Source organism: Schistocerca serialis, chromosome 6 (genome assembly GCF_023864345.2).
Source record: "Schistocerca serialis cubense isolate TAMUIC-IGC-003099 chromosome 6, iqSchSeri2.2, whole genome shotgun sequence".
Taxonomy (NCBI): domain Eukaryota; kingdom Metazoa; phylum Arthropoda; class Insecta; order Orthoptera; family Acrididae; genus Schistocerca; species Schistocerca serialis.
Window position 1 is genome coordinate 366,649,560 of NC_064643.1, and position 72,089 is coordinate 366,721,648.

General features: G+C 39.8%; 1 long non-coding RNA gene across 1 annotated transcript; it reads right to left on the reverse strand.

The window, feature by feature from the left end:
- Nucleotides 1-52,003: 52,003 nt before the first annotated feature.
- LOC126484592 (uncharacterized) lies at nucleotides 52,004-56,299 on the reverse strand. Its single transcript, XR_007587886.1, has 2 exons — nucleotides 56,250-56,299; nucleotides 52,004-52,508 (listed from the first exon to the last, which is right to left on the reverse strand). It is a non-coding gene; the product is annotated as an uncharacterized LOC126484592 (long non-coding RNA).
- Nucleotides 56,300-72,089: the final 15,790 nt, after the last annotated feature.

Genomic DNA, 72,089 nt, shown 5'->3' on the forward strand with positions numbered 1-72,089 from the left:
GACTTAGTTCTAGGCCTGTTCCTTCTGCTACCTGTTGCCACTTCCCACCTCTCTTTGCCCTTCTCCCTCCTTAACCTGTCCAGATCTTCCCTAGCCTGATCTAGCTCAGCCTGAAGGGCAGCAATTTTCCCCTCCTGTTCCACTATCTTCCTATCTCTGCTGCAAATCCTACATAACCACTGATGAGCCTGATCCACTTTCCCAACACTCACGCCACTGCAGTCCCCCCAGTGAAAAAAACTACTGCATCCATCACACCAAACCCCGGAACTAACAATTCTACGGCAAGTCAGGCACTTCTCACTCATGGCAAAAATAATACTTTAGCTAGAATAAATCAATTAAATTACCGAAAATAAAAAAGACGTTACAAGAATTAAGCCTATTCACAAATGTATATAAGCAAGTTTCTGATTTAAAATTCCGCTGTTTTTCTGAGATTTGTATTACAACAACGAAGGTATACGCTATTTATTATATATTTCACTCGATGGAATGAAAAAAAGGCCAATTAAACGAGATACTTTAACTTTGATTCTCCAAAAACGTTACGAGAATTAGGCCTATAAACAAATGTATATAGGCAAGTTTCTGATATAAAGTTACGCTGTTTTTCTGAAATCTGTATTAAAACAATGAAGTTATACGCTATTTACGGTAGTTTACTTATTTGTTACCGAGAAACTAGTTAAATTACCGTGAAACAAGAAACAAACACGTTTACAAAATTTAAGCCTAAGCGCGACTTCGCGAAGTTACGATCTTTTCGTGTTTTCTGAAAAAATACGCAAAGAAAAGTCAAACCTTTTACGGCAAGACTAAACGATACACTAATGCACGTATTTAATTTGTTGTCGGCGTTAAACTAAATTATATTCCTGTCTAAATCACTTAACTTTTACACGTAGCCAAGATTAGATTAACGGGTGAAGCGAAGAAATATGTAAGGTGTTCTGAGGCCTTAAGGAAGGCAGGGCTGTTTAAGCAGTTGAAGGAGGGGCTTTTACAAAGGTACGAGAAACAGAATAGCGCTCGGTACTTTAGGGAGAGGGTGAGTACAATGACGATGAGACAGGGGAGACGGTAGGGAAATTTGCGAACAGAATAAGAGAAATTAACGAGTATACTTACGAGTTGGGTCAAAGCGATGAGGTGAATGGTGTTCTGTTGCAGGAGACCGAGCAAAGGGCACTTGATGTATTTTTGAGAGGGTTACCGCTGCATATATCGCAGAAAGTGCGTGACGGGGATCCAAAAGATTTGTATTCGGCCATTCAGCTGGCAATCCAATGTGAGGAAATAGACATGGCAACAGGGGTACGTAAGAGGCAAACAGCGTTTGCAGTGGTTGTGAAATGTTTTAAGTGTGGTCGTGCGGGACATGTGCAGAGGCAATGTACCCAGTCACCGAGGAATAGGGGAAGGGGTGGAAATCAGCAGCATGGTGGATGGAGAAATGGAGATAGGAGAGGTGGACAAGCGTTAAACGGCAGAGGGGGCCCAAGACCCACCTAAGAGAGCTCCCGTTTAATTTCAATGCTACGAATACGTATGCAGAGCTGGAATGTCAGTGGTAAGATCCATAGGAACTAAAAAGTTAAAGATTTTGTTGGACACAGGGGCACAAGTGTCAGCGGCTACTAGGAATATAATGGGACGAAGGAAGCTAGACCCACCACGTTATAGGTTGCATGGAGTGGGGGATAAGGCGGTCACGCCTTTGGGGTTGGTGACAGTTGACTTTCGAATAAAGAAATTCCGATTTAATGCATGCATGGAGGTAGTACCATGGATAAGCGAGGGCTATGACATGATCCTAGGAGTAGATTTCTTGCATCAACATCATGCCAAAATTGACCTTGACCGACGAACTGTGGATCTTGGTGGAATGTTATTTCAGCTAGGGGAAACTGTAGTCAATGCGGAGCTGTCATGAGGGGCGTTCAACGTAATGAACAAACCAACTGAACCGCATACATTAGCACTAAGGCTTAATTCGCATGAGTGTGTGTCTAGTGGCACCAGGAAGTCGCTTTGGGTAAGTGTGGAGTCAGATCTACCTATGGGTACAGTATGTGTTATTGAATCATTGGAGGATAATGAAGTTTTGGGTCCATTGGGTTGTTTTGTGAAACGTAGTGTTGTACACGTACAGGAGGGGAATGACAGGCGAGTAGTTCCCGTGAACGTGGATAATTTTAGCGCTGTAGACGCGAATTTGAGTAAAGGAGTTTTCGCAGCAAATTTGATGTGCCAGATGACGAAGACTGGTGTTCAAGAGATAGGCGAAGTGATCAACCACTAACTGCCGATAGAACTGCATAGCGTGACAAAATTAAGCATTTGAAAGGAGGAGTATATGAAAGAATTGTTGTGGGAATTCAAGGATTTGTTTTTCCACAAGAGCCGTTACCAGCAGCTCCATTAATTCAACATAGGATACTAACAGGGAATGAAGCACCTGTTTACTGTAAACTATACAAAATACCGAGGTATTTTCAGCCGATTGTGGTGGATTTCATTGATCAGCAGCTTGTGGACGGTATTATAGAGCATAGTAATAGTTGCTGGGAACCAGGCATAGTCGTGGTGGAGAGGTATTGGTGGAGAGGTAGGAAAGTGGATGTGGATCAGTATGTCAAGAATTGTATACCATTTGCACAGAGAGCAGATTTGAGCTGGAAACAGATATAGCTACAACGATTGCCAGAAGCGACATGTCCATTTTCTTTGTTGGACATCGATATCTTAGGACCTTTTAGGCAAACATCATTGGGGAACAGATTCGTTCTCACAATAATAGATCATTTTTTGAGGTACATGGAGATGGTGGCTATGCCAAATCAACAGGCAGCAATGGTCGCGAAAACGTTAGTAAACAACTGAATTTTGAAGTTTGGTGTACTGGAGACTGACCAAGGGACCAACTTCATGTCGGATTTAGTCAAGGAACTGTGTAAATTGTTGAATGTAAAGAAGTTGAGGACGAGCACGTTGCATCCACAAGCATACAGAAGGACAGAACGGGTAAACATAAACAATCGGAAAGATGCTGAGTTTTATGTGGATTCTCATCACCACCAGTGGGACGAGTATTTGAAGCATATTGTATGTGCATATAATGCAAAAGTCCATGCAAATACCGGTTTGTCTCCATACGAGGTAGGGTACGGGCGAAAAATGCCGTCACTGTTTGATTTAGTGAAGATACAGAAAGGAAGGACCGGTGAATCTGTACGGAAATTTGCAAGAACAATTCAGGATGTTTGGAAATGGGTACAAAAGGTGAATACAAAGGCTTTGGAAAGGCAGGAAGAGGCAATAAAGCAGAAAGGAAGTTTACCGCAGTATAGAGTGGGGCAATGGGTATTGCTGTCCAGCCCCTATACGCAAAAAGGGAAAATGAAGAAGTTCGTCACGAGGTATCAAGGGCCATACCAAGTTGTTGAAAGCACATCCCCCGTTAATGTTAAGCTTCAGCTGCCAACTAGAACAACGATAGTACACATTGGGCGGTTGCGGCCATTTAAGGGTTGCCCGGATGTGATTCAAGTTATGTCACAGGAAGGAAAGAGCAAGAAAGGGAGAGTGAAGAGAGGTGCCAAGCACAGAGATAACCAGGGAGATAGAGTCCAGCATGAAGTACCGTATACTTTGCAATCCAGAAAGCAGTAAAGTATTTCTAGTATTTTGTTTTTTTGTTTTCTTGTTATGTATCATTGGGTTTGCATAGATTAGGTAGGCATTGCATTTTCGTATATGTATTTTCGAGTACGGTGAGCTTGCTAGGGACAACAGTCTTTTTGAAGAGGGAGGAAGGGTGATGGTGATCCCTGTCCTCAGGTCACTGAAAAGGGAAGTGTAGCGTCTAACGCGTGTGTAGTTGGACGAGGAATCAAACACAGTTCTGGAGAAATAAATGAGTCAGAGTAAATTTTGCGGCAAAGCCGTAATAAATATGTGTCGAACGATGTCAGAGTCGTACGATTTCCTGTTTAAATTTTTAGTTATCGACAGTGCTGGGTCAGGAAAGTCGTGTTTATTGCACTAGTTCATATAATGTAATTTAAGGATGAAAGTAGTCACACAATCGGTGCTGAGTTTGAATCAAAAATAGTGAATGTTGGAGGAAAACCCGTGAAGCTACAAATGAGGGACATGTGCACGGTGCAGTTAATTTTCGCCAGGGGGAAATGAATAGATTGTCCAAGGGACATCGTGGAACTGAGCTTGCAACGGGTCGGGATGCATTGGATCTTCTCCACCTACGAGACTTTGGTAGTAGTAGCAAGTTATTTTGAGTGGGGAGTACTTGCAGAAGCGAAACGTATAGATCTCTAGGGGAGCGGAATTTTAATCAATGGAACTAAGTGTAACATAACAGGACCAGCCTTCCACGTGCCAGCGTCAATTTCAGGAGTCACACAATTGAATGTTACGCAGCCACAGCTGTACTGGCCAGAAGCTACTTTAGAGTTTTTGCCAAGGCAGAATCTGACCTTGTTAAATAAAACTCTGGAGCCAGATCTGTTGAGATCCATAAACCAGTTCATTTTAGAGCAAGAGGGGCGCATATCAGCAGAACAGCTTGTGCAACATGTCGCTCAGTATAGGGAAAGGCAATGGCAAATAATGATCATTTTGAGTACCTCTGTGCCAAGTGTCATCGCAGCCTTAACTTTGTTATGTTTTGTTTTCTTTCTGATCAGGTGGAGAGCTAATTCCAAAAGGAAACCAAGGGTAGTCAAGTCCCAGTGGATTGGATACTGAGGCCGTGAGATGAGTAGGTAAGGGGCTGATGGAGCAATGGTCGCCCAGTAAGGAATTTTTACGTGTTGTTCATGTCATGGTTTTAAGGGGCACTAGACCACATTTAAGTTATCCAATAGTAAGGAAATACGCCATAGGTGCCGACCCAAAAAAGTTAGAGCTAGTTAAGGATCAACCCAGGGACTGGGTCTTTCCGAAGGGGGGAATAATGAAGTGCTACCACTGTTTAGGATAGAGAAAGTTAGTTTTGTGCAATACTCTGAGCACAATTTATAGCCAGATGTGGGCCAGATTGCAGTGAGTTACACATACCAATGGTTGGGAACTAGAATGGAGGCCACAGGGCCGTCAGACCACCGCAAAGCATAAACGCAGCAGTTTGCATGGCGCAAGCTACAGGCACAAGGGGCCAACTGGAGCAACCTGGGTGTAGTGAGTACATGACTCGGATCAGTGCGTTAGAAAAACAGGGGCTCACAGCCGAGTATAAATAGGTGCCGTTTTCTAACGGGAGTCATTCAAGTGTGGCAGCACTCCTGGATGGCGGGGCGTGTCACATCACCAGCTACGTGCAGCAGCAGATGGGGCGCCAGCGTCCAAGTCCACGACAGGTTCTCGTTTCGGCCCTTTGAGGCCTACAAGGGGCCTGTAGCCAGCCAGCCAGTGGCGGGCCACTCTTCGGGTCGCTACCGAGGGCACTCATCCTGGCTTCCAACACATGCCGGAGGCATTCCGAGGCGAGGGCCACAGATTTGGATGCCGGATCACGGACACTTGTGGTCGCCGCGATCTCAGCTACGCTAGCGAGGAAGGATGCAGTGGGCTGTTCGGCGGCTCACAGCGGAGCAGCACTGACTCAACGGAGAAGAAGACTGCTGAGTCGCCTGCCATTGCAGCCCTGACGACGCAGCCCTACCAGGCCAAAACACAGCAGTGCATTGCACTGGGTCCCTGAGGTGGTGGCCTCAGCATTGCAGGACCCTGTGACGTGGATCGAGATGAATGGAGCACTGTAGTGAAAACAAATAAATCATTTAGAAGGCTCAGATGAGTCTTAATACAGTGCCTTCTACCTCTTCCCACTACATTTGGTCATCCTGATACATTCGGTGGCAGAAGTCCCACTACACAAGTCGGCATTCCCAGGAGAAGCCCACAAAACTTCATTAGACTGTTCTTGCTTGACCACCTCAACCACCTTCTGACTTCCATCTGTTTGGACCAATGATGTATCCTACGATAAGCAGTACATGACTTATGGGGAGGTTTTTGGTGCAGCATGACATTTGTTCTGACACCGACCAGTAGAGTCATACCATGTGGGCATACAGGGCCTCCCAGTAAGGTAGCATAAGGCAGTTAAAACAGGGGTTTGCAGCCAGAAGAGTGGGGAATGACATAGTGCATTCGAATTATGAATAAAACCAACCTGCTTTCAGAAAAGAAATTGTTGCATTACTTATTGAATGACCCTTGCACAATTATGAACAAGGATTTCAGCACGCTTCCCTGTGGCATGGCTGAATTTACTTCAACTTCTGCCAATGACTTTCCATCCAAGATACCATGTTGTGTCCTCCATACCAAAAAATTCTCAACACAGAAACAATTTTTTAATACTGCATATAATCATATTGATGTCAGAAAACTGTGGTACTGTAATGAGCCGAATGCTTTTCAGAAGTCAAGAAAGACTGCATCTACCTGGTCATTAATCAATGGCTTTCAGGATGTCATGTAGGAAATGCATAAGTTTGATTTTGCATGATTAATATTTTCGGAATTAAAGCTGGTTGGCCTGGATGTCATTCTGTTCAAAATACCTCATTATTTTTGAACTCAGAATATGTTCTTGAATTCTACAGCAAATAGACATCAATGAGATGGGATGGCAGTTTTGTGGATCACTCTTCTTGTAGAAAAGTAAAATCTGTCGTTTTCCCCAATCACTAGGCACAGTCTCTTGTTCAACAGACTTACAGTATATTATGATTAAAATAGGATTCAACTTAAATGAATATTCTCTATATAACCTGACAAGTATCCTATTGGGCTGAAGATCCTTGTTCAATTTTAGACATTTCTAAACACTACTGACAAATGTTACTCACCTTTCCAGTGGTCTGAGAAGGAAGCTGGGACAGTATATCGGTATATACATTAGTATCTTTATTTGAGGCAGCGAGCTTTTCATCAAAGTGCCCAGTCCCAATCCACAACAAAAGATTGTTCAAAAATTGAGCAACTATCAATTGTAATTTTGTACTATTTAGGTGGTAACATATATGAAAGGTTTCTAGGATTTGAACCTGCAAAATATTTGATGTTGCTTCTTTGTTACTCGGTATTTAAAAAAAAAAAAAAAAAAAAAACAGCAAACAGTGGAATTAGTTTTAATTACTGTACTCCACAAACTTAAGATGGAACTGCAGTTATGAATGGTTCTTGTGCAAGTGTTCAAGCTATTTTAAGCAGGGAAGTCCCACAAGACCTCTACACATACTGTATGATCCATAAGTTGAATCTCGTCACAGTAGCAAAATGCAGAGGGATCAAGTCGACTACAGATTTTTTTATGACACCGCAAGGGCTCTATGTTTTAATAAGGGGGGCGGCACTGCATCAAATGCCTATTAATACACAAATAAAACCGAAGATTGGAGAAGTGGAATTTAAAAATTTAAGTGACACTAGATGGGCCTGTTAATATAATTGGATCACCAATCACAGTTGTCAATTATAAATTTTCACCAATCACCAGAAATTTTATCTCCACCAAGTTGTATCTCAGTCCTAGGTAATTGCATTGATGAATTAAAGTCACCCAACCCAGTTGACATAATCTGCCTCTCTGAACACCATGTGACCACTGGTATAGGAACTAGGCCTAAGCACAATGAGAAACTCAGACAGGAGAGTACTGCAAATGTAGAATAAGGAGAGGTTCTCATAAAAGTATAATTAAAAATAATGTAAGTATATTTCATCAAAATATTGGGAGTTTAAAGAATAAAGTAGATGAGCTTCTGGTTTGTTTAGAAGATTTAGAAGTTGAGGATGAAATAGATATACTATGCCTGTCTGAGCATCACATTGTTACTGATATAGATAAGGTAAATGTAAGTGGATATAAGCTCTCTGCACATGTAATGAGAGAAAATATGGAGAAAGGAGGAGTTGCCATATATGTCAAAAGTTATCATTGTGCAAAAAGTATACAAACAAAAAAGTTTTGTGTAGAGAAACATATAGAAGCATGTGCCTGTGAGCTTAAATTAAATAAAGGCACATTTATAATTGTAACTGTATATAGGTCCCCATCAGGAAATTTTCATCTATTTCTGAAAAATTTGGACTCCTTGTTGTGCTATCTGTCAGACAGGGGGAAGCAAATTATTATTTGTGGGGACTTCAATGTAGTTTCTCTGAAAGAGGGTAATAGGAAAAATGACCTTGAAGTATTACTCGGTTCTTTCAATTTGACACCCGTTATTGATTTTCCTACTCGGGTGGTAAAAGATAGCAGCTCACTGATAGATAACTTCTTTATAGACCAAGATAAGTTTAACCAGATAATGCTCAGCCTGTTGAGATTTGTGCACAGCTAGTTACAATATATGACATAGCTCCATTCAGCAATACTAACCAGTCCTCCAAAGTAGTACGTTCAGTCAACAATTTAACAATTGCAAATTTCAGGGAAAGCCTACAGCAGTTACACTGGGATGAGGTGTACCGTGAACCTGATGCCAATTTAAAATATAATTTATTTCATGACATTTTTGTAAATGCATTTGAAAACTGCTTCCCCAAGAAAATAGTTAAATATACTCATAAGAAACCTTGTAACAAACCATGGCTTACTAAGGGTATAAAAATATCTTGTAACCGGAAAAGGGAAATGTATCTGACAGCAAGAAAGAGTAGTGACCCAGAAACTATCAAACATTACAAAAACTACTGTGCTATATTAAGAAAAGTTATTAAAAAATCCAGAAGTATGTGTATCATGTCTGAAATCAGCAACTCTGATAATAAAATTAAAACAGTTTGGAATATTATTAAAAGAGAAACAGGTCAACCAAGAGCAGAGGAAGACAGTATTACCATCAAATTGAATGAAAACTTTACGAACAAAAAGTCAGAAGTTGAAAATATTTTTAATAATCACTATCAAGAATGGGGTTCCACAAGGGTCAGTCTTGGGTCCTTTGTTATTCTTAATATACATTAATGACTTGCCATTCTATATTCATGAAGAGGCAAAGTTAGTTCTCTTTGCTGATGATACAAGTATAGTAATCACACCTGACAAACAAGAATTAACTGATGAAATTGTCAGTACTGTCTTTCAGAAAATTACGAAGTGGTTCCTTGTAAACGGACTCTCACTGAATTTTGATAAGACACAGTACATACAGTTCCGTACAGTGAATGGTACGACGCCATTAATAAATATAGACCTTAATCAGAAGCATATAGCTAAGGTAGAATATTCCAAATTTTTAGGTGTGTCCATTGATGAGAGATTAAATTGGAAGAAACACATTGATGATCTGCTGAAACGTTTGAGTTCAGCTACTTATGCAATAAGGGTCATTGCAAATTTTGGTGATAAACTTCTTAGTAAATTAGCTTACTACGCCTATTTTCACTCATTGCTTTCATATGGTATCATATTTTGGGGTAATTCATCACTGAGGAATAAAGTATTTATTGCACAAAAGCGTGTAATCAGAATAACAGTTGGAGTCCACCCAAGATCATCCTGCAGACGTTTATTTAAGGATCTAGGGATATTCACAGTAGCTTCTCAGTATATATACTCTCTTATGAAATTTGTTATTAACAACCAAACCCAATTCAAAAGTAATAGCAGTGTGCATAACTACAATACTAGGAGAAAGGATGATCTTCACTATTCAAGATTAAATCTAACTTTGGCACAGAAAGGGGTGAATTATACTGGCACTAAAGTCTTTGGTCACTTACCAAATAGTATCAAAAGTCTGGCACATAACCAACAAGTATTTAAGAAGAAATTAAAAGAATTTCTGAATGACAACTCCTTCTACTCTATTTAGATATAAATTAAGAAAAAAAATTATAAAAAAATAAAAAAATTAAAAAACACAAAAAATAAAAAAGTTGTTATATTAACTTAAGTATGTTGTTAAATTAACTTAATTATGTCATGTATTGGAAAATTTGACTCGTTCCACATCATTACGAAATATCGTATTCATGATCCATGGAACTAGTATTAATCTAATCTAATCTAATCATGTCCGCCTGTGAAGAATTCAAGCTATTGCTGCAACACTAGTACACATTTAGGCAGAAAATTCAGAACGAGAGGCAGAAGCATCAGGATTGAATGCAAAGTTAAATTTTCTCTTGTTTTTCATTTATGCCTGTTTACATGTTTGCCAGAAAAGTGCAAGTCATTGGACAAGTCATTGGCTCCCTCAGGGCAAAATGTGATATTGTTGCTGCAGTCAACTTAGTAGAAGCTACAAGGGATCAGTGTAATCAAATGTGTGCATCAGATGTACGGAAAGAAAGTGTAGACATGGCAAAAAAAATGCTCCCACAAATTCCTCTTCTCTTGGTAGAATACGAAAATTGACAAAACATCTTGGAAAATTGTTTGTAATTTGCCGCACAAAGACGGCCTAGAACCTATACAACGAAGTGATTTCATATCTTTAGTAGTTGATAAAGTTTTACGTATTAATAGACACTGAATTTCAGAAACGTGTATTTCAAACTATGGAATAATTTAATATGTTAAAAATTCTTATCATTAGATATGAACAGTCATTAGACATGAACATCAGACCAGAGTGAAGACTGACTTGTTCACTTGCATTGCTGAAGTTGTTAGAGTAAATATACACTTGTGTTACATGATTTGTACAAGTTACGTGAAACAGCAGTGACTATTCCAGTTCACTCTGCATCATGTGAGAGAACGTTTCTGTATATGTGGCGTGTAAAATGTAATTTACGGAATTCAGTGCCTGATGAACGCTTAAGTTATTTAGCTATTCTTACAATAAAGGACTGTGACAAAGACCACTGACTTGCAAAGAGTTGGCCTAATTGATGATTTCGTCATAACTGAAAACAACAACAGGATTAATCTGTTTTAAAAGTAAGTAAACACCTGTTTCTTATTTTGTATTTCACAGCTTTTCATTCTTTTTTTTCTCAGTGGTGCTAATTTTCCTGTTTTTCAGCTGAACATAACAATTAATGTACTCATGCTATCGCTTGTTTTAAGGCGTAATTTGTTTTTGTCATGTGGCATCTCAGGAAAGAGATGCCATTTGTATCGACGTATGTTACATGTGGATACTATATCTAGGCAGTTTTTGGTAATAATTGCAGTTTTAGGTAGAAGGTGGTTTCGTCTGTGGTTCCTAAAGGTACCAGTAGAGGTAGGTCACGAAATACGTTTACGATACTGCCAACTTCAGCAAAAAATAGCTCTATACCCATTGGCGAATGTTTGGTGTACTTGTTTTGCTTTGTATTTTGCGTTGATCGTTGTTTTCTTAAATGAAGGAAGAGACTAAATATCGTCCATGTTAGAGTTGGAGTTCGTCCTTCAAAACACGAGCTGGGATTGGTGAGCCATAATGAGCATAAAGCCTAGTTTACATGACGACACTGCTCTACCGGCCATTGCGCATGCTCGCCGCGCGTTTGCGCAACTCGTTGGTGAAACTAAACACTTCCGGCGTGTTCCAACATTGGCGACACTAGTTGCATGACTTTTGAGGTTACGTTTCTTCGTCGAGTGTAGACAAACTGAAATATGAAGTGGGGAACGCATAATAATGTTCGTTTTTTGGGTATCTGTGCTTTGCATAGGTGTTTGTGGGATTTCAGTGACGCTGATTAGAAAAATAAGAAACATACTGATTAGAAAAATAAGCAATATATTGCTGTCGCTGAGACTCATGTGCGATCATGACATAAATGGTTTGACAATATCCGAGCTGCATGGCAAAATTTGTTGAGTTAGGAGCACATACACAACTGAATTAAGAAATATACAAGCAAGTGTAATTCTAGCTGTGGCAATGCTCTCGTCTACAAGACTAAAGTCCTATCGTTTGAGTTGGCCAACTCTTTGTAAAGGAATGTTGTTGGCAGGAGAGAAGGCTATACAAATTCAAGAAGCTGCATTCTTTATTCAATATTCATCGATTTAAAACATCGCAGCAGTGCTTCCCATCCACATATATTAGAATTTTGAAATATAGCCACTGTACAGATCCATCTTCAAGAGAGTAGTTTGCAAACCGTTCTCTTCTTAATGCGACCAGCTTTGAATAATTATTGTTCTTAATGTTAATAATAATTACTTTTAATGTTCATAATTATTAGTGTTAATGAAAAACCATTATCACCAACTAAAACCGTATCTAATAGCAAGCCGAGTGTTCTCGATTGTAATGCACGCAATATGACATGTAATTTCAGTTCTGGCGACAGTGCTTCATGCATTACAGTACCTATACTCCTTATCGCATAATTGACTCTAGAAGAAACGTGAACAGTTCTGGTGACATTCTAAGATAATTAAAAGAACTTCTTGGGTTTCCCATTACAAATTATTTCAGCAAGGATGCTGAGCAACCGAGCCAACGTCTTTTCTTTATACAGTCACGAATCGAAACACGTTCCTTATTTTTTTCCTATGCAGCGATTCCACGCCACAAGCTTTAACTCCATCACCACTCGTGCGACGTGCAGCTACCAAAACTTTCATTTCAGACACGACTCAGGCAGGAGCCCACAAAACGATGAAACTGATGTGTATACTGGCCTTCGCCGTGTCTACAGTCAAATATGAAACCATTTGCGTGCAACTCATTCCACGGAGCGAGTGGGGCAACCCAATGTCGTCGTGTAAACTAGGCTTTATTTTAGTTCTGACTTCTCAGGAGTGCAGAATACGGACGTAGCCTGCCAGGGCCCTGTTCTGTTTCTTTCCGCCATTTTGCCGATCGAAAGGTTTCCTCCATCAGGCTTCACAAAATTCCTTTGCATTGTTACTTACAAGTTCGATAGTTAAAAAGTGAACCATTTGCGGAAAAGAGTGCGCCAAGTCACTAGTAATTTCAGCTAACACTCATGATATATACTGTAGAAAAAGCACAGCCGACCTTTTGAAATTTAAACTCTTAATTACGTAAAAATAACAGGTATTTTGTGACAGTATCAACCGAAACAGTTTTTTTATGTTTATGTTATAATCATTCACAGTAACAACAATACAAACCATATTTCTAACAAAGGAAAATAGTCTATTATGAACTACACACTTTCTATCCGGTCCAGTCCTGGTGATTCTTCAGTAACACAACCACTAAATCCGAAGCTAAAACCACTCAGTATGTTTAAAATAACAAATTCTAGGTGTAAATAAAACATACCGAACCGAACCAGAGGGCCATACTGAAATTTAAATCCTCTTGGTACAACTGTCGAAAGATCGGCAGGAGGACTGATCGGTATCAGGTCTCAGATACTCACTAAATAGGAACTTCCGATAAAAAACCGAAATTGACGTCACTACCGAAGCTAACGTACTGGACCGACCCGTATGAACGATGCAGAATAGGGCCCCAGTTTTACGAGATGGAAGTGGGGCTTACTCGCCCACTACGTTCCTCCCTCTTCGGGCCGCTCGTGTTCTTGTTTGTTTACGCAGCAGCGATCGCTACAATACACCTTTCAAGATTTGGCTGTTAGCAGCGTATCTATGTATTGCAAACTATAGCTTATATACATTGGTGTACTTTAGTTTCGGATACAAAATGAAAATGTTTTTTTAGTATTTTGCTTTTATAAGAGAGCGCATGTAATGGTAGATAAGCTTTCTGTTTACTGGTGTACTTAAGTTTCTGATACAAGGATGGAAATGTTTGTCAGAATTTTAGAGTTGGTGCCAGGGACTACATGAATCGGGAAATATAATTAAGTATGTAGGTGTGCTGTGGCTTCCGATTCCGTTTATTGGTCGTTTTTTGTAATGTTTTTGTTATCCCATTTCAAAAGCCCCATATTTTCGCTGCTCTCCCAATAGTTTGTTTAGAGAGGAAAGAAAACGTCAAGCTATCTGGATTTACGTGAGGTTGGCATAGGAAGTGATGATAGTAAGGTAGCGAAAGAGACCCTTGTACTTACGGCCTCAACAATAAAAGAAACTGTAAATGTTGTAGAAATGAAATGTTAATCAGCAATCTTGCCTCTTTAAGTCACTACAGTTATTAAGTTACCCGCGTAAATTAAATATCGCATGTAATTTTTTGAAAATATTTTCGTCTGTGGTGAACTGGCTTCTGAGTCTGTTGCTGCACAGTACACATAAAATGCCAACGAAAAGAGAGAATCAGACCCTGGCTCTATTACGTAACTACTATGTATTTCGGTGGTTACTGCGTAATCCTCAGGTGGTATATGCCCAAATTACACTGGTTTACATTTCGTTTGCCTGCAACAAGTAAAGTCACCGTGATGGTTTGAATCTTCTTACAGTTTTTTTTTATTTTTTTCTGCGGTGGTAAGGTTATCCATATACAGGGTGGGCTTTCCACCATGTACAAACTCTAGGGATTGATCAATGAGAGGATACGGAACAAAAAAGGTCTGATGAATTTATGTCCGGAAATGCATGGTTTCCATGCTAGAGACTATTTATTCAATCACACTTTGTTGCAAATACTGCGGTCTGATACCCCTAGAGGATGGTACCGTTCCTCATACGTCATGCTCTAGTGCCCTCTTCTGCCACAGTAATTGGTAATTTTGTGTCCGATACACTTCTCTTGATGACTCACCTTTTAGTAGATGAGATACAGCGTTGTACATAATAGTTCTGTGTTCGTAACGAGAGCTTGCCCATATTGTGTTTACTTACGGAAAGGCAAATGGCAGCGGGCAGCATGGTTGTATCAGGAAACCCATCCCCGCCAAAAACATCACAGCATTCAATGTGTGCAACAGCATTTCGCCGTTTGTCTGAGACGGGGTCGTTTCGGGAAGCAGGAAATCATGAAGGACGCAGCCGAAATATTCGGACGCCAGATTTGGAGGAAAATGTGATTCACACTGTGGAAGGCGACTGCCGTGTCGGTAATAGACAGTTGGCCCACCAATACAGGGTAAGCTAGATGGACGTGTGGAACATTCTCCATGACAGTTGTTACTACGCTTATCACTTACATCGAGTGCAGAGCTTACTAGCGAAAGACTTTCCACATCGGGAGCAGTTTTGTCACTGGTTTCTTCACCAGGCAACGACGATTCTGCGATTTGTTTCATCCATCCTATTCACAGATGAGGCCACATTTACGCGGAGTGGTACCTTTTACTTTCGTAACAGTCATCTGTGGGATAGTGTGCAGAACCCATGTGGTGACCTAGTAGATAGTGTCGGAAGTTCCATGCGGCTTTTCGCGGATGATGCTGTAGTATACAGAGAAGTTGCAGCATTAGAAAATTGTAGCGAAATGCAGGAAGATCTGCAGCGAATAGGCACTGGGTGCAGGGAGTGGCAACTGGCCCTTAACATAGACAAATGTAATGTATTGAGAATACATAGAAAGAAGGATCCTTTATTGTATGATTATATGACAGCGGAACAAACACTGGTAGCAGTTACTTCTGTAAAATATCTGGGAGTATGCGTGCGGAATGATTTGAAGTGGAATGATCATATAAAATTAATTGTTAGTAAGGCGGGTACCAGGTTGAGATTCATTGGGGGAGTCCTTAGAAAATGTAGTCCATCAACAAAGGAGGTGGCTTACAAAACACTCGTTCGACCTATACTTGAGTATTGTTCATCAGTGTGGGATCCGTACCAGATCGGGCTGACGGAGGAGATAGAGAAGATCCAAAGAAAAGAGGCGCGTTTCGTCACAGGGTTATTTGGTAACCGTGATAGCGTTACGGAGATGTTTAGCAAACTCAAGTGGCAGACTCTGCAAGAGAGGCGCTCTGCATCGCGGTGTAGCTTGCTCGCCAGGTTTTGAGAGGGTGCGTTTCTGGATGAGGTATCGAATATATTGCTTCCCCCTACTTATACCTCCCGAGGAGATCACGAATGTAAAATTAGAGAGATTCGAGCGCGCACGGAGGCTTTCAGACAGTCGTTCTTCCCGCGAACCATACGCGACTGTACAGGAAAGGGAGGTAATGACAGTGGCACGTTAAGTGCCCTCCGCCACACACCGTTGGGTGGCTTGCCGAGTACAAATGTAGATGTAGATGGTGTGGTGATAGCGAATTATCAGCAGCCGGAATGTGTGGGCCGGGATAACTGGCGACCTATTTTGGGACCAGTCTTCCTTCCACGGCGCCAAACAGATCGGAACCATCGGGGTTTCTTGCGACTGACTTTGCCTCCCTCGCTGGAAGAAGTGCTTTGATGATTTGAAGGGTTATGTGGCTGCTACATCATGGTGCTCCAGCTCACTTCGCTGTTAATGTCCGGATGCGTCTCAATCGTGTCTTCCCTGGTCGATGGATCGGATGAGGAGGTCCAGTTGCATGGCCTGCTCGTTCACTGGATCTCAACTCGTACGATTTATGGTAATGTAGCAATGTATGCAGAGCCCGTTCCAGATGTGGATACACTGGAGCAACGTATTCGTGCTCCCCTTGTGCTGTTCGGATGCAGCCTGGCCGATGTGGACGTGTGTGGCAGATCATGCTATGGCGCATACAAGCATGCATTGACGCGCATGGAAATCATTCTCAACACAGACTGGAACTGTGGCTGCATGGTACAGCGCTCATTAGACTGCAGTATTTGTAACAAAGTGTGACTGAATAAATAGTCTCTAGCATAGAAACCATGCATTTCCAGACATAAGTTCATTAGACACTTTTTGTTCCGTATCCTCTCCGCGATCAATCCCTACAGTTTGTAAACGGTGGAAAAAATTACCCTGTATGTAATATTACACGGCTTACCCGGGGCAGGGTACCCAAACCTATCTGCAGGCTGTCTCTCAAACGGCCTCGAGTTGCCACAAAAATTTGATTTTTAATATTTCGCTCGATTACTGACCAACTTTAAAAATTCAAAATTCTGAAACTTCTGACAGATTAAAACTGTGTGCCAGACCGAGACTCGAACTCGGGACCTTTTGCCTTTAGCAGGCAAGTGCTCTACCATCTGAGCTACCCAAGCACGACTCACACCCCGTAGCTCAGATGGTAGAGTACTTGCCCGCGAAAGGCAAAAGGTCCTGAGTTCGAGTCTCGGTCCGGCACTGAGTTTTAATCTGACAGGAAGTTTCATATCAGCGCACACTCCGCTGCAGAGTGAAAATCTCATTCTGGATTCAAAGAGCTGTCATAATCTACCCGTTGAGAGATGTAAACTAATGTTAGAAGTTTAACACAATAAGGCAACTATAGTAAGAAACGGTGCATTTGTCTCGAGGCAACGTAGCTGATGGCGCGCAAATACCCGGACTTTATTCATCCAGTGTTTGATAATGAGAGCACGCAAGGACTTCCGACAAACTTTACGTAATTTGAAAGCTTTTAGAAACTTTTTCTTGCTGGTAGCGTCCACAAAATTACGAAAGGAAAAAGTGTTTCATAACAAAAACTGTCTCGATTCTGTCCTGAAACAATTTTAAACCGGTTGCTGTAACAGCCTGCCACGATGGAGTGGGAAACTGAAAGGAAAAAGTTTATTGCTTACTACATTTCCGCTGTCCATGCAATAAAATATCAGCATCAGGCACAACGTTTTAGTTTATTATTTCCTTACTACTAACTTTATTGGTAATACACCTTGCAGGTAGTATCTACGTGTGTCACTGAAATGTACCTGCAAACTTATATGATTGCACGACACACAGTTCAGGAGACAGGAGCTGGTTTATAGATGGAAGTGTGATTCTTTCACTGGTTTTGCACTAAAACTTTGTTACTGACACTGGGTACAGAAATCAACATTGTTTACTGTTTCACAAGGAATAGACAATGCTATCATGAGCTATGGAATTTCAAGTTAATGAAAAGCAATGAGATAGGATTTTCAGGGGGGGGGGGGGGGGGGGGTAACTAAAGAAGCAAATGGCAAACATAAGTTCACTACGCTGCAAATACATCGAGCCAATTAATGAAATTTTATCTCGTTGCAGCAGATATTAAATGCACATAATAACTACAAGTATTCAGTGACTACAAACACAGTACACAGACCTAAATTTGATATGCAGTACAAACCACATACGGCATTTTATGACATCTGCTATAGTGAATTTATTGGTGGATTATGTAAGGTCAATAAATTAATGTTTTAAGCTGTTTTTCCCCTCCATATTTATCGATGTGAGCTCAAAGCTAGGCCCACCCATTATATAATCTAGCCCACTCAAGTGAACATACTGAAGCCGCCACTGCAACCAGTAGATCTATCGGACATCTTCAAGCGAAATAATAAGTCAAATTTTATATAACATTTTGCAGCTTTATCTGTGGGGCAAACGTATTACTTGTACACCTGACGTGAGGCTCTCGTAAGAATAATAACTTACTACACTGCCGGGAATGGTAAAAAAAACGAAGAACGACACACTACTTACCTAAGGTCGGATGTAGAATAAGAAAAAACTCTAACGCCGCAAACAAAATGTACAAACAACTCATCTTTTTCTACGCTAGCATACAGATGTTTCCGAGAAATGACGGTCTGTTCCTCATTTCCAGATTAAATTACTGCACCATTCATTTCCACGTGATATGATTATCGCAGATAACAGTTCGTGCCGGTACTTGGGAGCCACTTCAGCAGTGTGTATTGACGAACTTGTGCAGTCGGCTATTTTTATATTTATCATAGAGCGTCACAAGATTGTTGAATAAATAACAACGGCGAGAGCCGATTTATGTAGGGGCACGACAATGGTGCTATGCTTGCCGCAACGCCACCTGGGATTTTTATTATTTATTTATTTATTTTAACAAAGTGGAGCTGCTCTACAAGTCTACGAGTTTAACGACGTACTGGAGAGGAAGCAAACGACGCCTAACATGTGGACCTCACTCATTTGGCTCGTCACGGCATTACAGTTACTTCGTAAAGGCTACGGGACACACAACATTGCAGTGCTGGATTGCCATTGTTGGCAGTGGCCAGACAAAAAACACGTATACCTAGGGTGACCATATTTTCTTCGGACAAAAGTGGGACTTTCAAACATTTTCTTGGCCAAAAAGTGGGACAAATTTTACTTCTCGTTAAATATCACTTTTAATGCTAACATTTCTTCTTCCTCTGCAAAACATAGCCTTCACTGATATTTGTGTGTGTGTGTGTGTGTGTGTGTGTGTGTGTGTGTTCAAAACCAAACAAAGAACGGAAAGACTGCAAAGAAGTACATTTCAAGTTTTCAGAAATTTACTTATTAAGAAATGTAACATTTATAACACAGAATGTAGAAAGACATACAGTAACAATCACTACAAAAAAAGTTCTTAGTGAACACAAGGAACTTATGGTTTTGTGGATTTCACACTGCTATCATATTTCTTCGAAGATGAAATTTCATTCAGCAACTCAGGTTTGCCTAATAGGTATGAATAGAAGTCAGTGTAACTGTATTTACTGAAGTTTAAACAGGTCAGTAAAATGCACTTAACGCTCCTCACCGTAAATCTATTCCTCTCATCTGCCCACTGTGACGATAGTAAGCTGAAAACTCTTTCAGCATTTGCATTGTGGGCAGGGTGTGAAAAGAAGTACTGCGCTATATTAAGCGATTCTCTGAACTGTTCATTACACTGGCAAGATCTGAAAAACCTACACCATTTTTCATGTGCCATCAACTGATTCCATTGTTCACTGTCTGTTTCCACTTGTTGTTTTACAAATGACTGTATATGAACTATTTCATCAAATAAGAGGCTGTCATTTACTAGAATGCCCTTTTCATCTAGCCACATTAAAGTATTTTCAACTACACACCATTCTGGTAATTCTGTGAGCATCATCCATGAGAATACAGAAAACTCAGCTATTCCCTGTAACCATGAGGATAAATGGTCTACTGAAGCATCATAAAACATTGATACTGCTATGTCAAATTTCTTAACAGACTGGTCATCACAATCATTCAGCAGTTTTTTACACTTAGTGGTGCAAAATGTTCATGTTTCCTTGAATTTAGACTTGTCAAAGCTTTATTTAAGACTGCTAATACTTCACATATGGCATTATTCTGTTTCTCAATGCTCAGAATGGATTGTTGGAAAACATTCATTTGTGAATGTACAAAAAGTAAATAACATTCAATTATAGGATCACTGAAAAAACTCTTTAAGATTGCAGGGCACTTTGAGTTAGACTGTGACAAAAAGTAAGATTGCAAAGGTTCATAAAGTTTCAAGATCCTTTCTATGGCTGGCAACAATGAAAGCCACCTTGTTTTGGAAAACGAAAGTAAATTTTTGTGACACCAACAAATTCACAGAATTCAGTGAGTTCTGCAACACGAATAGAAAAAATATGAAAATGGTTGTACAACTTCATGACAATACAGTCAATGTCAACAGGTAAAAACATCACAAGCACTTTGAAGTGTGTTATTTACAACATGTGCTGAACAACCTATGCCAACAATGTTAGTTTTTTAATTTTTCTTTCAGATGTGTCAAAACATTGTTACCCTCTTTCTTCATTAACCCCCCAAAATTACTGTTAGTATTGTCTGTACCAAATGCAACACACTTTGAGATGATACTGAATGACTGTATAACATGAGAAAGATAATTGTAAATTGTTTCGAACTTTTCGTTCTGCAATTCATTAAGATCAAGCAATTTCGTCTGCAGTGCACCCTCTTTTACAGAAAAATACTGGACTATCACAGGAAAAATTTTCTGATGCCCATGGTTGCTAGCATCAGTAGATATTGAAAAGTATTTTGCACTCTTTACAGCAGCTATTACCTGTTTCTGGGAATGCGGAGCTATAACATTGTTGATAATTGCTTCAAACTTTGTTCTTCCACACGAAACATTTTCTGCAATCTTAGAATCAGGAAATTTTTTTTTGTTTAGTTGAACAATGCAGTCATTAGAATAATAGCTGTGGTGGTGTTTAACAACATGGAATGACAGGGTTCCTTCTGCTGCAGCTATGTTTTTCTGTTCCTGTGTATTTGAAGTTATAAAATATCTCGTCATTTCTTGCGAGGAACCTGCCGATCGAAGATTCTTCCTGTGTTTCTCTGATTCCATATGATGCTTGCGATCTGCAGCACCACCATGAGACACTGATACAGCACAGTTACATTTTGCCGAACAGTCATTGTCTGTAGAATGAAACAAGGAAATTTCCTCTGAAGCTCTTCCGAAAACTTTGATTTTCGTTTAGTCATCGCCACGATGTGCTAGAACTTCGCGAAACTGATACTGAGTGCTGACAACAATGACAAGCAAAAGCAAAGAAAATAAGAGTACGCAACAATTACAGTGCTTAAGCTGTACATTATCAGGGGGTACCAAAGTACGGAATGTCAGTTTCAATTGATAGTTTATAAAATCGACACTCAGAAAATATTTTAACCACTTTGTAAATGTCTGAAAACAATTCTTGAAAATCGGGACAATTAGCTTGTTTTTTAACAAAAAAAGTCGGGACAAATTTTTGAACCTCAAAAAACGGGACAATCCCGATTAATCGGGACGTATGGTCACCCTACGTATACCTTTTTCATCATAAGAATAAACTTGACATAAACATTACACCATGTATTCTTCCGCGTTTGCTTGAATCTCATTGGGTTCCGTTTCACGTGGAGCGGGAGCCAAGTTGTGTCCAGGCAGTCGTCTGGTGTATCTTAGCGCCTTCCTTATTCGAATCTGAGAAAAACATTTCTGTTGTGGGACTGTCACCTGCTACGTTGATAACGAGTCGATCAACAGAATCCACGAAGCCACCCAGGCACCGCATTTTCTCCTCGTCTTTTATAACGTGACGTTCTATACCCCGACAGCGACCGACGTGTAAAAGCTGCCTGCAATAGTTCCAGCTCATCTTGTACCTTAACATTCTTGTTATTTCTCGCGACAAATCCCTTAACTTGCCTCGAGATCAATCCTGTGGGGGTAATATTGTAATGGTACAATAGCAAATGTAAAAATGCAGCATCTGTATAAAGTGCTCGATACTGTGAAAATAATTGTTTTCATCTTTCTGCAGCACTTACCGCTCTGATTTGTGTGAGACTGTATGTGATATAAAACAATGGACATTGTCTAAAAAGTATTTGGTTTTTAATTTTTGTCCTAAAAAGTCAAATTGTTGTGTTTTCTTAATTTAAGCAATCTGTATTAACAGTCTTTCATAATACATCGATAATTACGAATTTACATTTGAAATGAAAACAAGAATCTCTCCTCCAATATGTAATTAGAAAGAAGAAGTTCACTTTTCGTAAAAAACGATAATTAATTTTACAATAGCGATATGTAGCTATTTCGAATCAAACGAAAAAAATGACTAAGGCCAGATTTTAACCAGCGATCCATGAACTGCACGAGATTGTCAATCTACTACGCTACTGATTCCGCTTAATGCCCAGTGTGTATTTGTATCTCAACAGTATCAAAGACACTGCCAAGGACAACTTCAAAGCCGATTTTTTCTGTAAATTTATGAAAAACATTAAGAACAATCCATTTCTCGGCACTTTTAATCGTGTTCCGCAAGTGTGTTTCACTACGGCGCAGGAAGCAGCCTCAGCCATTTTCGTACTGCGCTTTATCAGCGCGACAATCAGAGTAGAAAAGTACAGAGACTGTGATTGTACACGATTTTCGTAATAAAATCTACACAGTTAAAGAGTGACTAAGAAAAAACGTTGATGGCTGTTAATGCTTTAGAATGCTTTAGAATATATAAAGTGTCATTTAACGTAATTAAGTAATAAGATATCTAATACACAAGCAGTGTACATATGCTTCTGACCAATCATCGTGTTTTTGTTTGTTTACATCAGGTTTATTCCTATGACGAATAGAGTATACTCAGACGTCGACCGAATTCACCGGCTTTAGCCGATCCAGGAATTTAGCTCAGGATCTTGCGAACAAACTACACTGTTATAAAATGTAAGTCGAATGGATTTCGCATTAAAACCCATAAAACCCAACGTTTCGTCCGCATCTGCGGAGGACGTTTTCGCCGGCCGAAGTGGCCGTGCGGTTAAAGGCGCTGCAGTCTGGAACCGCAAGACCGCTACGGTCGCAGGTTCGAATCCTGCCTCTGGCATGGATGTTTGTGATGTCCTTAGGTTCGTTGGGTTTAACTAGTTCTAAGTTCTAGGGGACTAATGACCTCAGCAGTTGAGTCCCATAGTGCTCAGAGCCATTTGAACAATTTTTGAAGGACGTTTTCAAGGGGTATCGTAACTTCTTTGAATGTCCGATTCACACCCTGGCTAGAGCAAAACTCCCCTTCCGCGTAGTGGCGTGACTTCATGTTTTGAACGCACGAGCGCAATTGGGCGTTGCCGTCGTCCTCTGTTGCTGTCACCCCCTGTTGGGAGAGAGGGACACATCTTCTTCAGTACGGGAATCCGGATGTTATTCAGTTTCTCGCCCTGTTCCTTCAAAAAGAACGGTCAAAAAAGACTATAAGAACGGAAGAGCAATTGCAGAAGAGGGGAGATTGACAGATCGGCTGTTGAGGAACATGCTTTGCAACCAGGAGACACCGCATTCGTTTTTTAGGGCTCAAACACTGGAAGACACACGGGGATACCGTGAAAGGTTATACACAGAGGCCATGGAGATTGTAAAACACCCCAGGAATTTCATTAGGAAGGAGGAGGGCGTGAAACTGAATGACATCTGGATCCTGGTGCTGCAGAAGATGTGTACCTGTCGTCCACCATGGGGTGGCAGTCGACAACGGCAAATTCCGTTCGCGCATTCAAAACATGTGACGTCACGCCACTGCGCGGAAGCGGAATTTTGGTGGTTAGTAGCGAGCCAGGGTGTGAATCGGACATTCAAACAAGCTACGATCCCTCTTGAAAACGTCCTCCGCAGTTGGGGACGAACTTTAGGTTTTAAGGTGAAATCCATTCGACCTCAGTAAAATAGCCTGGAATATTTTAGTAACTGAAACTATACGGTTACCCACAGCGCTGCTAATGTAGCATTTTTATTGCTAAATGTAGCATGTTTTCAAATGATGTAGCACGAAAGAAGTCAAATTAACATATATCATATTTTTTAGCATTTTTTTTCAAGTCAACGATCGTGTGTTTTTTGCACAAAAAAGCACAATTTCATTATCAGGAACGTTTTACTTACCACCACATTGCTTTATCCACATTAAACCTGCCATCTAGTGTCATAATGTCGTACTTGGACATCCAAAGTAGTTCGTTGTGGAAGGACAGGTGAATCCCGAAAGTTTAGGTCCGAAACATAAACAAATTCAGATCGGAGTTCATTTGTTGATTTTGTTGTTTGTTACCTACTCATTCTTGCGGGATGGTGATTGTACTGTTTGGCCACGCTAACATGACGATTTAGCCAACGTGCCAGAAGCGAAGAAAACGGACGCTGCCTCAAAGATGTTCATATGTCTCCGAGCGCTGCAAATTCAAGCTGCCGCTAAATGAAAAGTATTGCAAAATGCTTACGTCCACTACCAAGTATCTTCTGCAAGCACTTCAGTTCTTTACATCAGAACAAAAACTCACTCAAGTTTACGTCTCCAAGTCACTGGGGCGAATTCATTTCATTAACTTGCCACAAGTACCTCTTAAAGAAGTGCAGCTATTCTTAGAAACCAGAGCAGCCGCCACTGTTGTTGCATTATTATTAATGGATAAAAATCGTGACGAAACACAAAAGAAATTGTTGTTGTTGTTGTTGTTGTTGTTGTGGTCTTCAGTCCTGAGGCTGGTTTGATGCAGCTCTCCATGCTACTCTATCCTGTGCAAGCTTCATCTCCCAGTACTTACTGCAGCCTACATCCTTCTGAATCTGCTTAGTGTATTCATCTCTTGGTCTCCCTCTACGATTTTTACCCTCCACGCTACCCTCCAATGCTAAATTGGTGATCCCTTGATCCCTCAGAACATGTCCCACCAACCGGTCCCTTCTTCTTGTCAAGTTGTGCCACAAACTCCTCCCTAATTCTATTCAATACCTCCTGATTAGTTATGTGATTTACCCATCTAATCTTCAGCATTTTTCTGTAGCACCACATTTCGAAAGCTTCTATTCTCTTCTTGTCCAAACTATATATAAATCCTGATAAAGACGTCCTCTTGAGTAGTCCCCGCCCGGAGATCCGAATGGGGGACTATTTTACCTCCAGAATATTTTACCCAAGAGGACGCCATCATCACACAGTAAAGCTGCATGCCCTCGGGAAAAATTACTGCTGTAGTTTCCCCTTGCTTTCAGCAGTTCGCAGTAGCAGCACAGCAAGGCTGTTTTGGTTAGTGTTACAAGGCCAGATCAGTCAATCATCCAGACTGTTGCCCCTGCAACTACTGAAAAGGTTGCTGCCCCTCTTCAGGAACCACACGTTTGTCTGGCCTCTCAACAGATACCCCTCCGTTGTGGTTGCACCTACGGTACGGCCATCTGTATCGCTGAGGCACGCAAGTCTCCCCACCAACGGCGAGGTCCATGGTTCATGGGGGGAAGCAAAAGAAATTAGAGAGTACATATTGATGTTACTAAGAAACATAACTCAGTTAACTAAAACCAGAGGACTTCACCTAGACTGTGTAATATTATTGGTATTTCCGTCCTATGAAAGCTCTGAGTACCCTTTGAAAGACATTTGTTTTGTATAATTTACATAACTGTAAAGATGCGCATCTAGCGCGGACGCTAATACATCGATTGCGCAGTCAAAGAAACTTTTTAACAGAAGCTGAACTGTCGTTCCGCTTCGATCTAAATAAAAGATGACGGTAGAAAACTTTTGTAGATCTTCAGATTTTAATGTGCTTCTGCTTGTTATGTGAAAACGTAAAGGAGGTCGACTTTAATTAAAAAAAAAAGTGAGCGGTCTTGCTAGCGTGCAGACAACATTATTAATTAATAAAATTAAGGTAATTCATGTTCGAAACTGTAAATCAGCAAGTTATTGTTATCGGAGGTGTTGAACAGTGCAAGAATTGTCTTCAACGAAAGGAGAAAAGTAGTGACTATAATTTGTGAAAAAAAAAACGTGAACCAAGGAGACAGCACAGGACAGGCTGAAATCTGATCGCACCATACTGTTAGAAAAGTACTTATGTAAGTTATATTGTTTATAAATAAGCCCTAATTTGTTAGTGAGAATTGTTTGAATATATTTGGTGTTTACCAGACTTCTTATTCTGTTCTTTTCCTTTATACTTTTTTATCCTCCATGCCATATTATTTTTATAAATGTCAAACAGCCTTTACTACAGCAGAGAATACTGCGGCATCCTGGTCGTAGACAGAAGGCCGCTCCTTGTCTTCTATACAACTCATAGCTGCCCCATCTATTAATGATTTCATTTGCAAATGCATTTTTTTTACTATTCATTGTTAAAGGTCCCTTAGGTAATTATAAAATTCATACTGATTACGTAAAGAAATCCGGGTTGTTCTTTTCCAAATAATAGAAGTCTTTGCGTAATCAGAAACTAGTCTCCTCCTGACAACGATCAGGAGCCGACCAGAAGACGGACGTCTTCGACCGCTTTCGTGTCTCCTGTGGCAAAGCTGTGCCAAACTGGGAACACGGCATTCTAGTATGAAATACAGATTTAAATTGATAGAATTGAGAAATATTTAATAGAAATAATAATTTTTTTTTATCATACTAGATCTGGCGCCCGAACAGGGACCTGATAAAAATTTTTTAATCTGTTCTGTTATTGTTTCATGACATCATCCGGTGGACATCGGGAAGCCGTAAAGGAAGTACTGAACGAAACCGAAGAAAGTATTAAAAAAAAAAAAAATTTCGAAAAATAACAGCAGTGCGCAAAACGACTGATGTAAGTACGGTTTTCATTACGCATAAAATCTCGCGTCTTGTATGAAAAAAAAAACTGATTTCCGGAATTTCTTTCCTTACTGCTTCATTTTATCCTATCGCTGTTATTTCCTTGCAGAGTTGCTTATTTACGTAGTTAGAATTCATTTCTGATCATCTCTTCATCCAAAGTTTATTTGTTAGCATTATTAGCATCTTCATTCTTGCTACGGTTAAGAACACAAGATGGATGCCATAATAGCTGGATTAAGTGTCTAGTAGGTGTTTGTCACTTATTTTCAAAGTTAGGTGCCATCTTGTCTTCTACCCGGTATAGCTCTGCAATTGTCAACTACCGCGGTGTGACGTTTGACTATCAGCGCGCGCATCTGAGAGTTGACGATCGGCGTACCGCGAAATATTTCTTTGAGCAGTTACGTCACAAACTTGAAAATAAACATGGCAGATGACAAAGGAAAGCCGACAGTGTGGATGACGGTGATGACACTGTTGTCAAGTCATATCCACTACGTTCGCGAACGGGAACAGGCAGACCCGATTCGCGAATGGAGAGAACGGCAGACGATGGTGGTGTGCGTGACGTATCGTCACAGCAATCATCGTCACAGCAAGCGGGAGAAAATTCGATGGTTGAAATGATGAGAATTTTTTTTTCAAGAAAGAGAACAGGAGAAACTGGAAAGGGAAGCTTATAAATTACAAGAACAGCGTGATAGAGAACAGGAGAAACTGGAAAGGGAAGCTTATAAATTACAAAAACAACGTGATAGAGAACAGGAGAAACGGGAAAGGGAAGCTTATAAATTACAAAAACAACGAGATAGACAAGAAAGGGAACAAAAAGAAAGGGAAAAGGAACGGGAGACAGAGCGAAAATGGTTTGACCTGAATACCATGATTGGTACAATGAAAAATAGGTTAGATAATATTGATGCCAACTTAGAGGCAAGAATAAGGACAGTCACGGTGGAATATATCTCGGAATTAAGTAGTAGAGTTAATGAAAGGATAGAAGGTATTCTGCAGAAGGTAGATGCATGTGAGAGCACAGTAGGTAACGTGCACAAAGACATCAAAGTACAAATCGAAAGTTGCCAGGCAGTTACAACAGAAGTTTCAAAAAAGTCCGTTGAGGTCGAAACTAAAGTAAACAAGCTTGCAGACCATGTCGTCACTCTGCAAGGCCAGGTCAATGACCTGACACAGGCGCTATCCGAAATAAACATTGAAAAGAGGGTGAATGATGCTGCAGCCAACGTACGTTCCACGATAGGAAAAGAATTTGTAGAATGGGTCGAGACTAAGGAACAGTACATAGAAAACAAGGTTCAACACGACTTAAAAGAAGCCGTTAAGTCAGCCACAGTTGAAGTTTTAGCTGCTCCAGGTACATCAGGAGATACGATTCTCACTGAATTAGGAGAGATTCGTAGAGTTTTTCACCGAGATCTTCCCGAGTGGAAAGGACACCTCACTGAGGAAATCGAGCAGTTGAAACGACAAGTCAATGATTTTCCTAATGACAATAGAAGTGAGCATTCACACTTGCTTTCTTCAGAACATGAATACAATAATAATCCCGTGTCTCGTGTAGAATTCTCTCCACTTGTACATGGACACAGTAGTAAGAATCCTTTAGTACGCAACCAGAATGATCAAGTAACTCATGTCGAGCTCATGAAAGAAGAAAGCGTTCTCAAGCACCGCGTATTCCAGCCTTTTCTGCCAGAGAAACGCAACATCCACCCAATGGTTTTTCTGAAGTCATTTAATGGTGTTTTTCCTGAGAGCTGGGATGACAAGCAACGTATGCGCTTTATAGTAGGTTACATTCAAGGAGAGGGTTCTGTCTGGGGAACAGAAGTAATTGACAGATGTAATAATTACGCTGACTTCGAAAAGCAATTTCTGAACAAATTCTGGAGTTCAGGCATACAACAACGCCTTAGAAAGGAGGTATATAATGCTGAACCATTTAATACGAGAAGTGCTGGTCTCCGTAGGTACTTCGAGAAATACCTGCGAAAAATACAGTATTGGGACACGCCCATTTCCCCGAAGGACGTAATTATGATCCTTAAGTCAAAGCTACCGGTATCAATCAGGGAGAAGTTAGTAAATGTCAGTGACGACGACACGGAGGCTTTTCTGTCAGTACTTGACAACCTTGACATGATTCAAGAAGACGTGCGTGCTAGTGCGCGGAGTAATTGTAACCTTGTCCCGCACACTACACAGCCGCACGGTGTAGGCGCAGACTCAGGTATGTCATACCAACCCAACAACAGTAAAGGACACGACGTTCCGTGCGATAATAACAACTACTATCGCCGTAACGGGAAGCAGAAACATAAATTCCAGGATCAAAACAGGTACCACCCCATATACCAGACAACACAACAGCAATACGGTAATTCAACAGTTAATTACAATGATCGCTATCACTACAATAACGATCGCCAAAATAATAATAATTTCAATGGAAAGGGACGTTGGATTAACACTAACAGTAAACAGCAGTATGGTAACGAGCCTAGATTCCAGCACTGTTCTCAAGGGAGAAATGCTCCAGATCCTTCCAAGCAATACAAACAACAGTATGCTCCAAACTTTAGGAATAGTCCTCCACCTTTTACTAACTATCAAAGTCAAAATCATGAACCTCAAAATTCTCGCATCTATTATGCCCGAGCAAACCCGCCAACACACACCATCTCGACTGAAATTCCGGCTAATAGCTCGCAACTTAGGTGGAATACGGAAGCAAACTTCGTACCGAGCGTACCGCCCGGTACTTCAAAAGTAATTGTGAGCGAAATTCAATCTAATGAACATGCGGAAAACTAAAAGCACACTTCGACCGGCTTCACACCTTCAGAATTAATCTCCAGGCAAAAGGAAAGCAATGAATGGACTGATCCTATCCCCAAGATAGAAGGTCCAGAAGTCAACCTAGATAATAAGTTAAGACAAGCCCTGATCTCTCTCACAACTCATGCCAATTTAAGAAAAAAAGGCATTTGACAGGCATTTCAATAAAGTTCTGTCGTATCGTTTGAACGATCGTGTTCTTCTGAGGACACACTTCAAACCATCTCTCATTTTACGTAAAAATCGTAAGTGGCAACACCTATACGAAGGACCGTTTATTATAGTCAGGAAGCCACATATTGGTTGTTACGTGTTGGCAGGTAAAGTTAGTGGACGAATAGAATGACTTTACCACCATGTAGACCTAAAGAAGTACCATGAAAAACATTTAAAAAAATATCATTTATTATGTTAAGCTGCAACTTGAAACAAGAGTGTGATCTGTTTAGAAAGTATGTGAATCAACAGCATGTACACGTATTCTGCAGGTGACTTAATCATTTGAGTGAGGTGGACACGAAGTAATGATGGAGCTTGAAAGATATGAAGTGATTGAAGAAGGTACTCTACGGATTTGGAAAATAAGATTTGCTTTAGTTTTAAGGTAGTTTTAAGTTTCTTGAGCAATAGAAGACTGCAGTCGTTGAATTGAGTAAGGGATGTGCCAAAGTGCCACCTGCTGCTACAGTTTTAAGTTATGGCAAATCTTTTTACCAAGTAGTAAAGGTTTTCTTTAAATCCCTCATTCAGACCAGAATGTCCGTATATGTGAAGTATTAACCTAAGTTAAGCTTTCAAACGATTGATATTTTAAGTCGCTAGAACCATGTACGATGCAAAACTGATACATTGTAATCTGTAGATTACACTGAGTATAAGCAGCAACATATAGTTAATGTACAAAGAAATGAATAATGGTACCCGCAACTGGAGAGCAACTTTAATTTATTTGTTACTATGAGTCAACCAGTTAAGAAATTTGCATTTATAATAAGAATTAGGTCCTGTATTGGAGAAACTTAGAGAGACTATTCCTATGTCACGAGTATTATACAGAAACCTTCGATATTAAGACACCTAGTTGAGGACTGAGATAATCTGCTTATATTCTTCTGCTATGTCCGCATGCCGTGATTTTGAGATATATTTGAAGATGCTTTGGAAGCGGATTTGTGCGACATTTTAATACTGAAGTCAAGTTATGCCACGTGGATGACACTAAAAACGATGGAGCCGAAGGATGAATTTGCTCAACTGATTATTTCACCTGTTATCTATCTTCGTATCTTTCATTTCCTTGCACTATCCTATTGTATTTTTCTTCTTTAGCATTTTTACCTTTCTACCCTACCCGGTAGGGGAAGAAATTTGGAAATTGGTTCAAAAGACTTGACGTGTGTATATTGTGTGTATTGACGATCGTAGCTCGTTGGTTAATGCGTATCTGTAGTTAATTATCGAAACGTGATGTAAATCTGATTTGCTGTGAGCAAAAGCATCCTAGGAAATAGGAATAATTTTCCCGATTTCTGTTAGATGAAGTTTTGAACGTGAACTGTTCGGCACGCCAAAGTGGGTATATTTTACTGATTATTGATGTAACCGAATAAATTAAAGAAAAAAAAGGGCTGTTATAGAACAATAAGAAAAGGAAAAGAATCAGATTTAAAATATATATAAAATCTAACGTGCTTCAGAAGCACCATTCAGAATAGCAAACACGTTTTTCGTTAGGTCTTGGACAGTAATTAAAAAAAAACTATGTTTGTTTTGTAAATGATCCTTTTATGATAAGTAATTTTAGCATTACCTGTGCTACTCTGAGGTATAGAGACACCTATATGGACACGTATGGATTGCTGCGTGTGACTCAGTGACAAAATGATGGACACGTGTGTAAAATCGTAATTTGACACATGTACGGGCACGAAAAACTAGTTATCCCTTGTGTGAATCAAAACTGTAATAAACTTATGGACACGAGTGATGTTCCGCGTGTGAAGTAGCATTACAAGTATTCTCACGTTGCAACGACGATACAGTGACTATCAGTCAAAGGATAGACAAGCTATTGTACTCACTGCAATAGGTGACAGTAGTCGTTTTCATCGATGACTGTTCTTCGTCGCTGGTGCAGTCAATTTACCGTCCAGGTTGACCATGTCGCCTTGACGGGCTGCTCCAGTACCCACGATTCAACAAAATGCACAAATTTAAAAAAAGGAAGGGTTGGTAGCCACTGAACTATCTGCCTCGTGCAGGACGCGGACTGCCAACGCTGTTAAACCGCCAGTTCGTTACCACGTGACTGTGAAGCACTCTGGCAACATTCAATGACTGCTCGCCGGCCCGTACTCAACAATAAGCATTCCTCTCCGTAACGGGCGCGAGCGTGCTCCAGATTTGAGATGAAAATGGACATAAAAATAATAAAACGTTGATAAACTACGCACGATTTTACTATATTTACATTAAAAGGACACTAATGATGACTTTTCCTTAACTATGAAAATTGCTACGGCAATATTGCTAAATACATTGCTTAAGAAAGACCTGTACAAGACGAAACGTGTTTTGCTAATATTTGCTAACGAAAGAATATAAAACCTAGACACAAAATATGAATAATATACAATGTATATGTACATAGTCTATGTAGTAATTTTTATTGTCTTAAATTCTTACTCTATATTCCCTTAGATTAAGATGCTAGTTAATGAGCAAGTCCTAATGCAGATTTTTTTTCTGTATTTTCATGTGCTGAAACATGAATTGGAATGAGATTAAGACAGCCACCAAACCGACTCATTCGTCATTGAACCAGTCATCAACTTTCCTGATTCCCGACATGACCAGATGGATCGTCGAGTCAAGAAATATCACTTCCCCCTTCACATAGTGAAATTCCCAGTGTTTTCCACCAGAATGTGAAAAGGTGATCCCCAGTTTTAGTGCAGTGAAAAGTGAAAGGTGATGAAAGAATTCCCCTGTGAAAATCATCCGAGTTCATGGGAAATACTACCAACTACAAAGTGAAGAGTGATGTCGCTACGAGAAAGACTGATAAAAGTTTTATGTTCTGTTCACAATTGGCGGAAATGCACCAATACTGTAATAGAATTTTTTTCTTATTGTCAATATTTATGTATATATGTATCTGTATGTGTATTTAATTTGTACTTGTATCTATGTTAGTATTTCAATGTTTCAATTGACTGAATGAGAGTAATTCTTGAGAAAAAAAAAAAAAAAGGAATCCTTGAACACTTATGACGGCATCATGCCACAACCAAGTTTGTTAATGATCAAGCAACTGTGAGTAGCTTTGACGACTTAGTGTGAAACGTATATAATTCTATGTGCCTTATGTTATGTTTGTTTTGCTCCCTACAAAGAGAGATCCTTAAATACTTCATTCACTAAGTACGTGAATCCAATAATATTACGACTGCGCGTGAGTCGTAACGATCTTTCAGACTCATTACTCCTCACGCGGGAAGCGATGTAATATTATTGGTATTTCCGTCCTATGAAAGCTCTGAGTACCCTTTGAAAGACATTTGTTTTGTATAATTTACATAACTGTAAAGATGCGCATCTAGCGCGGACGCTAATACATCGATTGCGCAGTCAAAGAAACTTTTTAACAGAAGCTGAACTGTCGTTCCGCTTCGATCTAAATAAAAGATGACGGTAGAAAACTTTTGTAGATCTTCAGATTTTAATGTGCTTCTGCTTGTTATGTGAAAACGTAAAGGAGGTCGACTTTAATTTAAAAAAAAAGTGAGCGGTCTTGCTAGCGTGCAGACAACATTATTAATTAATAAAATTAAGGTAATTCATGTTCGAAACTGTAAATCAGCAAGTTATTGTTATCGGAGGTGTTGAACAGTGCAAGAATTGTCTTCAACGAAAGGAGAAAAGTAGTGACTATAATTTGTGAAAAAAAAACGTGAACCAAGGAGACAGCACAGGACAGGCTGAAATCTGATCGCACCATACTGTTAGAAAAGTACTTATGTAAGTTATATTGTTTATAAATAAGCCCTAATTTGTTAGTGAGAATTGTTTGAATATATTTGGTGTTTACCAGACTTCTTATTCTGTTCTTTTCCTTTATACTTTTTTATCCTCCATGCCATATTATTTTTATAAATGTCAAACAGCCTTTACTACAGCAGAGAATACTGCGGCATCCTGGTCGTAGACAGAAGGCCGCTCCTTGTCTTCTATACAACTCATAGCTGCCCCATCTATTAATGATTTCATTTGCAAATGCATTTTTTTTTACTATTCATTGTTAAAGGTCCCTTAGGTAATTATAAAATTCATACTGATTACGTAAAGAAATCCGGGTTGTTCTTTTCCAAATAATAGAAGTCTTTGCGTAATCAGAAACTAGCCTCCTTCTGACAACGATCAGGAGCCGACCAGAAGACGGACGTCTTCGACCGCTTTCGTGTCTCCTGTGGCAAAGCTGTGCCAAACTGGGAACACGGCATTCTAGTATGAAATACAGATTTAAATTGATAGAATTGAGAAATATTTAATAGAAATAATAATTTTTTTTTATCATACTAGAACTGAAACTTTGCGGATGTCATATGCCAATTCCGAACATCTCTGATCTATTGTACAATCAAGTATACGATAACAGGAAACAAAAATGCGGTGCAGTATCTCACCAAGAGACTGCCTTTTAATTACTCTTTGATTTTGGCACGCAGTATTTTACGACTTTTACCACAAATGTAATGCATTTATGTTTATGGTAACATTACAAAATCTGTTAAAGCTTAAAGACGTCTGTATTTCCATCCTACTTCCCCTTCTGGTGAAACAAATTAACTGGTAAATTCGTTTCGCAGTTCGTTGACTGATGGCGCCAATTATGCGTGTTTGGGGGCTCCGACGGTATATTTGTTTCGGCTCATCTGTCTTCGTGCCATTCTCTTTTTCGATGATGTTATTTTTGCACCAGTACTGAACACATGCAACTTCTGTAAGTTTGAGGTGAACTTCAACGAAAAGATAATTCGGTAAGTACTTGCAGTAAGGTGCAAGAAATTGCTCAAGAAATTGGAACAAATTGTCATCCTGTAGCAGAATGTGTACTGATTTCAAACTTCCTGATAACTTGAAAGCGACGAAACTAGCGGACTTTGACGGGGAGGGGGGAAGTGTCGGAATTGCAGATTCAGTGGTTCGTAACATTCCACCAATTCTATGACTGTATGGACCAAACGCCAAACCACAGCAGGATGTTCGAGGGAACGCTTAATAAATATGATTTCAGAATTACGATGTTAGAGTGGTTGCAAGACAGGCAAAGAAACTACACTACTGGCCATTAAAATTGCTACACCAAGAAGAAATGCAGATGATAAACGGGTATTCATTGTAAAAATATATTATATTAGAACTGACGTGTGATTACATTTTCACGCAATTTGGGTGCATAGATCCTGAGAAATCAGTACCCAGAATAACCACCTCTATCCGTAATAACGGTCTTGATACGCCTGGGTATTGAGTCAAACAGAGCTTGGATGGCGTGTACAGGTACAGCTGCCCATGCAGCTCCAACACGATACCACACTTCATCGAGAGTAGTGACGCGTATTGTGACGAGCCAGTTGCTCGGCCACCATTGACCAGACGTTTTCAGTTGGTGGGAGATGTGGAGAATGTGCTGGCCAGGGCAGCAGTCGAACATTTTCTGTATCCAGAAAGGCCCGTACAGGATCTGCAACATGCGGTCGTGCATTATCCTGCTGAAATGTAGGGTTTCGCAGGGATCGAATGAAGGGTAGAGCCACGGGTAATAACACATCTGAAATGTAACGCCCACTGTTCAAAGTGCCGTCAATGCGAATAAGAGGTGACCGAGATGTGTAACCAATGACACCCCATACCATCACGCCGGGTGATACGCCAGTATGGTGATGACGAATACACGCTTCCAATGTGCGTTCACCGCAATGTCGCCAAACACGGATGCCACCATCATGATGCTGTAAACAGAACCTAGATTCTTCCGAAAAAATGACGTTTTGCCATTCGTGCACCCAGGTTCGTTGTTGAGTACACCATCGCAGGCGCTCCTGTCTGTGATGCAGCGTCAAGGGTAACCGGAGCCACGGTCTCCGAGCTGATAGTCCATGCTGCTGCAAACGTCGTCGAACTGTTCGTGCAGATGGTTGTTGTCTTGCAAACGTCCCCATCTGTTGACTACGGGATCGAGACGTGGCTGCACGATCCGTTACAGCCATGCGGATAAGATGTCTGTCATCTCGACTGCAAGTGATACGAGGCCGTTGGGATCCAGCACGGCGTTCCGCATTACCCTGCTGAACCCACCGATTCCATATTCTGGAAACAGTCATTGGATCTCGACCAACGAGAGTAGCAATGTCGCGATACGATAAACCGCAATCGCGATAGGCTACAATACGACCTTTATCAAAGTCGGAAACGTGATGGTACGCATTTCTCCGCCTTACACGAGGCATCACAACAACGTTTCACCAGGCAACGCCGGTCAACTGCTGTTTGTGTATGAGAAACCGGTGGAAACTTTCCTAATGTCAGCACGTTGTAGGTGTCGCCACCGGCGCCAACCTTGTGTGAATACTCTGAAAAGCTAATCATTTGCGTATCACAGCATCTTCTTCCTATCGGTTAAATTTCGTGTCTGTAGCACGTCATCTTCATGGTGTAGCAATTTTAATGGCTAGTATGTAGAATGATTCAGCGAGGAAAGCTGAACTGTTAACTACAATAAAGGAAAACAACTAGCCGTGAAAGCGTACGTCGGGGATAAAATCACGGAGACCAGAGACTGCAGAATTTTTTTAGTGCTGTTTCCATTTCAGTAACTTCACAGGACCTTACTGCTGGAATGTGCGGCAGCCGGAACACGAAATGGAATAATGCAAATGGCCATAGATAAATTATCAATATCACGCCCTCATGTGATGACGATGATGATGATGATCTTGAATCAAATACAAATGACAGAGACCTTTAGTGAACATCATTTTGAAAATTCTTCCAGGCGTAATTAAATACACTTTATAACATTACTGCTGTGCTGCATTTAATAAATGCAATGTTGAATCAAATTCCAAAAATCAGTTTTTGACTTTCGATTCATAGTGTCGTAAGTTGTTCATTCGTCTACAACCATTTTTCATTGTTTTCGATACATAAATAATACATAAGTTGTAGATAAAACTCTTTGAAGCATGAATATGTTAACAAATTAGGTGATTTCGGATCTGACGGAGGTGACACTTTAGCGGGCACCATTTCCGCGTGTGCTGCATCAGATTAAGCGCAATACAGCACTACTACAAGCAGTCGATGCTGCCTTCCCCTCACTGCGTCCCTGCCATCGGCAGCCATATTGCGTTGGAACGGTCTTTCCCGATAGCCACCACGCCAATCGCCATCTTACGTGGACGAACAGTTTGGTTAGTGGTTAGAGTTCACTAGTAATATAGTGACAATGACGGCGAAATATAGTCATTCAGAGTAGGGGTTGATGTCCGAGGTTAAAGAGAGATTTCAACTGACGAAAATCAATTTCACAAGTTCATACTCCAAGTATTGTAACTGCAATATTGTGGCTAAAATCTAGTGTCTGGAACCATTAAAAGGCCAAACGAAGGTTGAGTTCTGAAAATACAGACAAAAAACTTGAACACACAAAAGACTAAAAACGCACTACCTATATTTATATGTATATACATCTACGTCTACATGGATACTCCTTTAAGTGCCTGGAAGAAGGTTCATCGAACCACCTGCACAATTACCTATTATTGCAAAATCGTGTAACTCATGGAAGAAACGAAGACCTGTTTCTTTCCGAGCGAGCTCTGATTTTCCTTATTTTATTACTGTAATCGTTTCCCCCTACGAACGTCGGCGTCAACAAAATATTTTCGCATTCGGAGGAGAAAGTTTGTGATTGGAATTTCGTGAGAACATTCCACCGCAACGAAAGCCGGCCGCGGTGGTCTCGCGGTTCTAGGCGCGCAGTCCGGAACCGTGCGACTGCTACGGTCGCAGGTTCGAATCCTGCCTCGGGCATGGATGTTAGTTAGGTTTCAGTAGTTCTAAGTTCTAGGGGACTGATGACCACAGCAGTTGAGTCCCATAGTGCTCAGAGCCATTTTTGAACCGCAACGAAAAACGCCTTTCTTTTAATGACGTCCACCCCAGATCCTGTATCATTTCAGTGACACTCTCTCCCCTGTTTCGCGATAATACAAAACGTACTGTCCTTCTTTGAACTTTTTCGATGTACTCCGTCAGTCCTATCTGGTAAGGATCCCACACTGCGCAGCAGTATTCTTAAAAGAGCACAGACAAGCGTAGTGTAGACAGTCTCTTTAGCAGATCTGTTACATTTTCTAAGTGTCCTGTCAATAAAACGCAGTCTTTGGTTAGCCTCCCTATGTGTTACTTCCACTTTAAGTTGTTCGTAACTGTTATTCCTACGTATTTAGTTGAATTTACGGCCTTTAGATTTGAACCGAAGTTCAACGTATTATTTTTAGCACTCATGTGGATGACTTCACATTTTTCGTTATTTAGGGCCAATTGCCAATTTTCCCACTCTACGGATATCTTTTTATAAATCGTTGTGCAGTTTGTTTTGATCTTCTGATGACTTTACTAGTCGATAAACGATAGCGTCATCTGCAAACAACTTAAGGTGGCTGCTCAGATTGTCTCACAAATCGTTTATATAGTCTCAAAGGCCTTCCGGAAATCAAGAAATACGGAATTAATTTGAAATCCCTTGTCTATAGCACTCAATACATCGTGCGAGTAAAGAGCTAGCTGTGTTTCACAAGAACGATGTTTTATAAATCCGTGTTGACTGTGTGTCAATAGACCGTTTTCTTCGAGCTAGTTCATAATGTTTAATCTCAATACATGTTCCAAAATCCTGCTGCACATCGACGTTAATGATATGGGCATATAGTTCAGTGGATTATTCCTTCTACCTTTCTTGAGTATTGGTGTCACTTGTGCAACTTTCCAGTCTATGGGTATGAATCTTTCGTCGAACGAACGGTTGTTTATGATTGTTAAGTATGGAGCTATTATCAGCATACTTTAAAAGGAACCTAACTGGTATACAATCTGGACCGGAAGATTGCTTTTATTGAGTGATTTAATTTGCTTCACTACTCCGAGGATATCTAGTTCCCATGTGGGCAGCTGTTCTTGATTCGAATTCTGAAATATTTACTTCGTCCTCTTTGGTGAAGGAATTTCGGAAGGTTCTGTTTAGTAACTCTGCTTTGGCAGCACTATCTTCGATAGTATCCCCATTGCTATCGCGCAGAGAAAGCATTGATTGTGTCTTGCCGCTAGCGTACTTCACATACGAGCAGAATCTCTGGATTTTCTGCCAGGTTTCGAGACAAAGTTTCGTTGTGGAAACTATTATAAGCATCTCGCGTTGAAGACCGCGCTAAATTTCAAGCGTTTGTAAAAGATCGCCAATGTTAGAAATTTTGAGTCCCTTTAAATTTGGCATGTTTTTTTTCGTTGTTTCTGCAACAGTGTTATGACCCGTTTTGTGTACCAAGGATGATCAGCTCCGTCGTTTGTTAATTTATTTGGTATAACTCTCTCAATTGCTGCCGATACTATTTCTTTGAATTGAAGCCCCATCTGGTCTACACTTACACTGTCAATTTGGAAGGAATGGAGATCGTCTTTCAGGAAGGTGCCAAGTGAATTTTTATCTGCTTTTTAGGTATATTTTTCGCTTAGCTCAGGATTATTTGTTGCTAAAAGGTTAAGGGTGTTTTCACAGCCAATTCCTATTCGCTTGGGCTCATGAACTAACTGCTCTAAATAATTTTCACAGAATGCGTTTAGCACAATTTCGGACGAGGGTTTATGCGTACCTCCGGAATTGAACACTATTTTCGCCAACATATCGAAGGCAAATTAATGTCGCGACCAGCTATAATTGTATCAGTGGGGTACCTGTTTGATATCAGACTCAAGTTTTCTTTGAACCTTTCACCAAATGTATCATCTGAATTGAGAGGTCGGTAAAAGGATCCAATTATTATTTTATTCCGGTTATCGAGAATGACCTCTGCCCATACTGACGCTATACTTCAATTTCGCGACAAGGTGAACTAATTCTAACAGCAACAACACGCCAACGCCAACTGTGTGTAACCTGTCCTTCCGGTTAGGTTCTTCGAAAAAATTTCGGCTGAACTGATCTCCGGCTTCAGCCAACTTTCAGTGCCTATAACGAGTTGAGCTTCAGTGCTTTCTATTAGCGCTCGGAACTCTTGTACTTTCCCAACACAGCTACGATAATTTACAACTGTTATACCGATGGGGCCATCTAACCTAAAAAAAAAAAAACGCCCAGTCCACGCCACTCAGGCGCTGCTATCCTTGTAGCCGCCTTCTGCCTGTACTGGACTCCCGACCTATTCAGCGGAACCCAAAACCCAACCACCCTATGGCGCAAGTCGAGGAATCTGCAGCCTACACGGTCGCAGAACCGCCTAAGCCTCTGATTCAGATCCTCCACTCGGCTCTGTACCAGACGTCCGCAATCGGTCCTGTCGACTATGCTGCAAATGGTTAGCTCTGCTTTCATCTCGCAAGCAAGACTGAAATCCTTTACCACTTCTGTTAGCCGGTCGAAACCAGAGCAATCTCTTCCGATCCAAAGTGACACACATCACTGGTACCGTCATGAGCGACCAGCTGCAATTGGCTGCATCCTATGCTCTTCATGGCATCCGGAAGGACCCGTCCCATATCTGGAATGATTCCACCCAGTATGCATACGGAGTGCACATTGGCATTCTTCCCCTGCTCGCCGCGTGGGCTAGCCGTGCGGTCTAGTCGCCTTCGGAGATTCGACATTTGTGTGTGTTTGTGTGTGGGTGTGTGTTGTTCTTAGCATAGCTTAGTTTAAGTTAGATTAAGTAGCGTGTAAGCCTAGGGACCGATGATCTCAGCAGTTTGGTCCCATGGGAACTTATCACAAATTTCCAATTTCCTCTGCTTGGCAGCCATGTCCCTAAGGGGCCCCTTACCGCGCCTAACGTTGGAGTATGCTTCTATTTTGACCACTGACCATTTAACACAAGAATGTAAATATTTTCATTCATAGCCAAAGCACAAATACACTGAAGGGGCAACGAAATTGGTACACTTGCCTAATATCGTCTAGGGCCCCAGCGAACACGCAGAAGTGCCGTAACACGATGTGGTATGGATTTGACTTATGTCTGAAGTAGTGCTGGAGGGAATTGACATCATGAATCCTTCCGGACTGTCCATAAATCCGTAAGAGTAGGAGGGGGTGGAGATCTCTTCTGAACAGCACGTTGCAAGGCATCCCAGTGTGTAATACTTTTTTTATTTTTCTCGCAGTATCAATTCACACGAATGTTTTCTTTTCGTCATTAGTAATAAGAAATCGGTACATCGCTGCAGAAAACGGCATAGATAGGAATTTAAAGTAATCTTTGTAACCAACGATATATGTCCGGGGAATATTCAATTTTTTAACAACTTTTGTGTAAATCCTACCTGAGAATATTTGTTTTAGATCTCACACAAGAAGGACGTGTAATTTTTACTCCTGTGTCAATAACGTGTAAGTGTTGTGTGTCATAAAAAAGCAAAAGGAAAAAATATATATTGCGAGCTATAAAAGACCCAAGAATATTTTTTATTTTTACGTTTGATTTTAGTCTGCAATTGTAAGTTGAGGCAGCAATTTCACCCATCCGGCAAAACGTCTTATATATATATATTAATCAGAGCAATTGACTTTTTGTTAAGCACCAAGTTGCTGCAAAAACCGGTTTGTGTGACTTCGATACGTTGCACCGTATTTTTCTTGCGTCGTGAGGAAGACTGTTCATGGCACCAAATTTAGTTTCAACAAAAATTCATGCTTTAATTCCAGTACTGCACGTAGCAATTATCTCTCGTTACGTAAATTTCATGCTGATTCATACACTTCGTATTAGCTGTTGGGCTGCCTCCCAGTACGGTTATTGCAAAATCGACCAACAGAACTAACGCAATTGGTGACCGATTTTCCAGAGCCAAGTCATAGCTAAACATGAACAACCTTTTTCTAGCGAATGTTAAATGAATATACGAAAAAATTGTTATTATTGTGTAAAAGAAAAACTAATTTTTGTGTTTTCTAATTGCATGAATACGAGTGCAACAAAAGTCATATTATATGAAAACGAAGATCATAATATAAAAACGAGGAGCAGAGAATTAAGAAGTTCAATATATTCATCAACGGGAGACTTAAGTGAGCTGCTTGACCACGCAGGGAAGGTAGTAAATTTGCGCAATAGCTTGCATGATTATGCTTAATAGCGCCACTTTTGTCGTAATTAGCTTTCTTTCCTTTTTCCTCGCCTTTTCCCTAGTACGAAATTTATTAATCGAAAAGATTCAAAAATCATACCAAGCTTTGGCTCACTAGCGTTGTGTAAATTATCACGGAAATTTCAATCATTTGTGTCGTAATATTTTTCGACAAATCGACAGGAGTTTATCGCAACGTGTTTTTCAGGAAATTGCTGGTTTCAGTGGTTTCAAGTGCAAGATTTATTTTCATAAAAAATTTTCAACTAATTTTTACTATTTTTTGGTAATTGCTAGCACGACCGAAACGGCTGAACAAAAATTACCCATATAGTAGTAGTAAGGAACGTGCAATCGGCCAAGACGGCGGTGATTCGCACGAACAGATACGAGGTGTGGCTAGAAAAAAACCGGACTAGTACTGGTGAAACAATAAAACGAATGCAATAAGGCTGAAATTCGCGTGGCCTGTCACGTGACTCTCGTTCCGCCTACTGCTCGAGTTTCATCTGCCTCATGCACTCAGTCTGCCCGTGGCGTCTGTTTTAAGTAGTTGACGTTTTGTCTGTGCGTCGGAAAATGTTGAGTGTACAGAAAGAACAGCGTGTTAACATCAAATTTTGTTTCAAACTAGGAAAATTTGCAAGTGAAACGTTTGTAATGTTACAACAAGTGTACGGCGATGATTGTTTATCGCGAACACAAGTGTTTGAGTGGTTTAAACGATTTAAAGATGGCCGCGAAGACACCAGTGATGACACTCGCACTGGCAGACCATTGTCAGCAAAAACTGATGCAAACATTGAAAAAATCGGTAAACTTGTTCGACAAGATCGCCGTTTAACAATCAGAGCAGTGTCTGAGTTAACAGGAGTTGACAAGGAAAGTGTTAGGCAGATTCTTCATGAAAGTTTCAACATGAACAAAGTGTGTTCAAAAATGGTTCCAAAGTGTCTCACAACTGAACAGAAGGAACGCCGAAGAATGATTTGTTCTGACATCCTGGAAAACATTGAAAGTGATCCCACCTTCTTACAAAATCGATGCATTGGAAAACTCCTGGTTCTCCACGACAAAAAAAAGCACGAATGTCAAAATCGAAATTCAAGGCAATGATGATTGTTTTTTTTTTTTTTTTTTTTTGACATCTAAGGGATTGTGCACATTGATTGGGTACCAGAGGGACAAAGAGTGAATCAGCATTACTACATTAGCGTCCTGGCTACCCTACGTGAGCGAGTACGGAGAAAACGGAACGATTTGTGGAGAAAAAAGTCATGGATCCTTCACCAAGACAATGCCCCAGCTCACAGTGCGTTGTCAGTGAAGACGTTTTTGGCAAAACACAACATTCCCATCTTAGATCATCCACCCTACTCACCTGATTTGGCCCCCTGTGACTTTTTTCTTTTCCCTAAAGTCAAGTCAGCTTTGAAAGGAACTAGATTTGAGACTGTTGAAGCAGTAAAAGAAAAAGCGACGGAAGTAATGTATGGACTTACCGAAAATGATCTGCAGCATTGCTATGAACAGTGGAAAATTCGTATGGAGCGGTGTAGAGACCGAGGAGGAAAGTACATTGAAGGAGATAACATGAAATTGTAAATAATTGTAAATAAATGTTTTTTCCAGCATCAGTCCGGTTTTTTCTAGCCGCACCTCGAAAATGAAAAGGAAGAGCCAACCGCCCCGGAGAGGTGAATCTGAATGCAAAGACGTCTGACTTTACCGGTGTGCATTCAGACTCACCCTGCGCTTTCAGACTCACCCACTGCGGAGCTAACAGAAAGCTGACATAAAACAGAGATAGGTACCCAGATGTAACAAACGACAGCACAGATACACAAACTATGACGATACCATGATGACTATCGATGAGACTGTTTCACGCATCTCCCGAAGCGATATATCGCTGCTAAACTAAACAGAGGAACGTGAAACAGCAATGTATTTTGACAACATAGAACGGATACCTATTATCGGCAATCCGAAAGTACAGTTAATAGCAACGATAATAGTACCACCAATGAGCTGTTACAGCAATTACTGACAACTGTGAATGATATGAACACGAAATTCAATACAGTTACACAACAACTTAGTAACGTGAACGCAAAATGCAGCGATTTGTCGTAAGGTTTTTCAGATTTCACAAAAGGACAAAAACAGTTGTTGGATGATTTCCAGAACAGTGTCACACAAAAATTCAACGCTCTGACAGAGAATCTACACACGGAATTATCTGAAAATTTAAAGCAAACGAAAAAACAAAACAGGAGGTTATTTCTGACGTTAGAGAAAGTATTGTTGTTTTGAACGGAAAGGTAGGTTTAAGTAGTGACAATCAAGAACACGTAGAAAGTGAATTAAAGAAAATCACGGTCATGAATAATAATATAAGAGCAAATCATAACCAAATGTGTAGTACTATAAAGAAAGTGACCACTACTGCCAACACGCTACACAAGGACTATGAAGATTTACCATTGGCAGTGGAGGAGCTAACAATAAGAGTAGAAAGCTTGGAATTAGAATCTCAATGTGCCAAAAAAGAAAGAACTCAGATAGGAAAAAATAGACGACATAACTAAGAGACCAGAAGCAGGTAACTTATATCAAAGTAGTACATTAGCGCAGAAGATAGTATCTGAATGCAAAGCATAATATGTAAATGTGGTAGAAGAGGCCATGAAGAAAAGGGAAACCAAATCATCAAATGAAGTAGGTCAGGTTGCTAATATTCAACTACATGTGCCCAAGACGAATGCGTGTAATTGTTGTCCACATCTTGTCACAAGCCCGATAGTGAGCGCAAGTGAAGACTGTAAAATTCGTAATTTACCTACGGCAGTAACTACAACACAAGCGCAATTGCCACACAGTGCTCCGCACACTTGTAACGACACACTGATGTTAATGCCGCATGTTTAACATCCATCATCGCTGATGAAGGGTTGCTTAGACACAGGCAGTTTCCCACTATTCGGCAGATGGAGAGCTGAAGAACCTGGTAGTTTTTATCAGTGCGTTCCACAACGTACTTGCGCATAACTGGACAAAGGCTCTAAAGATAAGATTTGTTGTTGGTTAGACCCAAAGTGATGCTCTTCTGTGGGCCACTGAAATGGCAGAATGTTGTCACAGTTACGAGCAATCTCAACGTGCTTTATTAGATAAGTACTGGTCGGAAGCCGTTCAAGAAAGATTAAGACGTGAAGTCTTTAACCCGGCTCCATTTAATAGCAAGCATGGAAACTTGCGGTGTTATTTCGAGTAGTATTTAAATAAAACCAGATATTGGACCAATCCCATATCACAGGTGGATGTACTGAAGATATGAAAGAGCCAACTTCCGCCACACATAAGGCGCTATTACACCGTCAAATTTCTTTGTCCAATATCTTTGTCAAAGAAATTTGATGGTGTAATAGGGAACTTTGTCAAATGTCAAATATTTGATCAAATCTAAGGCCTCACTGAAGATATGATCAAAGAAGTCGCTTGTTTTTTCTTCACTTCAATGAGACATGTTACCACGTCTAGCGCTAGCATCGTTGCAGCGTTCTGTCATCTGTAGTGTTTTTATAAACATTGCCGGTAAATACAGGGTTATTACAAATGATTGAAGCGATTTCACAGCTCTACAACATCTTTATTATTTGAGATATTTTCACAATGCTTTGCACACACATACAAAAACTCAAAAAGTTTTTTTAGGCATTCACAAATGTTCGATATGTGCCCCATTAGTGATTCGGCAGACATCAAGCTGATAATCAAGTTCCTCCCACACTCGGCACAGCATGTCCCCATCAATGAGTTCGAAAGCATCGTTGATGCGAGCTCGCTGTTCTGGCACGTTTCTTGGTAGAGGAGATTTAAATACTGAATCTTTCACATAACCCCACAGAAAGAAATCGCATGGGGTTAAGTCGGGAGAGCGTGGAGGCCATGACATGAATTGCTGATCATGATCTCCATCACGACCGATCCATCGGTTTTCCAATCTCCTGTTTAAGAAATGCCGAACATCATGATGGAAGCGTGGTGGAGCACCATCCTGTTGAAAGATGAAGTCGGCGCTGTCGTTCTCCAGTTGTGGCATCAGCCAATTTTCCAGTATGTCCAGATACACGTGTCCTGTAACTTTTCGCAGAAGAAAAAGGGGCTGTAAACTTTAAACCGTGATATTGCAGAAAACACGTTAACTTTTGGTGAATTGCGAATTTGCTGCACGAATGCGTGAGGATTCTCTACCGCCCAGATTCGCACATTGTGTCTGTTCACTTCACCATTAAAAAAAAATGTTGCTTCATCACTAAAAACAAGTTTCGCACTGAACGCATCCTCTTCCATGAGCTGTTGCAACCGCACCGAAAATTCAAAGCGTTTGACTTTGTCATCTGGTGTCAGAGCTTGTAGCAATTGTAAACGGTAAGGCTTCTGCTTTAGCCTTTTCCGTAAGATTTTCCAAACCGTCGGCTGTGGTACGTTTAAGCTCCCTGCTTGCTTTATTCATCGACTTCCGCGGGCTGCACGTGAAACTTGCCCGCACGCGTTCAACCGTTTCTTCGCTCACTGCAGGCCGACCCGTTGATTTCCCCTTACAGATGTATCCAGAAGCTTTAAACTGCGCATACCATCGCCGAATGGAGTTAGCAGTTGGTGGATCTTTGTTGAACTTCGTCCTGAAGTGTCGTTGCACTGCTATGACTGACTGATGTGAGTGCATTTCAAGCACGACATACGCTTTCTCGGCTCCTGTCGCCATTTTGTCTCACTGTGCTCTCGAGCGCTCTGGCGGCAGAAACCTGAAGTGCGGCTTCAGCCGAACAAAACTTTATGAGTTTTTCTACGTATCTGTAGTGTGTCGTGACCATATGTCAATGAATGGAGCTACAGTGAATTTATGAAATCGCTTCAATCATTTGTAATAGCTCTGTACATTTGGTGTGTACCGACAATTACGAAATCAATAGAGTGTATGAAGCTGATGAGGCGCTTTACAACGTGAGGCACCTGAATACAAAAATATATTAAGAAGATTGGAAACCTGACCTGACCTGACCTGACCTAACCTAACCTAACCTAACCCAACACTCTCCTGTAGCAAGGAATCGGAGTGTTACAGTGAGCCTGTCTTCTGCAGATATAGCAGTTCTTAAGTGAGTATTGTGCTTTATGATATGAGGATTTACCTCACTGAGCACATACCGGAATGTATGCTCATCCTTTCTCAAATAATTGATGTACGACTTGACGTTCTCCACTATAAGCTCACATAACAAGTTTTGTTTAATGCTTTTATCGTGTCGTCGTAAAACCCACGGCTTCACCCAGGTACGTTTCATTTTTCCCCCCACATCTCTTCCGCATGTGCACACAGTGCAATTGTGGTACATGCAACAGCTGCGGTTAATAACTAAAGTGTAACACCCGTTTTTAGCGCCACGTCAAAGATCTTTGTCAAATATATTTGGCGATTATTTGATCACATCTTTGATCAAGTCTTTGACAAAGAAATTTGATAGTGTAATACTGGCCTAAGGGAAAAATTAGTAACTACACCAGATCAGGACACACTGTACTTTTTGTCAGTTTTGGGTTACATTGAGCTAATTTATGAAGAGGTACTATGGCAACATAAAGCAGCAGATAAACTAATACCTCAACCCGTCCTTGGGAACCAACCTTTAAACAATAATGTTAGTACACAACAAGTATGGCAACCGTATCCGACACGGTATATACAAAAACGGAATTAATATGGCAATGGAAATGTGTCAAACAAAAGATTTAAGCGAGGTCATCAGTAAAACAGGAACAATTGCAACAGACAAGCGAACTACGGTCCGCCAGTACCAAGCCATCCGCTGCGCGTCAGTAGTAACAGCTAGCCGTTGCCGTGGGAAGCGGTCAGCAACAATCAAAAGCCGAGCACTGTGCTGCAGCCAACCTTTGGACAACAAAATAGCGCGAACCATAATTTCGCAACTAGGAATACAAATTCGCGCGAAGGTGGGTCACGTGCAGCCAATGACACGAATTGGCGTGAACATAGCGCACACTGTACAGCTTGCTGAAATTACTACGTTCACCGAGGTCAATGCACCTGCACTGGGGGAAAACTCCAATCGGTCGCTGTGAGGCCCCACACTGCTGACCAGGTAAGGGAGTGGGGACATACACTTACAAACACGTTTTATGAGATACGACGAAGAAGGTGACACGAAATATGATTTATACCGACATGAGGAGGAAGTTCAGGAAACCTTGTACGAAGAGCAAGCATTAGTAAAGACAACGATATTAGACATGGAAGGACACTTAGTTCTAGACACAGGTGCAACAAGGCCTAACATAATACAGATAATTTTTTCCAGGAGTTAAAGAAAAGAGATATAATTCCCACGTTCCCAGTGCAGAATTGTAGAATACAGACGGCCACTGAAAACAAATCAAAAGTAGCGAAGTTACAAGCACTTATTCCATCGAAAATAGGGCACTTAACTGCCAAATGTAATTTCCTCGTCATTGACAAATTAACAGTAAATTGTTTGATTGAGATGGACACGTTTAGGACTAATGGGACGCAAATTGATATAGGAAGTGGTAATGCTACTTCAGCGCAAACGAACAGGTATTCTCTGTCGATTTAATAAAAACGTCAGACAAGAAGAGATTTTTACTTATATTTTGATGTATAAAGTAGCAGGTAAGTGAAATTGAGAGGGATCTTATAACGATGCAGAGCTTCGCTCGACGCGAAGAGCGGCGAAGGAGAGCATAACAAGGTGAGCTACGTCAGCAGACGAGGTGAAAGCAGTGTGCGATTTGCAGGGGGGGGATGGGGGGGATTTCCCCCCCTCTGCATCAGACCATCCCCTCCTCTGGTTTTAGTTTATGCATCCCAACCTGGGATTTTTATTTCCTACGCACTGGAAATTTGTGGAGCCGAACACTGAAAGTTTTTAATACAGTCTTATTATTAGTACCATTAATATGTTTGCTTATTAATTTTGAAAAAGTGTTATGTAGTAATTAAGCATTTCAAAATATTTAGAACTAAATCATCGTTCTCATGTTGTTATTGTTGCTTTTGTCTAAGATGCGTCATCCGTTTACTTGCGAGGGAAGTAGTGTGGCAGTCATACCGCAGCAGTCGTACCGGAGAGTTGGGTGAGCTGGGGGTTGAAATTCCTACCCGTGCCCTGACACAGGGTGGTGACCGGCCCGGTACCTGTGCGAACATTTACCGTTGGGCCACCTTCTGGCAAAGGTATGGCGCGGTCTAACGCGCCTGGGACGAAAGCACAAAGTAGTGCGACACTGCGAAGTGAGCAACGGTACCTACCAGACGGGATCGGACAGTCAGACTTAGCTAGTCGAGAACCACGTGGGTGGAGCTTAACACAGGTTCCCCAGCATCGCGTACTCCAAATTAGTTGGTGCCGTTCGTTTGTTGCCTCGCGTCCGCCAAACACAGACGATCTTCACACGTTCCCGCTTCAGTAGCTTCATTAGTAAGTTGAGTGCGTCCGGGCCTGTAAGAACTACGGAATTTCAGGATGACATTCAAACAAAGCAAAATTTCTGATTTCCTTAAGAGCAGTGCATTACCTGATACGTGTACAAACTGTGACAGTCAGGATACTAACAGTGGTGCTTAAAGGGTTAGAATAGACAGTGAAAGTAAAAAAGAAAACGGTAATGATGGTGCTAATACAGGGGAAGAGACTGGATCTCCGGTGACTGAATACTGTGTCACGTCTCAAGGTAGGAATGGGAGTAACAATACTCTTGAGATTATAGTAGGATATTATGTTGCCTTATCAAGTTTTCAAAACTGGCAAAAGACTAAGCCGTGGCTGTCCGTAAATGACAAAAACTTAGTAATATGCACAGTGTGTTCACAAGTTCGTGAACTGAAGGAGGAAAGCAGTAAACGTGTGCGTATCGATAACGCGTTTTTAGCTGGTGGTGTTTCTGCTAATAACGCCAAAAAACTAAATGATAAAATCGGGGATCATGAAGTGCGTAGAAATTATGAGTAGAAAAGAAAAGAAAAGTTAAGAAAAATGCGTGAGTGAAAGTGAAAAGTTGTGGGGAAAACAGCATCAAGAAAATGTAATCGCAACTGCTTCGTTGTTCAGATCTGCATATGTAATAGCTAAACAGAAATTACCATTCAAATCGTATCCTGCAGTAATCGAAATACAAAATCTTAATGGTTTATTGAATGTAGCGTGCTTCATTCTGACCATGCATGCCGAAATATCATTATGTTTGTAGGAGAAGAAATGGAAAAGAATCTTGCTCACTTCCTTGTAGAATCGAGTACAAACTTTAGTATCATTATGGACGAAAGTACAACGGTTTGCAATAAGACTTGTTTAATAATATATTTACGTTTGTCCCTTGTGGGAGTTGCTTGCAATTATTTTTTTGACATTGTTGAATTAGAAAGTGGGACAGGAGAATGCATTTTCAACACACTGTTAGCAGCTCTTGAAAAGTATGGCATTACAAATGATGTACTAAAAAACCACCTTGTAGGTATTGCAACAGATGGTACCTCAACAGTGCTTGCACCTTACAAAGGGGTAGCCACTCTACTGCGTAGTCATTTGCATAAGGATTTAACTGTCATTCATTGTATGAACCACAAAATGGAATTAGCTGTCCACCATGTTATGAATGAAAATTCCTTATATTCTGTGTTTTCTCGAAGTCCCAAAAATCAGAGACTACTACAAAGTGTTTCACAAGAATTATCCTCGCAGCTATTAAAACTAGGCCGTATATTTCGCGTACGTTGGGTTGCTTCCTCATTTAATGCTGTTCGAGCTCTTCTTGAAAGTCACACTTCTCTTGTCCATCTTTTTTGAAAAACTGAGACATGATAGTTCCCGATCAACTCAGGAGAGATCTAAATTGAAGGTTTACTAAAACATCTCACAAAGTGGTTGCTTGTAATGAAATTAGTTGTGCTTTATGAGGCCCTAGAAGTTCTGCAAGTATTATCATTCTTTATGCCGAACAGAAATTCTTCAATCCTTAAAGCAAAACAGGGAATTGACGTAGCTATAAGAACTCTTGAAACACTGAAAACAAATGACTCGCCACGAATTAGGATGATAGTACAAGAGTTGGAGGAAAAGCGCACATACAAAGGGGTATTAATTAAAGAACCATCTTGTGATGAATGTAACAGATTTCAGACATTTCGGAAGAAATTTTTTCAGTCTTTGGTAGACAATATAAAAAACCGCTTTGAGAACCTGGATTTCTTTTCGGATGTAGCCGTATTAAATTCAGATACATGGCCTTCAGATGATTATGAACGTGTGTTTTATCGTGACATGTCAATTTCTCGCTTGTGTAATAAGGTGGATTTTAAATTACGTGAAAGCACGTGTGCGTCACTAGTTAAAGAAAGAAAATCCTCAACACATGCCCAATTCTGTGAAGGAACTTGTGAAAGATGTCAAAGTTGTACCTATATCTACGGCTGAATGTGAACGCGGATTTAGTGCCATGAATTTAACACTGACTGATCAGAGAAATCACTTACAAATTCCGACACTTTGAAATCTACTTTTCATTTGAATAAATGGACCTCCACTGCATTGCTTCGATGCAGAAAAATTTGCAGCAAGGTGGATCAAGTCTCAGCACCATAGCGCCCTTGACAAACCAACATGCAAACTCTCGAATCTTCAGGGGCAGTCTCATTCCTCTCGTCTCTTCAACTAAACTCCATAAGTTAAAATGACAATTATATACTGTAGTACTAGCTGAACCGGCCACACTTTGCTGTGGCTTTGTCATAATACGATGATTTAACAAATTAACATTCACTTATATTTTCAGAGTGTTAAAATTAAGCACAAAACAACACAAAAATTTTAATTTTACATTTTATTCATCTCATATATTAGTATAGTTTGAGTATCGCATATTACACGAATCATTTACAAAGTTGTGAATTAACACCATATGTAGATTTATTAATTTTATAAATGAGGTAAATCAACTTTTCCCACTCCCCATATTCTCCTGCCCTTCTCTCTGTCCATCTGCTTCTCTCCTCTATCACCTCCTACCCCCTCCGTCACTCTCCCCTTCACTAAGGTCAATTTCTCTCCCCCTCTAAGTCAATCTCCTCCTCCCCTCTCTTTCTGCCCCTGTGACATCCAACATTTACATATTGAAAGCAGTAATTTGCGTCTACAATTGCCATAAGGACAATGCTGAATGTTTTTTTGTAGTTGATGTATTCACTTCCAGTATTCGGAGGACACATAATTTGCACATTTTTGCCATATATGGCTCCTCTGCAGTGAGGGAAATTCCACTTCACTTCGAAATTTCTTGCTACCTTCTGCCATTCTTCAGTATCCTTTGGAATCTGAAAAGTAAAACATACTCATTACTACCCCTATTTTTTCAGACTGATGACAGAGAGGACACAGTATCAAAAGATGACGGCGATGTAGCTCTTGAAGAACATGTACCTCCCACATATGTCAAGCACATATTTTCAAATGTTCTTTTTAATGCGGCCTTGGGGGAGTATGATCAGCAAACTCCGAGCATCGAAACATTGCTTGCAAAACCTAGCTGTGAAATTGTATATGGGGGAATTAATAATTGTGACGAATTTGTTCAAACAGAAACAGAAGAGTTCGAATTAGTTCGATTTTAGAAATAACTATTTTAACAGTTCTTTAATATCCACTGTAATTTGCTTAAAAATGCCAATAAAACATTACTTAAATGAAATCAGTATTGAATGTAGCGTGCTTACCTTTATGTAATTCTTCAACACCAATGAAATATGATACTTTAAATAAGTACATTAGTGACTTGTATGAATCGCCAGTGGCTAAAAATCGTAATGTGATGGCCCATCGAATTCTTGGTGAAATACTGTCTTGGCAGTTATTATCTTTCTTTACAATAAGAGGTGTAGTTAACTGCAGCAAGTAATTAAAGTCTTCAGTCGACATTCTCGTAAAATTACTAAATAATGCACCATCGTCTGCTTCTAGTTCCTAGGATACTATTTCGTGGACCTTCTTTAAATACTTTTCTCTTCCACCATCGTTTTCTTTTCCTTTGTTTTTCATTTCCGTTGTTAACCGCCAGTGCAAGTACCAAGTAGGTCGCCGCTGAGATCACTTTATCATCCATTATACAGCAAGACCGACACACGTGTGGCACAAATTCTGTTGCTTTGGTATAAGTTAACCTGCCGCACGCAACATACGCCGCAAGATGTTGCCTGTTGTAGCATGCTACAAGACGACGCACGCCACATTTCTGTAGCATGCCACAATGTTGCAAGACGTAGCCCCAGCGTAACGAGGTTTTAGAGCCAGGTCTGTTTTGTATGGTGAATGTGATGTGTTGCGTACGAAACTAAAACCTGCAATCAGATCCAAACGTCTTGGAAAACTGTGAAGAGGTGTCATCCTGCAGCAAGATGACGCTCGCCCACATTCTGCCAAACGGACAGCCGACGCAATAAAGGAGTTGAGATTCGAGGTGCTGGAACATCCACCATACAGTCCAGACCTGGCTCCAAGCAATTTTCACATGTTTGGACCCTTAACGGAAGCACTACAGGGAAGAAGATTTGAAAGTGATGAAGACGTCATTGCTGCGGTGCAAAATTGGTTGCAGATGCAACCGATGAACGTATTTTCTGATGAAATAAAAAAACTCGTAAAACATCGGGAAAACTGCATTGAAGTCCAGGGAGGTTACGTAGAAAAATAGCGCATGTTTCAGTTTTCCATCGTCAGAATAAGTACAGCTTTTCACAAATGTGCCTTTACTCTTTGAATTTCCCTCGTATACCTGTATGCAGATGATTTTGTAAATAAGCTTTACCTATAATGTACTTTTAAAGATATGACAAGGGATGCATACGCGTGAATAGTGATTTTCGGCATTAACATCTATTTATAAATAACTGTTTAACAATGGGTAACGCCACGGTCCAAGCTAGTAACATATAGAATTATACTCACTCCCTAAGACATCCCCCCCACTGGTAAAACTACAAATCGCACGCTGGGTGAAAGCAACAACTCGCGCGCATGTGAATGTAAACACGGCCGCAGGAGAATTAATTCTTAGACAGTTGACGTGATAAACGACCGCCAGCTAAAGCAATTTAACGCAACTCGCCCACACACATATTTATATGAATTATATACATATAGGAAGAAAGAAGGAATAACTATAACGTGAACTATATATGTTGAACTAAGGAACTGTACGAGAGACTATGAGTAATATCTACATAAGATGATAATGTTAACCTACTACAAACAGATATGTAAAGGCGTTTACAGAAAGTGTACTACAGGACATATAACACATATTTAAGGATATGGACGATGAGAGCTGAGATGAAAGCAGGATACAGCGATAGAAGCACATTTATCTCAAGCATTATAGAATTTTGTAGATACTTTTCTTTACAGGGTAAAGGTAAGTGAAGCTGGTGATGTACTGGACGGAACAGGCGAATAAAACGGCTGCATACTGACATAAAGGAATGACTGCATCAATGGCCACTGAGCTACTACACATTTAGTTTTAAGTTAGTTTTTAAGTTTTTCCTTTCAGCGACACGGCGTGAAGGAGGAGATGATAAGCTTCGAGAGTGGCATGGTTCCCTACAAAGTTTAACGGGCCGCACCTCAAGTGAGTAAAATTTAGTTGTAAGAAATATTGTATATATATTTATATATAAGTGATATGAATGAACGATTCAAAGTAAACGCAGTATCAGTCCGGTAAGCGACGTCGTAATGATATATGGTTGATGCTACCGAACAAATAAAGGGCCGACCTACACACAGGGTACAGTCACTGCTCCAGAAACCCGCAACACCCATTTGTCTCTTTATAATATGTATATGTAAGTGAGCATTATAAACACCATTATTATTTCTACACGTAGAATGAGAACTTAAGTTACACGTCGTCAAAAGTAAACTGTGCATTTCATGTAGTAGGAACATAACAAGAATCTACAATGAACAATGCTGATTGAGAATCTTCATGTAACACGATATATTAGTTATACTTCCTTTCCTTAGTAACCCAATGGGCCTATAGTCAAATAGATTCCTTCCTTTATTCCTAGAGGCGATGCTAAATATAGTGTATTTTAAGTAAATGCTGATGCTTTCTCACCTGCTCCATAAATAAATAACAAGCTCCTATGAATAATGTGAAAGGAGTTATGTATAATATTTATTATGTAAAGATTTGTCATACCCAAACATACGTATCTATATGTTTATGTGGATGATCGCTGTTAGATGAGATTACGCATATTTATTCTATAATCTGAATGTGAATGAGCCTATTATTTACAAACTAATGTGATATGACTGTTTGTGCAAATAATCAAAATGACTGCTTATGAAGTAAGTGTGAGTGGAATGTCAGAAATAATATGTAACAAAAGTATGTATTAAAATTGTAACTATGTAGATAATGGTTTGTTTAAAGAGTAACAGCATTGGAAAGCAGGCACTTTGTGCAAAATAAGTGAATAATAGAGTTGGACGGCAATTCGGCAAGGAACCCGTGTAAAAGTGACTTTTTTTTATGTGAAGTGTGTTGACGCTTAGTACGCGTGTGCAAACCTACTACACTCAATTCTGAATAAATGGAGAAATATTTTATAAAGACCTTATCTCTTCGTCGGGTTCTGATCGACGGATTTCCTCTCCGCTGAACATGCGCGTTACCATGGGTAAACAATGGGTCCCGGGCCGTAAAATTGGAGGTCTTCTGTCACAGCATCGAAATTACCCCAAAGCACGCTCATCGTCTCCAAGAAACGAACAAATTATTTGTGGGGGACTCCAAGGCGACTTCGCTGTTACACTCCGCGTGAAATGGACACGCACGAGTTAAAAGTATTCAGCAAGGACGCAAACGTTTAAGTGCCAGTGCAGGCCGCCAAATACTTGCCACGCGCATGGGCGCAATAGTGAAAGAGGCTTGACCAAACGTTGTTGATTACGCACAATATTGTACCCCTTTTCTTATAACTAGTTTTTCTTTTATTATATGTAGACATCATAAGCTAAAGCTGACATCTCCATTTAACATGACATACCTCTACCTGCAAGTCCGAGAAACAAAGGGCTTTGACCTGCTCCCCACATGGGTAATAGACAGCAACCAATTAATCATATGATACTGCCTAAGGCCGGTATTGCACTATCATATTTCTTTGTCAAAGTTGATATGTCAAAGAAATTTGATAGTAATAGGGAACTTTGTCAAATGTCGCCTGTTGTCAAATAAATATGATCAAATCTAGTGCCTCGCCGTAGATTTGAACATAAAGTCGTTATTCTTCTGTTCACTGCAATGTGAAATGTAACCGCTTGGAGCGCTAGCGTCGCTACAGCTATCTGAAGTCTCTGTAGTGTTTGTAAATATGGCTTCAAAGTTGGTGTGTTCCTTCGACTCCTTGTTTTTTAATAAAATTGCCTCGACAAGAGTGTGGGTGAGCAAGGGGATGCTGTTAATTGTGTGTTGATGGGCAAGTGGAAAATGCTGCAGGAGACATCATGTCCACAATCACAGCTACATCCAGGAAGCTTTTCAGCAAGCCGGAGTAGAGAATAGAAAATAAGAAATTCGTTCTTAGCTTTCCATCCTACTTTGTTTATTCTTGTACTCTAGATGCCACTAGTTAAAAAGCGCTTCTTCTGTTTCGTACTTTTTATTAATTTTGTAATTGTTGGACACTAATTCCACTAATTATTCTAAAATAAAAATAGATCTTATCGCTCATATAGCGTACTAAACATTTATTTACATTCACATATTTCCTCTTCAGTGCTTTATAAATCGCTTCACACCTTTCTGGAAATATTGTAGTTAATGTGTAATGTGATATTCGAGTGCCGTATTGTAAACTAGAGTAGCTCTTTCCTGTTTCAAGAAACACCAGTGTCGCATGTTGCCTGTCTTCTGCACTTATAGCATTTCTCAGAAGAGTATTCTTTTTTGTAATATGAGAAGCCACTTTGCTGAGCAAATACTGAAATACACTCTCATCCATTCATAAGTATTTTATGTCCACAAGCAGGTCTCATAATATATACATACACTAAGATTTAATGGATGGACTGTATGATCGGCAGCCACAGAACATTAGTTGTAACATCAGCGTAACTTAATAGTCACTTCCTTTATATAGAACAATTGACTTTTTGTTAAGCACCAAGTTGCTGCAAAATACGGTTTGTGTGACTTTGGTATGGTGCATTGTATTTTTCTTATGTTGTGAGGTAGACTGTTCATGGCACCAAATTTAGTTTCAACAACATTCATGCTTTAATTCCAGTACCGCAAGTAGTAATTATCTCTCATTTCATGCCGATTCATACACTTTGTGTTAGCTGTTGGGCTGCCTCCCAGCATGGTTATTGCAAAATCGACCAACAGAACTAACACACCAGATATGTTCAATAATGCTCATGTCTGGGGAAAGTGGTGGGCAGCGGAAGTGTTTAAATTGGGAGGAGTGATCCTGGAGCCATTCTGTAGCAATTCTCTGTGTGTGGAACTGCCCAAGTCCGTCGGAAACGACAATGAACATGAATGGATGCAGGTGATCAGGCAGGAAGCTTACATACATGTCACCTGTCAGAGTCATGTCTACACGTATCAGGGGTCCCACGCCCCACACCATTTTAGAGCCTCCACCAGCTTGAACAGTCCCTTGATGACATGCACGGTCCATGGATTCATGAGGTTGTCTCCATACCTGTGTACCTCCATCCACTCAATACAATTTGAAACGAGACTTGTCTGACCAAGCAACATGTTTCCAGTCATCAACAGTCCAATGTCGATGTTGACGGTCCCAGGCAAGGCATACAGCTTTGTGTCATGCAGTCATCAAGGGTACACAAGTGGGCTCTGAAAGCCTATATCGATGATGTTTCGTTGAATGGTTCGCACGCTGACACTTGCTGATGGTCCAGCATTCAAATCTGCAGCAATTTGCGGAAAGGTAGCACTTCTGTCAAGCTGAACGATTCTCTTCAGTCATCATTAGTCTCTTTCGTGCCGGATCTTTTTCCGGCCGCAGCGATGTCAGAGATTTGATGTTTTACCGGATTCCTGATATTCACGGTACACTCTTAAAATGATCGTACAGGAAAATCCCACTTAATCGATATCTCGGAGATGATGTGTGCCATCGCTCGTGCTCCAACTGTAACATCACGTTCAAACTCACTTAAGTCTTGATAACCTGCCACTGTAGCAGCAGTAACCGATCTAACAACTGCGCCAGACACTTCTTGTCTTACATAGGTGTTGCCGACCACAGTGCCGTATTCTGCTGTTTACGCATCTCTGTATATGAATTCGCGTGCCTATACCAGTTTCTTTGGCACTTCAGTGTTTAATCAAGAAAGAATTGGCACTACATTTTATCAGGAATTAGGAAATGACAATGGAGATAAGTGTGTAATGCCCCTAAGTAATGTAATATAATTGTAATATTACGGCTGCGAATACCAGCGATGACACGCTCCGGAATTTGATACGGCAAGGCTCTTTGCTCTGACGACAAAGCTCTTTGCTGAAAAAAAAGAGGAGCATCTATGTTTTCTTGTAATTGTTGGAAATAAGTAATGCCAATTGGACATAGTATTTTTGTTGTTGTTGGACATACTTTTGCATATAGAAGTAATGTGTAGTGCAGAGGTCAACATGTATCAAGAGTAAAAAATTGAATTTGTGGAAAAGATAAATTTCTTTTACAAACTTTTATTCGATGTTGGATACCCGTACCTTCAAATAAAAAACAAAAAAACTGTTAGTGTGTTTTGCAATGCAGTGGGAAGTGATTTCTTCGCAAATTAACAATACTGGGCGAATCTGGTACTATCATGGTCCGAACAATGCGCAATATTTCGCCCTCAGCTTGTGTGTTCAAGACGTTCCCTAAGCATCCAGTTTGTTAGTCAGAAGATACCACACTGCCACTGTTCGTTCAACTATATCATTTTGAAAGTGTTTCCCAGAAAATCTTACGGCGACTGTGAGTACATCTGTGGCCAAGAGAGAGGTGTAGTCTTCATCATGAGTTGTACCAGTTTTCTCCAACCTTGTCTGGCGTTCTCTGAGAACTGGAGAAGCGGAAACCCCTGTCCACCAACTCGTGCTGTACCTAACCCGTTCTCTCCTTACAGCAGCCACAACAAAAACATACTCATTTTTTATCTTAGACAGGTAAAAATAGTGTATGCATCTAGCCAAAAAATTCAAAATAGAGTTTTTTTAATGCAATACCTGTCTTATCTTTGTCAAAGACAAAAGGTCAAAGAGCAAGCAAGTTAATTAATTAATAATATTTTCATTACAACGCAGAAGCAGTCTCATGTTAAATGAGCAATCTATTAGGCATCAGTCAAGATATTTCAGCAAATCGTTTAGGAAAATCGTTGCTAACTTTTTGAGATTAGCTGAACTTGAGGTTGGAACAGCCAACAGCATAGCCTAGTGAATGGATTACAGTTATTGCTTTCTGGCTTAAATTTGAAAATCAAAAATTTAATCGGTATTGGTACAGACAACACTTCCATTATGACAGGAACCATGAATGGTATTCATCGATTGCTTAAAAATGAAATCAGTAATGAAAACTTAATACTAGTACACTGTGTATCCCACTCCTTGAAATGTCATATGTCTTGCAAGAAACTTTACCTATGAAAATCGATTTTCTAATTCGTGAAACATTTAATTGGTTAAGTCATTAATCGAGCTGACATATTTATTATAAAGATTTATAGGCCCTATATAACGATGAACTATTAATCAGAGCCTTTAGAGATTACTCAACTATGCAACAGTGGATGGCTTTCCATCGAGTCATTTGTATGTGGCGTTTTGGAGCGTGTAGTAAATTAAAACTTAGTGTTTCAAGTTGCCACAGGAAATTAACACTGTTACACAGCAGAAATGTTGTACAGCATGTATAGTGGCTCACAAACCATCTATAGTTTACTTGTATCAAGTCACTAGAGCTGGCGGCTCAAGCGGTGAATAAACTTTGTGATAGCAACGATGTTGAAATAACCAAACATTACAAAGACCTGATTACATTAACTGAGTTTATAAGTGGATGCATCCTGAACTCTACAAACAGAGGTAACTTACTGACACAAAATATTATTAGTTACGTTGCTCCATCATTGTACGTGTATGGGGGTATGCTTTTGAGACAAAGGTAAGTGAATATAACATAACGTGTAAAGTGGCACAATAAGTCAAACAGCCTTGCTTAAGTTTTACTCTGAAATCTATCAACTAATTACAACCAAAACTGACCACGAGCTTCTTAGTTCTACAGAAGATGCCAATGTATTTTGTACAAGAAACCCATTAGGTTATTAACCCATCAGTTGTCGAAATAGCGCAGAAATTTAAGATCAATGCAACACCAACTGATAAACTTATGTCTCAAAACCGAATTATTGTCCATTCACAATGGCACCGTACTTAATCCACAACTGAATTTTGGTGTAAAGTTCTGAACTATAAAGGAGTTGCTGGAAACAAACCTTTACCAGAACTAGTTAAATTTGCAACAAAATTTTTAATTTTACCATATTCTGACGTGGACATTGAGCATGTATTCAGCTAAGTTAACATGGATAAAATAACTTGGGAACAATGTATCAACCTCAGACTCAAACACAGTTTTATTCGTAAACAGTGGCGGCTCGTGAGTATACATTCTGGGTGATCACAAATTTTTGGATTCAGATAAATCTGTGAGTGTGAAATTAATAGCATCTGCTGTATAACAGTTATGCTTATCAGCAAGTTTATACAAGTACAGCCACTGCCAATAATAATTATAATAATAATAATAATGATAGTAATGACAATAGGATACGTAATGTATCCGACAAAAGAAAGAATTGTTTTTGTGAGATTTTGTTGTTTTCTATATAATTAAGTACAATTTAGGGCAATAACGAAATAATGTGTAAGCCTTCGCAAATACAATACAATAGAAGTCTCCATTTCGCATTTTTGTATAAGTGGGAGTCTTCGTGCTTTTCCATTATTTCGGGCAATTGTAAAAGATACCTATCAGATGTATTAGTCCACGAATTTACTACCGGGCTGAAAATCTGATATTCGTAAGCTGCACCAACACAACAACTTGTGTTTATTATAGACTTCCTTGTTAAATGTTTGCTTGTAGTCACGCTTATTTGATTTCGGGACTTTCTCAATCAAAGGATCCATTCCCGGAGACGCTAGGTCCTTTGCGTTTAACTCTTCCTGGTAATTCACTTTTCCGTATGCTGAATAAGATTTTTCACTCTGCAGTGGAGTGTGAGGTGATATGAAACTTTCTCGCAGATTAAAGCTGTGTGCCAGACCGAGACTGTAACTCGGGGCCCTCGCCTATCGCGAGCAGGTGCTCTACCAATTGAGCTACAGAAGCACGACTCGCGACACATCCTCACAGCTTTACTTTTGTGCTTGGATTTAAAATAGATTCAGCATAATTCATGTTTACACTGCACAGGTAAGCCGATTTCCGCATAGTAAACAGCCAACTCCAAACACAAAATGCAGTTGGTGGAAATGATTAAACTCAAGTAGCGATGTCTACCAACATTGCCACTTGACTAGAATGAGGCGCCGTGATCCACGAGGGCCTAAAACACATCGCCATCGATCCCACTTTTAAGTGAATACCAGAGAAACCAGTGATACAGCTTTTCGTGAATTTTCATATACCATGCGGGCCTACAGCAAAGATAAACCTGACTCACCACAATATCAACAGATTTCAGAAGCTTGAATAAATGCTACAATCTCACAACTGACGCTGATGTGCTTTAGGCCCTTATGGTTCTCAGCACCTCAAATGGATTACTGTATGATGAAATCCAAAACATAATATATTGCATCTCATTCAGAATCCCACAAAGTAGGTTTACTGACAGTACATCTTTAACATATACTGACGTCTGATCTAATTTCACTTCAGTGTATAGTGAGTAACTGTGCATTTATGAGAAGTGTGCTATCATCTAGCAGTATTTATGCCCAACGAATGGGGATAAACGTGTGCCGCAGTGTGCTACAACTTGGTTGTAGTGATGTAAACGACTAGTTGAGTGGCAAAGGCTAGCTATGCACATTGTGAATCGTGCACATTGTTTATCAAATCCTTGTGTGGCAACTGCATCGCGCGAGTTGCACATGTCCAAAAGCTCCTTAAAACGAGCACAACTGAAGATGTGCTCGCGTTCCTGTTGCCAAGTTTCGTGGTTTCTGGAGGAGCAGTAGCGCGGTGCCATTCCTTTCAGATTGCAGGATCTATGTTACGTTTAACAACATTCAAAGAAAAATAACTGATACATCCGCAAGGTGTCGAAAGTTAGGGTGTTTGAATGCACTTGCGCTCTTAAACAGGAGCTGCCACTGCTCGTAAGATTTGCATTGAAAAGGGTGAACAAATGCTGTCACTCTTATGATGACCTAAACCTCATCTTTCGAAAGACAAGAACAAATGAGATGCATGCATCCATGTCTTCTGTCCCAGACCCATCAGCTGCATCTATCCAAGAAGATACAAACGAGGGTCTAAGGTCTAATTAAGACCATAGATGACCACCAAAATGTTAATAGAAAATAAATTTACTTTATGGTTACACTTTTATACATCAGTATTGCACTTTCAGGCAAAATAGATCAAGAAGAAAAGGACGTCTTTGTGATACATCTTGAATGTGCTGTAGCATTTAAACTACTTATTTGCGCACTAAGCAAGTATAAATACGGAATCCACCAAATACGGCACATAGCGTCGGAAACTGAAATTGAGATTGCACTGTACAATGTACTTTTGTTACGCAATCTGATCACAGGACACGTGATCTACTTAGGCAGTTGCAGCGAGCATAGCAGACGTGATCTATTCAGCCCATGGCAACGTGACTATTTTGTCGCATGCACACACAAATTAATATACATACAGTACTATACGCGAACTATTACTATATACTATACAGGGTGTTTATAAATGAATATCGGGGTTTTAACACTTTATAATATTTATGACATTAAACTTACAGTTTATTTATTTATTTATTTATTTACATCCTGAATCTTTGTGGTACATATACCATACCTTAGATGTTGGACAAAATGATATTACATTAATATACTGTTACATTGGTGTATACATTACATTTATAAATTGTTACATTTTTATATTGCTATATTGTTACATTACATTTTTATATTGATACAACCAACTTATTTTTCAAGATACTGTGTTACTGAGTAAAAACAATTTTCCAAGAGATATGATGTTACAGATTTTTTAAAGCTATGGATTTTGTTTATGGCCTTTAGATTACTTGGCAGCTTATTAAACAAATGTGAACCTGAGTGATATACACCTTTCTTGCACAGTGTGGTATAACAATGATGTCTGTGTATGTCACTATTTGCCCTTGTATGGTGTTCATGTACAGATTTATTTTGAATAAATACATTTCCATTTTTTAGCATGCTTTTTTTTAGGAACATTACAACTTCTAGTATATAGATACATGGTAGGGGTAGAATCCCCAGTTCTTTAAAGAATGGTTTGCATGATTTTCGGCTGTTGGCACTTTTCATTACCCTCACAATCTTTTTTTGTTTCCGGAATGTGGTTATGCAATGAGGAGAATTTCCCCAGAATATGATGCCATATTTTAATAGGGAGTGTATGCAAGCGTAATACACGGCTCTAACTGTTTCAGGACTTGTGTTGTTCCATATAATCCTCATCGCGTAAGTCATTTTGGATAGTTTAGAATTTAATGAAGTGATGTGGGAATTCCATTTAAGATTGTCTTGTAAGTAGATGCCAAGAAATTTTGCTTCACTGACACTGTTAATTCTTTGGTTTTCCATTGACATGTTTGGTTGTAATGGGTTTTTATTTTGTTGTGTATGGAAGTGTAAGACGACTGTTTTTTGAGGGTTTATCAGTAATTTATTCCTCATAAACCACTCTGAGACATTTTCACTTGTGACTTTAGCATTTAAACTTAGAGCCATTTCATTTTCACCTTCAATTAATATGCTTGTGTCATCTGCAAATAGCACTGGTTCGGAGTGTTGAACGTGTAGGGGGAAGTCGTTTATGAAAATTAGGAAGAGAAAGGGACCTAAAATGGAGCCTTGTGGTACACCGTGGGTTAATGTGGAAGGTTTCGATTGATAAGCTTGGAGTTCGTTTTTTCCCATGTGTTTTACCTCTGTTATCTGAGAGCGATTTTCTAGGTAGGATTTCAGCCACTCGTGTGGCAGGCCTCTTACACCATACCACTCTAACTTTCTTAGGAGAATTTCATGGTCTATTAGATCAAATGCTTTTGTTAAATCCAGGAAAATCCCAGAAACATTTTTGTGACTATCCACTGAATTTAAAATACGATTTATGAGGCTAAAAGTGGCTGTTTCAGTACTGCACTGAGGCCTGAAGCCATGCTGACATCCTGAAATCATATTTTTTTTGTTAAAGAAATCAGTTAGTTGTAGCAGAACTAGTTTTTCAATGATTTTTGAAAAACCTGATAGGAGTGACACAGGCCTATAGTTGACCATCTGCTGCCGATCGCCCTTTTTGTAAAGGGGTACAACTTTTGCAGTTTTTAACTGTTGTGGGAAAATACCACTTGATAGTGAAGAATTGCATATATCTAGCAGTGGTGCGAGTATCTGTTCAGCTGATACTTTTATGATATAGTCTGGCACATCGTCAACTCCGGCTGAATATTTATTTTTTAATGACTTTATACTGTTGAACAGTTCTTCCCTACTTATTGGACGGAGGAACATGGATGTATTTGTTACACTATTTCCAGAAATTTCCTGTAATATTTTGTTTGATGTTTTCCCATTTGTTCCTTCGCTAACTCACGAGCAATATTGGTGTAGTAAGAATTGAAGTGGTTAGCAATTAATTTTGGATCAGTGATCTTGCTGCCCGCCTGTGACAATACAATATTTTTGTGTGTTTCCACCTTTCCAGTAAGTCTCTGTACCGTATTCCACATTGTCTTAGCTTTGTTTGATGATTCCATAATAAGTTTGTCATTTTCCCTTAATTTTGCTTCCCTTATTACACGACTCAGAATTAACTTGTATTTTTTGAAGTGGTGAGCAAATTCAGGGCTGCTATCTGTTTTTGATAGTGCAAAAAGTTCCCTTTTTCTTCTACATGATACTTTGATCCCTGATGTAATCCAAGTTTTGGGTTTACTGGGGCCTTTACAAATTATTTTCTTTTTTGGAAATGCAATTTCGAAACAATGTCTGTAAATTTCCATGAAATTATCCAGCTTTTCATCTGTGTTGTAACTGTTGTAGATTTTATTCCACGAGTGGGTACTTAGCATATGTTTGAAGTGCTCAATATTTTGCATGCTGAATTTTCTCTTGTAGATAGCACTTCCATTGCTAGACAAATCAACACTTCCGCATATGGCAAGTAGCTGTGCATTGTGGTCACTGTAGCCGGTATTAAAGTTTTCTGAGGTGTGCATGTCAGTGTTTACAAAGATCGGATCAATAAGTGTAGCACTAGTTTTTGTTACGTGTGTAGGGGAGTTTATTTTAGTGCACAGGTTATATTCTTGAATAATATTAAGGAATTTTTCTCTTTGGTGGCTGTGTGTTAAGAGGTCAATATTAAAATCGCCACACAGAACTATAGTTTTGCAAGTATTTTTAAGTTTCCCTAGTGCAAGGTCAAGTTTTTTAAAGAAAATGTTTACATTGCTGTTGGGTGATCTGTAAACACACATTATTAAAGTTTTTCGTGATGTTATTTCAATAGCTGAGGCTTCAAAGTGTTTTTCGCTTCCTAAGTGATGTACACAGTCTATTATCTTATAGTCTATGTTTTCTTTTACATAAATGCAGCTTCCTCCAAGCTTTGATATTGATCTGCAAAAGTAGTTTGCCAGAGTGAAACCGGTTATGTTTGAATACTGTAAATGGTCCTTCTCTAGCCAGTGCTCACAAAAACATAAAACTGATACCTCCTTCCACTCATTCCTAAGAATTACATTTATTTCATCAAGTTTGTTTGGTAGAGACTGTACATTTTGGTGAACGACTTTTAAAGTGTATGTATAAGTTTGTTCTGTAACACATTCCCCTGTGGCACCCTCAGCTACTCTAAAAAACCTTTACCTGTCCCTTGGAGTGTGTTTCTTCCCAACCATTTATCTAAAGTGTTTTGGCCCATTTTTGTGTTATTCGTTCTTTCCTTGGGTTTCATCCTTCCTTGTGAGTCAATTTGGACCCCTTTAACATGTTCTGCTTTATTTTTTGAGCTTTCATTGCCTGTTATGAGCCAATTATCCAACGTACTGGTAAGTTTTCTAGTGTAATGCTTTACAAAATTATATATTTTCTCTGTTAGGTATTGTTTACCAGCATAATTTAGATGAAGTCCGTGTCTGGTGTGCATGGATTTTTCAAGAGTGCTTACATCTATTACATTTGCATGCTCAAATTTTCCACAAACATCCTTTATGTCAGAGTTTATCTTAATCACTAATTGATTCACACATGACCAGAAAGGTAGGTCATGCCTCTGTGGTTGGTTAATAACTAACACATTCGTGTGGATTGTCTGCTGCAGTACACATTTAAGAGCTATTTTTATTTCGTTGGCTTGATCCCTTGCAACATCGTTCGCACCTCCAAAAATTACCACGTAGTCTGATGGTCCAAAGTTTTTACAAGAGTTTTCAATTGGTTTTGTTACTTCCGAAAAACAAGCTCCTGGTTTCACGAAACCCATGACATTGTAGCTTGGTAAAAGGCTTGACACTCTTTCTGCAATTTGACGACCGTGACTGTCGGCGAGTATAAGGACCTGTCGATCTTTTTTGCACAGTCTCAGCTGGTCGATAATGATTCGTTCTGCGTTGTTTATCAGAGCGGTACCCGAAATGCATGTTTCTGTATATTTTTTATTGTTTGAAACAGATGGGCCTTTTTGGGTGATGCTATTTATTGACATTCCGCGATCTGGACAGTTTTCACTACACAACACTGACTGTTCTTTACTGCTTGAACAAAGTGAACATTTTTTAGTTGTAATATTTGCGGTCTTAGCTTGGGTAATGTAGTTTTGTGCAAGACTTGTAAATGATATGTTGAATGAAAGAGCAACTCAGTTTTGTTTGGCACCAGTGCGCGTGCGCACCATGCAGTGTTTCCGCCGCAATCCGCTAGACAGCGGTAGTAGCGAAGATGACGACTAATGAACAGAAAGCGTTTTGTGTTCTGCAGTTTGCAAAGACCGAATCTGTAGTTCCTGTGCAATGTGCATTCCGGCTGAAGTTCGGTTGTGATCCTCCAAGTGATAATAACATTCGTAGATGGTATCATCAATTTGAAGATACCGGCTGCCTTTGTAAAGGGAACAGACTGTTGAGCGAGTGAGAGAGCCGTTCAGTCGTAGTCCAAATAAATCAGTCCAGAAGGCTAGTCGTGAATTACAAGTTCCCGTGTTGACTGTTTGGAAAGTTTTAAGAAAACGCATACAACTACGTCCTTACCATTTACAGTTATTACAGGCTCTAAGGCCGGCAGACCATGGATTAAATGCTAACTTCACAAATGAAATGTTGTTTCATGATGATGAAAATTTTCTGGATCTTGTTGTCTTTAGTGATGATTAGATTAGATCATGAATACGATATTTCGTAATGATGTGGAACAAGTCGAATTTTCTAATACATGACATAATTAGGTTAATTTAACAACATACTTAAGTTAATATAACAACTTTATTTTTTTGAGTTTTTTTGTTTTTATTTATTTTTTATTTTTATTTTTTTTATTTTTTAAATATTTTTTTTCTTTTTTTTTCTTAATTTATATCTAAAAATTCCTCTATGGAGTAGAAGGAGTTGTCATTCAGAAATTCTTTTAATTTCTTCTTAAATACTTGTTGGTTATCTGTCAGACTTTTGATACTATTTGGTAAGTGACCAAAGACTTTAGTGCCAGTATAATTCACCCCTTTCTGTGCCAAAGTTAGATTTAATCTTGAATAGTGAAGATCATCCTTTCTCCTAGTATTGTAGTTATGCACACTGCTATTACTTTTGAATTGGGTTTGGTTGTTAATAACAAATTTCATAAGAGAGTATATATACTGAGAAGCCACTGTGAATATCCCTAGATCCTTAAATAAATGTCTGCAGGATGATCTTGGGTGGACTCCAGCTATTATTCTGATTACACGCTTTTGTGCAATAAATACTTTATTACTCAGTGATGAATTCCCCCAAAATATGATGCCATATGAAAGCAATGAGTGAAAATAGGCGTAGTAAGCTAATTTACTAAGATGTTTATCACCAAAATTTGCAATGACCCTTATTGCATAAGTAGCTGAACTCAAACGTTTCAGCAGATCATCAATGTGTTTCTTCCAATTTAATCTCTCATCAATGGACACACCTAAAAATTTGGAATATTCTACCTTAGCTATATGCTTCTGATTAAGGTCTATATTTATTAATGGCGTCATACCATTCCCTGTACGGAACTGTATGTACTGTGTCTTATCAAAATTCAGTGAGAGTCCGTTTACAAGGAACCACTTAGTAATTTTCTGAAAGACAGTATTGACAATTTCATCAGTTAATTCTTGTTTGTCAGGTGTGATTACTATACTTGTATCATCAGCAAAGAGAACTAACTTTGCCTCTTCATGAATTTAGAATGGCAAGTCATTAATATATAATAAGAACAACAAAGGACCCAAGACTGACCCTTATGGAACCCCATTCTTGATAGTTCCCCAGTTTGAGGAATGTGCTGATCTTTGCATGTTACGAGAACTACTTATTTCAACTTTCTGCACTCTTCCAGTTAGGTATGAATTAAACCATTTGTGCACTGTCCCACTCATGCCACAATACTTGAGCTTGTCTAGCAGAATTTCATGATTTACACAATCAAAAGCCTTTGAGAGATCACAAAAAATCCCAATGGGTGGTGTTCGGTTATTCAGATCATTCAAAATTTGACTGGTGAAAGCATATATGGCATTTTCTGTTGAAAAACCTTTCTGGAAACCAAACTGACATTTTGTTAGTACTTCTTTTTTACAGATATGTGAAGCTACTCTTGAATACATTACTTTCTCAAAAATTTTGGATAAAGCTGTTAGAAGGGAGATTGGACGGTAATTGTTGACATCAGATCTATCCCCCTTTTTATGCAAAGGTATAACAATAGCATATTTCAGTCTATCAGGGAAAATGCCCTGTTCCAGAGAGCTATTACACAGGTGGCTGAGAATCTTACTTATCTGTTGAGAACAAGCTTTTAGTATTATGCTGGAAATGCCATCAATTCCATGTGAGTTTTTGCTTTTAAGCAAGTTTATTATTTTCCTAATTTCAGAGGGAGAAGTGGGTGAGATTTCAATTGTATCAAATTGCATAGGTATGGCCTCTTCCATTAACAGCCTAGCATCTTCTAATGAACACCTGGATCCCACTATATCCACAACATTTAGAAAATGATTATTAAAAATATTTTCAACTTCTGACTTTTTGTTCGTAAAGTTTTCATTCAATTTGATGGTAATACTGTCTTCCTCTGCTCTTGGTTGACCTGTTTCTCTTTTAATAATATTCCAAATTGTTTTAATTTTATTATCAGAGTTGCTGATTTCAGACATGATACACATACTCCTGGATTTTTTAATAACTTTTCTTAATATAACACAGTAGTTTTTATAATTCTTGATAGTTTCTGGGTCACTACTCTTTCTTGCTGTCAGATACATTTCCCTTTTCTGGTTACAAGATATTTTTATACCCTTAGTAAGCCATGGTTTGTTACAAGGTTTCTTACGAGTATATTTAACTATTTTCTTGGGGAAGCAGTTTTCAAATGCATTTACAAAAATGTCATGAAATAAATCATATTTTAAATTGGCATCAGGTTCACGGTACACCTCATCCCAGTCTAACTGCTGTAGGCTTTCCCTGAAATTTGCAGTTGTTAAATCGTTGACTGAACGTACTACTTTGGAGGACTGTTTAGTATTGCTGAATGGAGCTATGTCATATATTGTAACTAGCTGTGCACCATGATCAGAAAGACCATTCTCGACAGGCTGAGCATTTATCTGGGTAAACTTATCTTGGTCTATAAAGAAGTTATCTATCAGTGAGCTGCTATCCTTTACCACCCGAGTACGAAAATCAATAACGGGTGTCAAATTGAAAGAACCGAGTAATACTTCAAGGTCATTTTTCCTATTACCCTCTTTAAGAGAATCTACATTGAAGTCCCCACAAATAATAATTTGCTTCCCCCTGTCTGACAGATAGCACAACAAGGAGTCCAAATTTTTCAGAAATAGATGAAAATTTCCTGATGGGGACCTATATACAGTTACAATTATAAATGTGCCTTTATTTAATTTAAGCTCACAGGCACATGCTTCTATATGTTTCTCTACACAAAACTTTTTTGTTTCTATACTTTTTGCACAATGATAACTTTTGACATATATGGCAACACCTCCTTTCTCCATATTTTCTCTCATTACATGAATCGACCTTTCACCTTGGTGGACATGATAACACTCACAAAGTGCACATCTAGGGCTCAGAAAATCCTCACAAGGTGGTACAAATGCAACGAGATTCCCCTAAAGTGACTGTTTTCCCGACAGAAAGTTTATGGGTCTTTCTTTTTTGGCGAACCTACTGTAAATGGCAGTTCTTACCTTGATGCACTAGAGCAATGGCTCTTCCCTCAGTTGGAAGAAGATGAGCCAGAGAACTTCATTTTCCAGTAAGATGGTGTGCCACCTCACTGGCATAGCGCAGTACGTAATTGGTTGAACTTCATTGTACCCAAGCGCTGAATAGGTCGCAAGGGGCCCGATAACAGGGCAGTATTGGGACAAAGCAAGCACGAGCCCACTCTGCATTGTTGCCAGATGTATCAAAGATGGCGGTGTATAGACTTGGCAACAGTGCATGACATCATCCAAGATGGCGGCTATGATGTCATTCAATATGGCAAATTTTGGCAGGCAAGTGCCACGCCCCCCTCCCCTCCCCTCAAAAAATGGTTCAAATGGCTCTGAGCACTATGGGACTTAACTTCTGAGGTCATCAGTCCCCTAGAACAACTACTAAAACCTAACTAACCTAAGGACATCACACACACCCCTGCCTGAGTGAGGATTCAAACCTGCAACCGTAGCAATCGCACGGGTCCAGACTGTAGAGCCTAGAACTGCTCAGCCACCTCGGTCAGCCCCCTCCCCTCCTCTAGAAAAATGGCTGGAAGTTCAAATTCCAACAGGATAATGCATCACACCACAGTTATCTCTACTAACCTAAGAAAATCATGGGAAGATAGGTCACTTGGGCTATCCCCACTAACCTAAGTCACCCGACTGCCACCTCTTCCTAGGAACTGGCGCCAAGTTTGAATTTTGCCGGTAAAGAAAGGTCACTTGGGGTTTCTCTACCAACCTAACAAAACTGCGGGAAACAAAGCTCACCTCCACCAACCTAAGTCACCTGACCGCCACCTCTTCTGAGGGATTGGTGGGAAATGGACTCAGCCTGCACTGGGCTGCTGGAGAGAGGAAGGAGTGTACTATATTTATTTTGGAACAATTTATTTATGGATGGTGTATATTTATCACAGTGATACAGAACACATGCTCTGACATCCCACACAGCATAGAGACCTGCAAACTACTCCTAAATAACTCATGTATAATGCTCTACACATGTGCTTACTAATTGTAAACTGTCGAAATAACGCATTGCACAGCCCACAGACATGCAAACCACTCGTAAATAATGTAAAACATTTACGTCCAGAGAAC